General features: G+C 35.6%; 1 long non-coding RNA gene and 1 pseudogene across 1 annotated transcript; one reads left to right on the top strand and one right to left on the bottom strand.

Annotated features, from left to right (window-relative positions):
* Window positions 1-13,705: 13,705 nt before the first annotated feature.
* On the bottom strand, window positions 13,706-29,804 carry LOC110740861. Its single transcript, XR_002516069.2, has 6 exons — window positions 29,259-29,804; window positions 28,725-28,783; window positions 24,871-24,912; window positions 23,895-23,968; window positions 20,100-20,179; window positions 13,706-14,074 (listed from the first exon to the last, which is right to left on the bottom strand). It is a non-coding gene; the product is annotated as an uncharacterized LOC110740861 (long non-coding RNA).
* Window positions 29,805-45,613: 15,809 nt separating this feature from the next.
* LOC101007013 lies at window positions 45,614-47,606 on the top strand (annotated as a pseudogene).
* Window positions 47,607-72,089: the final 24,483 nt, after the last annotated feature.

The following is a 72,089-nucleotide window of genomic DNA, read 5'->3' as shown; positions in this document are numbered from 1 at the left end:
AATACACAATCATTTGCCTATTATACATTCTGTCCAGTCATTTCTACCTTAGGAAAGCCCTTATGTCAAAATGTTCTTTGGTAACCTCTGGATCTATTCTAACCCAGGCTCTTACTGCTCCCTGTCTTATGTTTGAAGATATTTTCCCTATTGCCTCCCTGTCACTTCCTTTATCTTCCCTAGCTTTGTAGTTCTAGAAGAGGATCCTTCCTAAAGTATAATTCTGATTATAATTTTCCTGCTCAAAACTAATTTTAAATTGCTCCATTGCCTCTAGACAGTGACAGCCTCCATGATCCAATCCAAATATTCTAGTTGTTTTTTTGACTCCCCTTACCATGCCACCTTGTAACCATTTCCTCTCCACTTCTAATATTAGACCAATGAATCATCTCAATATACCTTTTTACCTCACCGTGCAACTATTCCTCCAGCTCTTTTCTTTAGCAGAAATGTTGTTTCTTCTCTCTACTCGATCAATCCTACTTACATGTCAAGATTCATATCAAGGTAAAACTTCCAGATTCCCTGGCAGTAATCTTTCTGTCTCCCAACCTCACCAAAATTCAACATTTTGTATTTTACCTATTCACATATATGCTTTTTGCATTCTTAAATAATAAGTTATTTGTATTTCCTAAATTATGCAGCATAATGTCTTGTTCTTGAAAGGTACTTAGTGTTTGTTGAGTTATATCTATATCAGAAGATGGGGCTTGTTTGGGCCCTAGCTTCACAAACAGTAAGAATCTGACATTGCATATAAAGAATTACCCACTGTCACATTCTTCCTAAATACCTAAGGTCTCAGTGGCAGATAGTATTTCTCAAAAGTAGCCACAGCAATATTTTCAGTCCAACATACTTTTCTAGTACCTTGCCACTCCTCTTCAAAAAGTCGAGTCTATTTCCTCTCCCTTTGAAAATGGTCAGGGCTTTGCGGTTGACACAACAACAGAATGCCGCGCAAGTGATGCCACGTGACTTCCAAGGACTGATCCTCAAGGGCAATCTGGCTTTTCCCTTTCTTACTCTCTTCAGGATCCTCACCCTTGGAACTCAACTTCGCACATACCGGGAGACTCCCGTACAGAGAGGAAATGAGCCCCATAACTGACAGCCAGCATGGACTGCCCATCAGCAATGTGACTGAGGGAGTGAACCTCCAGATGATTCTTTCAGCACTGAGTCTCCCAGTTTTCCTGCTAAGGCTTCAGACATCATCATGCAGTAGAGGAAAAACAGACATTCGTGCTCTGCTCTGTATAATTTCTGACCGAGAGTATAAGTGGTCGTCTTAGACCGCATGTTTTAGGATAATTTACTATGCAGCCATAGTGGCTGGAACATACTTCCAAGGAAATCTAGCAGAAAATGAAATAATATTTTTGTTTATTTTCTACTCATATGTAAGAGATGAGCCTTTTCTCTCATAAAGAAATATTTTCTACAATGTTGTGGTAAGGGAAAGGGGCAAGATAACCCAAACACACTGAAGGGAGCTCTAAGTACAAGGAAGAACATATACATATTATAGCCACAGTTTTTTTTTTTTTTTAAACTCATCTCTTATTTTGAGTATGATAATACTATGTTTGTGTATGATAGAAAAATTTAAACTTTGTCAACCTCTGGGAGAATGTTCAGGTAAATTAAAGATATTTTGGAAATTCAGACTAACAAATGCATGGCTAATTATAGGCATACATTTCAAGGGAAAGATTTTCAGGTAAATACAAATTTGTTTTATTTTATTTTATTAAATTATTACCTGATTATTACAAATTTGTTGTTTGAGTAAATAAAAAGTTACTGTACAATTTGAAGGTTAGCCTTTTTTTTTTTATGGCATTATCTTCCATACAGACAGATCTCTAGAAGATGTTTACTTTGAGGAAATGTTGATCTTTTAAAGATCTGCCACAAAATTCTTCTAGCCTACTTTCTGATCAGCTCCCTTTGTATTATGAGTCTATGAAATGATAAATCACAATTATTTCCTGTTTGATTTCTTCTGCATAACAGTCCCCTTAGCTCTCTTCTCATTTCCAGTAATTAGTGAGCTCTCTTCTCTTTTACTGTTAATGTCACTAGTATTCAACTGACATCTGTCAAAACTTTTGGTATTCTTTATTGAGTTATTATTGAAATGCTTTTAAAATGGATGAATGCGGCCTGGCGTGATGGCTCACGCCTGTAATCCCAGCACTTTGGGAGGCCGAGGCGGGTGGATTACGAGGTCAGGAGATCGAGACCATCCTGGCTATCACGGTGAAACCCCGTCTCTACTAAAAATACAGAAACAAAATTAGCCGGTTGTGGTGGTGGGCGCCGGTAGTCCCAGCTACTCGGGAGGCTGAGGCAGGAGAATGGCGTGAACCCGGGACGTGGAGCTTGCAGTGAGCTGAGATCCAGCCACTGCTCTCCAGCCTGGGCAAAACAGCGAGACAGCGAGACTCCGTCTAAAAATAAAAAAATAAAAATAAAAATAAAATAAAATAAAATAAAATAAAAATAAAATGGATGAATGCAACAATCATAAAGTTGTCAATTTTATAACTTCTGGATGAACTTATGAGAATTATTATGGCTTTATAGTATCAGGTGTGAAAGCATTCAAAATGAGTCAAAAGATTTTTTTCCTGTGTCTCTTAAATACAATTATGAATTTAAAAAAACATAACAAAAACAGCATAATGATCTAGATATTATTACTATTATTGCTACGCAGTAGAAATAAAACTTCATTTATACATTTTTCAAGATGTGGACCTATTTTCCAGTATGTTTTACTTTACCAAATCCTGTTTTAAATAAAGTGAAAGTAGTACTCAAGAGATTGCAAATTTGAATTAATTATAAAATCATAAATCAGATGTTAATTTTGTTAATTCCAAACATATTTAAATATAATGATATTAACAATAAAAATATAACAACGAATATTTATTGAGCATTTACTATATGTCAGACACTGATAGGTACTGTTCTAGAGTTAGTTTATCAGATTCAAGTATTAATGCATTTAATCTACACAATTACTTTGGATAGATACTTTAAATTTCCTTTTTTTTAATAGATGAGGAAAAAGACTTACAGGGTCTATCTATGTATAGAAATGCATTCGTTTTCAACATATATCTATGTGTGCGCTTTGTAAATGTACATGCATACACAAATACAGGCACACAAATTAATATAGCTGTATCAAGTTTTCTGAAGGAAAGACACAACATCATTTAACTAGCATATTTTCTTCTTTGTTTTTACAGTGGCTATAATCCAGTTTCTGTCTAATAATTGTCTTCCCTGAAATGCCCATTTTTCTCCAGAAATGGCCTTTGAATGGAATGTTCTAGCTGAGGGGCTCTCTGTTGTAACGGTTCCCGTAGCCATCAGTACATTAGCTCCAACTGCTGCTGTAGCCATTGCCATTTACGTTTCTCCCAGGAGAATTCAGATGAAAAAAGGAAACTGTTAGTGCTAAGTGTGTGCCAGGTTTGGATATAATCTCTAAACACATTCTAGCTGAGCCTAGAATGAGAATATTTTCTTTTATTTTTCAATGGGCAAAAATACTATGTTATAGAGTACAAAATGTGAGTGCATTACAATAAAAACAGTAGTATAGTAAAAATAGACACTCTTAGGAGGACAGAAAAGATTTTATTTGGAACAATAGCTTTAAAAACAGACTCTTACTTCTCTAAGTTTAAGTACTGGGAAGCCAAGGGGACAAAATTCCAATTTAGTTACTGAACCCTTACTTTTTCCAGATTGTTCTTCCCTTAAAATAGGTAACAACAGTGACTGTAATTTCAACCAAGGAGTTTGGCACTAATTCAAAATGAGGATTTTAATAAACTTCAATGTTATCCTAACATCTCCTCTCTTCTCCTAAAACCATATATGTGAAGGTATATGTACCTTCACATACATATTTCTTTGCCTATTTTTATCTTTAAACGTTTTATTCTTCTACACTTCGATTTTGCTGAAAGTTATGTTCTAAGTCATAAGAAGGGAGTTTCATGTAAATCTGTAGCCAAGAAGACTGGGAATCATGAAAGTCTTTGGAAATTAAACCCTTTATCTTCAAAATGTGGTGTTACTGCTTCTGAATGTGAGAGTTAAAGATTGAAACCTGCTGCTAAACGACCTTGCTCAATATGTTTGTAGGTGCAGCTCAAAGAGAATCCAACAGATTCCTCCTTGTTTCTGTGCAAGTAGATGATGCCTCACAGTCAATATGGTAAAGTCTGACACACTCTACAGAGAGGGGAGGGTAGAATGTTAGTTTGAGCACAACTGGAAAAGGTGTAATTAGAGAGTGAAACCATAATAATAGAATAAATATAAAACTTAAAAAATAAAAGTAAAATAAAGCAAGAAACTGTGAGTAAAAATTCGTGTAAAAGATCAAAACTAAATGTAAACCTTCCTAATAATCCCACAGCCTCCTGGAGTTTTAAATCAGAAATATTATAGCGGAATAAACCCAAATATAAATGACTTAAATAACCATTCCAGAATCCCACAAAACCATTCATCCATACTTCCATTTATTCAGTTATTACTGTAATTGGTAAACCAAGTACAGTATTGTGGCCTTCTGACCATGTGAGATACCAGAAGTTAGACTCATTTTTAAATCACAAAGGTACTATGAAAAGCAATATTGAAAATTTTAATGAGATGGGATAATGCAAAGAGGCAGTCTTGGTAAATGATTAAGTGACTGTTATGTTTTTATGAGGTTTACTGCTTCTGGTATATATATTATTAGGGTGGTGTATAAAAGTGATATGACAGAAATTCTTTTTCCTAGATAATTCCACCACTTTACTTCTGAACAAGATTTAAAAACTGTTTTGTTTTACAACTCATACCAATCCCTCATACATTTTTCCTTTGTTCTCTACTTCTCTTTCTTCTCAAGATTCCAAACCTAACAGAGTTTATAAATGCATGTTCATGGCTGGGAAGTAAAATGAAATCTGAGAGTTGTTGAAGGACAGTATTGAACTAGTTCAATGAATTGCATTTTTTAACATAATCCTAGATATTGAGCATATAGTTGTGGCAAATGGATAGGCTTGATGACCCGAATACATTATCTATTCCTTTATCCATACACTTTGCTCTGTATCTTTGCAATTCCTATTAAAAGGGTTGGTGTCTATTTGCCTATCGCATCAACGGCACATAGACATGTGATTTGCTTTAGTCAAAAGATTGTTAGCAGGCTTCACACAAGCAAAGGCCTAAAAAAATTGTTTGTATTGTACATTTTTACTTACTCCCTTGGAAGCCTGCCCTATCAGATCAAGCCTGAAGTAGCATATAGAGGATGAGAAACCAGGTGGCACAGTGTCAACTTATCCAATCCAACAACCCCGTAGATCACCCAGCCCCTATACTACAAAACAGCTAATCACAGATATATGTGGGAGTCCAGAAGGTCCCAATGAAGCCCAGCAGTGATAAGCAGAATCCCCAACCCACTAATACATATGTAGGAATAAAGAAGTCATTGTTATATAAAACACAACATTTATATAAAAATGTGAGATATTTGTTAAGCAGCAATAGATAACTAACATAACATCTCAAAAGATTTATACTCTTCATCTTTAAAAGCAACATCATTTGGAACATCAAGGGGGAATAGGTTTTGGTTTGTGCCAGATGCCATATTAAGAACATTATTAATATCAACATTATCATCCTCACAATCCTACACAGTAAGTAATAGTAAAATCAACACATTTAAATTGTAAACTGAGACACAGAAACGATAAGTGATTTGCCCAATATATTAGGTAGGACTAGACTTTTCAACCAACACTGCTTAGCTCCATAATATGGGATTTTTAGCTACTGAGCCATATTAAATAAGACTACCACTCTTCTGGTAGAGCACTGCCTTTTGCAGGGATAGATTCAGGCTGTTGTTTCTTTTATTCATTGGAATTTTCTTTCAGGTGATCACTTTTCCAGTCTAATCTTTTCGTATAATCCATTGAGATAAGTTCATGGATTGTTTCTTCAGATCTCAAAAAGCCTAACAAATGAATAAATATAATTTCAAAAGACTAGTCAGAATTTTAAATGAACACAGCCCACATTTCTGCTCTAGTGTCCTATGAACATGACTTCTTCTATGTCAAATATAAATGTTCAATTATTTCTTAAATAGGAAGGCTATGTAATGAACATTCTTTCCCTCTGCTCTTCATTTTTTTGTTGTTTGTTTAATCAGTTTTGAGAACAAACGTAAGGCAAGTATTGTATTATATGCTAGGCAAGAATTTTTAACTGGACAGAACTCACAGGCCACGCAGAGTGAATCTGGAGAAACACCCATGTGGGAATCAAACAGGAAATCCTAACACCTGATGACTCCACCTGTTCCCTCTGACTCACTCCAGGCACAGCTGAGGTGATTAACAAGGTATCATGTCTACTTCCTGTGTGGAATCTATTTCATAGCTCCAGGGATTGCCGCTCTTCCTGGATGATTATTTCCCAATGTTTTTAGGAAGACATTTACTTAAACCTGTGATATCGCTAGGGAAACGTGAGGAAAATATTAAAAATAACTGGGATAAGGGAGAAGAGAAAGTTTGTATTTTAAAATACAAAATGAATGAGATTTGTATTTTGGGAAGAGACCAGTTGTATGTGAAGAGCTGAGTTCGACCTTCAGAGTCAAATGACGGTTGACCACTCCCTCCTACTCACCCAAGTGTGAAATATGAGAGCAGAGGGACCCTTATTGAATTTAAAGGGCAATAAATGTAGACCAAATAAAAAGAAATATTTTCTCACACAGCATATAGTTAACCTGCAGCATTTCTGGCTCCAAGGATCATTTAATTAAATAATCTGCACAGACAGAATTAAGTAATTTTATGACCACTAATAACATCTTCAGTGCTACAAAGTGAATATGGTGAAGGTAAATCAACTCACATTCTTCAGGCGTAAGTTAATTGTCCATAGAAGATAAGAATAATTTTCTTTCCAAGTGGAAATAACACTGGACCACCCAGTAAACCCCCACTGACTTCCTTATAGGTAACAGGAGAGAAATTTCGACTAATCATTTCTCCAATTGTGAACCACCCCCCCTTACAATATTGATGCCAAAACCATTAGTGGTTGAATCTATCTTGGCGTCTCTATTATATTTTATATACAAGTAAAGGTTTATTGCAGGAAAATCTATAAAAGTGGGGGAAATAAATTAGAGAAATTAAAGATATGAATAGTTTCAATTATACAATTGAAAAAAACAGTAGTGTTTCATTGGCTACCCAAAATTTGGTATGTTTCCTGACAGTCAGCTTTAGTTAGTGAAATACTAGATTTTAATAGGAAAATGTGGGGGTAGACTGCCGTAATAAAGTGCCACACACTAGGTGCCTTAAACCACAGATAGGTATTTTCTCATATTTCTGAACTGTTGAAGTTTAAGATCAGGGTGGCAGCATATTTGGGCTCTGGTGACAGCCTTCTTCCTGACTTGCAGATAGTCACCTTTTCCTTGTGTCCTCCCACAGTGTGCAAAAGGAGAGGAAAAGAGTCACCTCTCTGATGTCTCTTCTTAAAGGTCACTAATCCCAACATCAGGTTCCCACCCTCATGAACCTCATCTCAACCTAATTAGCCCCCATCTCCAATGCCATCCCATTGGTGATCATGTCTTAAACACATGAGATTTTCAGGTTGGGGCTGGGGGACACAATTCCATCTTTAGCACTAAATAGTCACTAAGTCCACAATCTAATCAATAAATAAGGAAATTCTCATGACAAGCAACTTGTATATCCAAACTCCAAATACAAACCAAGTAATATTCTTGGCAGTAGAGGCATCAAAGGGAAAAAAAGTCCTTCCTTCATCCTTCATCTTAAATTGTGTTTTTAGTTTGTTCAGGGAAGTACATAGTACACATACAAATAAAAAATCTTAATGCAATGTTTTACATAATATAAAGAGAGGGTATAACTAATGCTTTGAAATCACAGAGAGAAAAGATGGTAGAGGGAAAGGTAACAAGTAAGAGCTTGTCAACTAGACACGAGTATTCAAGAAGAGTTGCAGAGTTAACTGCCATTACATGACCAGGCAGAGGGAGAGAACATGTCACATTCTTGACAGACATAGCCAGTAGTACAATCTGGCTGAATCATATCATGAATGACAGGGAACTGATGCTATTTATCTGAAAAGGTATGTGGAGATCAAATGTAAGACCAATTGCTTCTGTAGATCATAAAAACCTACATTTCTAAAGTAGAGGATCAGTAGTAGAAAGGTTAGTAAAAGAGAAAATGTATTCAACAATTTTTCTCATGTGTTCTACAAATAGCAAGAAATGCCTTACAAAGTGACAGCACAGTAATGTTTCCTTCTCCAGAATTTTAGAATGGCATTGACAATAGGAGAATCTGAGGCAGCTAGACAAATTTAGGGCATCTACACAAAAAAGCTAAATGTATGATGGAGACATGGCTACCAGCTCTTGAGCAAAAGAAACTGAGAGATGGATTATGGTTCTTCATATAATTATTGAAAATTAAGAGAGTTGTAAATAAATTATCGTAGGAGAGAGTTGACCATATTGCATCAGATTGAACTGATTTAGGAAACTGAAATTTCCTTGTGATTCACTTTCATATTCTCTTCATAGTACTAGTAAAATAGGCCTTGGACACATACTGGATTTAGATACTTGTCAAAACACATGCATGACAGAGCATTCTTGACTGCTTTGAAGGTTCATTACAAGATCCTGTCAGAGGAAAGAAAACTGTGGGAAGGTATTATATTTCAAGTAAATAAGTAAAAATTAATTAAAATTATGAGTTGACAGAAAAAATCAAATATTACAGATTTGTGTTGTGCATTGATTCATATGACTATTTATTATTATTTTATTGAGGAAATAATCTATAATTTTTTTCTTTGCTGAGATGACTATGATTTTAATTATAAACACATTTAACATAATTTCTAATTAATTTTCTTTTACATGGGTTTCTCTATATACAGCATAAAACTAAAAGTTGAGTGGCACTGAGGTATTCCCATTTTTGAAATGAGGTACATTTATTCCTTTGGAGACTGGGAATTTGGAATTCTATTATTTTAAAGGAATAAAAGCTTTTAAAGGATGAGAACATCAAAATAAGGTCAGAGGGACAGCTACAAAGAAGAGAGTTATAACATTTCATCACACTCTTTAGCTCTGTTTATTCTGCTCATCATTTTTCAATTTGTGATTTATATCTTTGTTATTATTAAATTTTAAAAAAAGTTTTAAAAAAACTTTAAAAAGTTTAAATAAAACTTTGGCCATTTAGCCTAGAAATTATATACATATTTTCTCCTGTGTTAAATGAGCACCATTTACATCCTTAACACTGTTAAAATTTTCTGTGGGAAACACATTAACCAATTTACTCTGGATTGCCTCTTTGTATAATTTTGTAAAGTCTTTACTTTCCTCATATTTAGCTTTATCAAATAAATTAAGTTCATGCTTTTATATTTTTCCTATAACTCAACAGCATAATCCTAGACAACTGAAATTTAAAGTGTCTTAAAATATCATGCAAAACAAACAAAAATATGAAAGTCCTATTTATGAAGCAGAATCTACATTCTCATAGAGTATATTTTTATGAATAATCTTATTCAAAGTGTTTTGAAGTGACCCAGACCCAACCCTAATCATACTTATGGTTGTTGCTATGCTTAGAATATACTGACCATAAACACGGTCTAAAGGTGCTTATAGGAAACTCACTAGTTACTCCTTTTAAGCATCAGAATAGAATTTGCAGTTACTCACAATCATTTGATTGCCTGCTTATTTTTTTCCTATTAAAATTGTGGATGCTATCAAAGAATACAATAAGGTTATGTAATGGAATTTAAACACACTTTATTGCAACAATATAAGTTCCATGTACAGTTATAAGCAATATGGCTGTGCTTAATAATCTTACATTGCAAGCATAATTGTGGTATCAAATTAGTAATTTTCACAAAGTACTTGCATTAGAAATTGGTATGATACAATATATTTCAATTCTCAGTTGCACAGGAAGATAACAATTTGTTTAATAGGAGAGCTGGGGATACAGTTCATACTCTTAGATCTGATTGTCCTGTTTATACAAAGCTCAGATTCCTAGTCACAGAATTTTAGAGCTTGAAGAGACCTTAGAGATCATATAGTTCAACAACTTTATTTTATAGAAAAGACAGTAGAAGTTAAGGGAAGTTCTTTGACTTAATGTAACAGAAAATTAGTGAAGAAGCTAGAATGGAAACCACTTCTCAACTTTCCTAGGACTGCAAAATGAAGTTGGGGCAAAAAGCTTAGATTTTAAAATCTTATGCACAGAAATGGTATTAAAGCCATTGGGTTGGACTGAGTCACTGAGGAATTGAACAGGAGGTGCGTGTCAACCTGTAATTGTTGAGCAGAAGAGAGAAAACTAGCAAAGAAGGCTGCGAAAAGTAGCAGGTAAAATGTTAAGAGAGTATGGGATGATGGAGCCCACGGAAAGAAATAAGAGTTGGTTCTGTATTAAATATTGCTGAAAGATCAAGTAACCAATGCCAGCTTAAATGACCATCTGGTTTAGCAACATAGAAATCACTAGTTTCCCTGGCAATTGAGGTTTGAAGCCTGATCGGAGTCGATAGAGGAGAGAAAGTATAAAAAGTGACTGAAGGCATTAAGCTCAGGATGCTTTACTACGGTGACAGTGGATGCTGGGAAACTAGACATTAAATGACATCTTCATTAAGCCACTTCTTCAAGTTTGCACTTCCTGTAACAAAAAACAGCAACGTTTAAATTACTATGGGAAAATGATTTCTGATTTCTTACACGGGGCACATGCACAGTGCTTTGTTTTGGACGACATTATTAGTTAACCACTCATTCTAAAATAAAATGTGTGCTCAATGTGTTAAATGCTGTGGAATCCCTGAAGGTAAGGGACAAAACTCTTGTCATTCTCCATTGTGTTTTAACCTGGGACTTAGCTAAACCCTAAGAAAACAATTCACGCTTCTCCCAACAAAACTTCACTAAGGCACTCCGTGTCTAAAGCAGCAGTCCACCTTAAAGACTTGTTTCTTTTAGCAGAGGCTCATCAATATCTGCACAGCCTCACAGGCAGCTAGGAGGCCCTTCCATTAATGAAATGTTAATGACTGAATTAGACCTGTAATAACTGAAGTAGGATGCACTGCTGTGAGTCCATTAGCATCAGCAAACCCCACTGAGGAACAAGTAAACACAGCACACAATGAGAAAACTTTCAGGCAGAAGTTAGAAGTGTGCAGGTGTTTTCACATGGAAAACGACATTTCCCTGAAATAGGATTAGTTTATTTAAGAAAGCTAATCCCATTCACCATGTTTCTTCAGGGGAAAATAAAGACTACAAGATGGATTGTGTACTTATTCAAGATTGTTTTGATTTTTAAAATTCTAATATTGCACAATTGTTTCCTCAAAACTTTTTTAGGATCACTTGCCTTGATCATCAGGTGCCAGATATGCCAAACAACTATGCTTTTCTTTTTTTCTTGCCTTGTTTTTTTTCTGGCTTGTTTTTATTTTTGTTATATTTCCCTCTTTTAAGCTTTCGTTGCTTATTGAAAAGCAAGATTTTTGTGAAAAGCAAGAAACGACTGTGAACCCTACAATCTTCTCAATATACCTATCCATTTTCAAAAAGAGGAAAACTATTGGGAGATTTAGGACACTTTTTTGAGTCTTGATTAATATAAGATGATTGTGGAATTCATTTCTGAGATGTAAATATAAATCATATGGCATATAAAGCAAATGCTGTTATGTATTAGCATCTAGTTCAATTCTATAATATACTGCCCTTGTAATAAGCTTGAAGATTTACCATTTTTATTTAAACATATATTGTAATTCAATAATACTTGAATTGTAGTAACTTGATGTAAGGCAAAAATAATTGCCATCTCAAGTTATTACAAAAGACAGAATAGCTAAGGCTAATTCTATTAGATTTCTTTATGACATCTACTGTGGGTCTTACTGCCCCATTTTCATATTTGGATCTCTAACCACAGCTGAAAATAACATATATGTGGTTTGAGAATTAGATCTTAGTGTTTGCTTGGTGGATCTTTTAGAAATACATATGAAAAAGCTATAAAATCAATATCATATTATTGTTTTTGTTAAATAAAACAGTATATATCAAATATAGTAGTTCAATAACAAGTGTTGCAGCTTATGCTGAACCTCATGCATCCTTCCAGGTCTGGAGTTCTATATTTATCAATAACCAGTCATATGACACTAACCCAAATCCTTTAACCTTTCAGGGATATTAAAAAAAAAAATAGAAAAAAGAAGCTTTATAAAGGAAAAAATGATAAACATTTAAACTTTACATTTATTTGAACTTCAAACTTAAATAATTATACTTGCTGATACATTAAAATGTAAGAGGTGGAGATAAACCCAAGAGGTAAGAGAAAATGAAAATGAAAGGTATGTTAGAAATCTAATCAGCTAACTGTCCCACAAAAAAGGAAAAGTCATATAAGTGGAGCCCAAATTCACAGAAATAATCCAGTCTACATGGGTACAAACTAAATATTTTAACTAGAATTTGCAAATACAACAAATCATAAAACATATATATTTGAACAAATTGCGCTCTAATACAGCTCCTAAGAGATCAGATTTGAATGGGACAAATGAAAATACTGACATGTTTCTTTCTTTCTTTCCTGTAATCTAAATGTTGGTTTGCCATGCAAATCATTCACTCCTTGATTTATGTTTGAAGGGTTCTGGTTATCTTTAGATCTCAAAATACATACATACACTTGCACACACACATACTCACATCATCTTGCTTCTTGAAATCTTTGTCAAGTTTCTTATTTCAGTTTAACTTTGCTGTCCACAGGCAAGAAGAGAAGTTCTGCACAGCATTTTGCAAATAGCAAGCATGACACTGGAGTTGAAATTCAGACCATGCAATGAACTGGCCTATAAAGATGAGGTCAGTGACAAATAGTAACACCTGACAAAAAGTATTATTCTGATTACAGTTAATGGAATGTGTTTCCTCATTCAGAGTGTCCAGAGCCTATAAACACTGCCTTACAATTTTAAACGGCTAAGAAAGAGAAATCCATCAAGTCCAAATGATGCACTGATAACCATGAATATGTAACGTATGGATAATCTATTGGTGGTAGTTTCTGGAAGAGTCAGAGATCAAGTAGGGTACATATTGGTAGTATAAACACCACATGAATTACTGCGAACTAACACACTCATAAAATCAGTCTCAAGAATATTAGTGAATTTAAAGGCAATTTAGAGTAGTAAGCTGTTAGCTTTGAACTGAATCTTAGTATACAAGATTGGATTTCCATACTCCCCAACCTTTTTTTTTTTTTTTTTTGACTCAGACAACTAGTGATTTCAGAATCAAATATCAAAAGGCTTTTGTAATACCAAATGTCTTCCTCTCAAAGTTATTTTTTTCTTTTGTCTTTAGGTATTAGTTATTCTGTAGAATAATGAACAAGATATCCTTAAACTTTTCTTTAGTACAAAATTTCAAGCAAAAAGTTTAAATGTATCATTATTTTTCAACAAGGACAAACTCCCATTAACAATACATATGCAATCATACTTTATTTCAATAAACAGGATTGAGATTATAAAGAAATATAGCAAATGTTGCATGACCTAATGACTCCTATAATTCTAAAATGTTTAGAATATAATAGAACATACAAATATCTTATTGGTATGTAATGATAATGTATGGCTTGTCTGACTGAAAAATAACAAACTTTCCAAAAGTAAGATTGGATCAGGATTCGACTCACTTCACCCCAAAGAAATGGAAAAGCCCCAGAATATCACATAATTTAGTAGAAATTCCAGGGCTCATGAAACACAGCTGTCATTCCCCTTTACTTGCAACGGTATTGGTCATTCTTCAGGCTGCTACACGCATATCTGTTGGCCGTTTCTGTAAAAAAATTATCATGTAGAAATTAAAAATCTTATTTGTAATCCAGAAACCCCAGCAATGGTACTCCCTCATTGTTCCTCTGTGTTACTAACACTTATAGAAAATCTCTCGAATACACTAAATTGCACATAGAGAATAAGAATTTCTAGTTAGGCCAGTGCAGTGGCTCATGCCTGTAATCCCAGCACTTTGGGAGGCCAAGGCGGGTGGATCACCTGAGGTTGGGAGTTCGAGACCAGCCTGACCAACATGGAAAAACTTCATCTCTACTAAAAATGCAAACTTAGCCGGACGCAGTGGCACATGCCTGTAATCCCAGCTATTTCGGAGGTTGAGGCAGGAAAAACGCTTAAACCCAGGAGGCAGATGTTGTGTTGAGCTGAGATGGTGCCACTGCACTCCAACCTGGGCAACAAGAGTGAAACTCCGTCTACAAAAAAAAACCAAAACGTTTTCTAGTTAATCAAATAGCTATTGTATTCATTCATTTGTTCGTTCATTCTCTTTTATAGAATTATGTTAAATATTGGTCATATATAAGGGAGTTTGTTTGTTTGTTTGTTTATTTGAGACAGAGTCTTGCCCTGTCGCCCAGACTGGAGTGCAATGGCATGATCTCTGCTCTGCAACCTCCGCCTCCTGGGTTCAAATGATTCTCCTGCCTCAGCTCCTTGAGTAACTGGGATTACACCACCACGCCCAACCAATTTGTGTATTTTTAGTAGAGATTGGGTTTCACCATGTTGGCCAGGCTGATTTCGAACTCCTGACCTCCTGATCCACCCGCCTCTGCCTTCCAAAGTGCTGAGATTACAGATATGAGTCACAGCAGTGGCCAAGGTAGTTTATTTTATGTGCTGTTTGTTCACTGCTCCCAAACATCTCAGAATGCAGTAGAAGGTGTTTCATTCATTTATTCATTCATTTATCCATTCAGTCTATATTCTGAACCCTACCATATTCCAAGCACCGTTATAAATATAGAGAAAGAGACATGAAGAAAATTGTCAGGGTCCCTACTTTCAAAGAGCTTACATGCTCACCATGGAGGGAGTAAAAATAAAATGTCAACAAATAAAACAAATTGGATGTCAGATTGATAGGAATCAAGAAGGAAAAGAGAACAGAGTGAGATGATAAAAGTGATTGTGGTGCTGTTTCAGATAAGGTGGTCTGAGAGGGCCATTTAGAGAGGATGTTTAAGGAGACATCTGAACAACGTATTAGGCAAGAGTTTCAAAGCATAGAGCAAAACAAGTGCCAGGGCCTGAGGAGGGAGTGAACTTGGCGTATTTCTGGAAGAGCAAGTAGACTAGTGTGGCTGAAGAGGATTGAGGGTAAGTGGGGAGATTATAAAGAACCAAGGTAGGAAGGACATGCTAAAGATTTGGGGACTTTATTCAAAGTGAGATTGGAGGCTATAAGCTGGTATCATATCTTAATTCCATAGCTATTTAAAAATAAATTAATATGGAGATTGAAAAGATGAATGGCAGAAGCTCTGACTTCACTGAGAGAGCAGAGGTGTTGGCAGCGACTTGGAGAGGGACAGGAACTTTGTAACCAAAAGATAACTATGGACACATTGGAGTGGTGGTAAATACAAAATCTTTATAATCCAGGAGTCATTACATATACTTCCTGAGATGGTTAACAGTATATAATAATACAACCTATACATGCATCCTGACTCTGGATTATTACTAGTTATGACATAACTTGACACAGATAATCAAACTTCAAAATGCAGTTAGATCACTTGGTTGGGAAGGAAAAAGAAAACTAGGTCCAAGGCAGACTTGATAGGAAAAATATGTCAAGAAAGAAAAAAAAAAAAAGAAAGTCAAAAGGACTTGGCAGAGGATAGAAAAGTGGGGAAGCTAGTTACTATGTCAGATTTTTAGCTCAATACCTGCCTTTTCCAGGAATGGTTTTCTGCTTTCCCTCTCTGAATTGTTGTCTCAAAATAACTCCTTTGTTTTTTCAGAAGGATGGAAATTATTCTCTCTCTGGTTAACATTTGTTTTGTAGATGTTCATATTTATTTGCCATTCTACAGTAGCCTGCCTACTTTAACAAGTACTTTCCAATTACTCTATTATTTCTCAGAGTCACATTTTGCCTCTAATTAGTTTTTATTTTGTAAATGCCTCCCATTACTCATTGATTTCTTGAGCTTTCTGGTTTATCCTTTGTGAAGGAAAGAGAAAAGATTATATATATATATTTTCCAGATTAATTCTACTCAGCTGAACTTGTCAGTGATGAGTGTAACTGTGTTTTAAAGCAGAACTCCAAGTCTTCAGACATGTCAACGAATCAACTAGTTACTCAAGATATGACTACCAAACTATTAGATACACTGGTTATAGTCCTCCTGGTAAAATATTTCAAAAACACTCAACTGAGAGGTCAATTGTTATGGTTGTGCAAATCCGAAGGCGAGTTCTTGGGTGAAATAGACATAGATAGTCTCCACATCTCACTCTACGATACCTTCTGTCTAGAAATATTGTTTCTTATTTTTTTCTTTCACGCAAATTTGAGTTCAAAAGAGCCTAATGACTGTCGCTTTCTCCTTTATCTGTGTTATCATTCACAGCTTTGTAATGCAATCTGAATGTAAACCCAATTGACCCTAGTAAAAGTGAAGTCATGGAACCAGTGCATCTATAGAGTATAAAAAAGCAACAGGTTTCTAACGACAAAGGCAAGGGAAATTTCTCTCCCTTGGGTCAATTTCAGCGAAATGGGTGAGCACAGCACATTCCCTTCCATTTGAAGAAAGATAGGGCAAAGCAGAGAAGACCAAGAGGTGATTTTGCACTTTTTTGACTAGATGGCTACAAATTGAATGTGAATTATAATCTCAGTACAGGAAACTCAATGATTCTTTTTTTATCTTGCAGCTTTGGAAAGTGGAGACATATTCTGAAGACGGAAGAATAAAAAAGTAACAAAAAAAATTGGTTTTCAAACTGGACTGTTCTTGTTTATACATATCTATAAATACTGTGATTAATTACAAGCTGTAAGGAAAGGAGAAAGAAAATAATTGCGTTCTTACTTTGTACTGTGCTCATTATATAGACAATTTCATTTTATCTTTACAAATTCCTCCATATTAATCTCTATTTTGAGATGTAATAAAAAAGAAAACTGAGGCTTGGCAAGGTAATCAGCTGAGTTTTGAACTACATGGCTCTAAAGACCAAGTCTCGTTCACTAGGCCACTGAACATGGGGCTTTGTACAATGTGAGCTCCCGGTCCCAAGTGGGTCTAAGGTAAGACTGTATTTTTAATAAGCTTTACAGATGATTCCTCTAACCAATCAGATGCTTAAAGCAAACAAAAAGCCCAGTGGTGAAGACAATGCATCCAGCACACCATGCAATTAGTAAGTTACTTTCCTGAATTGTCAGAAATATGGCTTCAACTTTTCAGGGCCAAGACAGTGCATGAATATGAAATTGCAAATGGAAAAATACAAATGAGAGTATCTTGTGATGGTGACACAGGGCTATACAGGAATGTACCTTAGAAGGTCAGAGCACACACAATAGACGTTGAAGTTTCCAAATGAAAATAACTCCTTGACTAAGAGAGAAAAAGACAAAGAAAAGAAAGTGAGGAGATGAACAGTAGTGAAAGACATTGAATTCTTCTACCTTCATTCTAGTGTGAGTGACTCCTAAAAGATGGGAAATGAAGGGATCCCTATGACACCAAACCACAGAAATGGAGCTGAAACTTTCATGGAAAAGAGACATCAATTAGCCTTGGGTGTGGCTGACTTTTAATGTATTTAGCATAGTTCCTGAGAGTACTGGGATGCTGAGCATAGAAGCAAATGGAGCTCCGAGGCCATCATGCCCATTCAAGTAAATAAATAAAGCTAAAGGGGTTGGAAGAGTGGTGAATAGACTATGCATACTAAGCTAGGGAAGCTTGACTGTTCCTTTGCCATCGTACCTCAAGGATGGTTGCATAATAATTTTTTTATCTAAATTTTTTTAGACCTCTGGAGAGAGGATACTTTTGCTGTGTTTCTATTACCGGAAAGGGGTCTCGATCTAGACCCCAAGAGAGGGTTCTTGGATCTCACACAATAAAGAATTTGAGGTGAATCCATAAAGTGAAAGCAAGTTTATTTAAAAGGTAAAGGAATAGGCCAGGCACGGTGGCTCATGCCTGTAATCCCAGCACTTTGAGAGGCTGAGGCAGGTGGATCGCGAGGTCAGGAGATCAAGACTATCCTGGCTAATATGGTGAAATCCCGTTTCTGTTAAAAATACAAAAAATTAACTGGGCGTGGTGGCATGCGCTGTGGTCCCAGCTACTTGGGAGGGTGAGGCAGGAGAATCGCTTGAAACTGGGAGGCAGAGGTTGCAGTGAGCCAAGATTGCAGCACTGCACTCCAGCCTGGGCGACAGAGCAAGACTTTGTCTCAAAAAATAAATAAATAAATAAAAGAAAGTAAAGGAATAAAAGAATAAAAGAATGGCTATTCCATAGGTAGAGCAGGAGGGCTGCTGGTTGTTCATTTTTTATGGTTATTTCTTGATTATATGCTAAACAAGGGGTGTATTATTCATGAGTTTTCCAGGAAATGGGTGGGCAATTCCTGGAAGTGAAGGTTTCTCCCCTTTTAAGACAATATATGGTAACTTCCTGATGTTGCTATGGCATCTGTAAACTGTCATGACACTGGTAAGAGTGTCACTTAGCATGCTAATGCATTATAATAAGCATATAATGAGTAGTGAGCACAACCAGAGGTCACTCTCCTTGCCATCTTGGTTTTGGTAAGTTTTGACCAGCTTCTTTACTGCAACCTGTTTTATCAGCAAGGTCTTTATGACCTGTATCTTCTGCCAACCTCCTATCTCATTCTGTGACTTAGAATGCCTAACTTACTGAGAATGCAGCCCAGCTGGTCTCAGCCTTATTTTACCCACCCCCTACTCAAGATGGAGTTACTCTGGTTCAAACACTTCTGACATTTCTGTTACTTCTGGGAATATTCAGAAAAGGGAAGAATCTCAGCCCTGTCTTTACAATATCCCACTTACCTTTTTAATAAACTGCCCTTCAGTTTCTCTCTTTCTCTCTCTCTGTCTATTTTTCTCGAGACAGGGTCTCACTCTGTCACCCAGGCTGGAGTCAGTGGCATGACTATGACTCACTGCAGCCTTGACCTCCCAGGCTCAAGTGATCCTCCCTTCTCAGCCTCCTGAGGAGTAGCTGGGACTACAAGTGCATGCCACCATGCCCAACTAAATTTATTATTTATTATTTTATTATTTTTTGTATGGATAAAGTCTTGCTATGCTGCCCAGGTTGGTGTCAAACTCCTTGGCTCAAGCAATTCTCCCACCTCAGTCTCCCAGAGTGTTGTAATTATAGGTGTGAGCCACTGCTCCTGGCCCATCAGTTTCTCTTAAGGCACAGAGGACATCCCCACAGAATCTGATTGTAGAGGCTTCCATATCTCCAGGTCAATTGGGCAGGAGCAGACAGGGACAGATAACACTAAAGACATGGCCATGAAAACATCTATGACAGTAGTTCCTAACCTTGCCTATAATTACAATCTCCCGGGATTTTTTAAATTATTATTATTTGCTAGTACTCAAGCAACACCCCAGACTAATTAATTCAAAATCTTTGAGGGTAGCCCCCAAGCATCAGTACTTTTTAAAGCTCCCAAAATAATTCTAATAAGCAGCTAGTATTGAAAACCATCAGTGAGAGACTTGGTGTGTTTCTCTCAGAATTTGAATATTTTATCCCATAATGCAGAAAATGGAACTTAATGAAAATTATACCTGTAAAGACATATTAAGTAGTTAAGTGTGTATTTGCTTTGAAGACCAGAATGTATGCATATACATCATTATCTTACTTCAAAATCAAAATGTATTTCCAGTGTCACAATTCAAAAATGTTAAAAGATCTTCCACGTTATCTAAAAAGAAATGCATTAACATTCAAGAACTTAACTGATTATATGCATCTGACCTTGGTTCCTGGGCAAGCCGTGACCTTGATTGGTCCTGCAATATCATCCATTACAAAGGTAGCTATTATGCAACTGGTACCTAAATATAAAGCATCTCCTATTAAGGTGATACAGTATAATGTAATGTAAAATCAAAATAATAATAAATTTAAAAATGTTTTCAGTACTGTTATTTGAGTTCCAAATCCCAGATCAACCATTGCCCTAATTTCATAATGTCACAAGGGGAGATATATTTTCTACTGTGATATTTAAAGCACCTGGTCCATTGGAAAACTAAAATTTTATCTTTCCCTCCTCTTCTTCTTTCCCCTCTTGTTTGGTTTGGTGTTTAAGATGAATGACTATTGTGAGGGGGCTGGTAAAAACAAAATGTAGAATTAATAGATTCAATCCTGTCCCACAGAAACCAGCTCATTAGGTACTTCAGGCTCCTTGATGTTCAAATTTGTTATCCTCAATGTAAGGGAAGTATTAAATTTAGAACATTGAGGTTTTTTGGCATGACATACATTGCAGTGAAAAGAAACCTGGATTAGGGGCCATAAGATAGAGTAAGTAAATTCAGCTTGAGAATTAACAAATTACACTATTTTGTGCAAATCACTTAACCAACCTCTCTGAGGTTACTTCTTTCATCTGTCAACTACAGGACTTGGACAGCACTAAAGAGCTTAGTCCCTTATAACTTGAACTTCTTATGGCATATTTAGATCTGTGACCTGTGGGAATAATTGCGTTTTGAGGAATGATGATAATTCATTTAATTTGTTATAAATCAAATGTGGGGTAAATAAACAAGTTATATGGAGTTCCCAGAAAAGACTGAGGAAAAAAACAAACAAACAAAAAAAACAAAAAAAACAACCACACTTCTTTCCTGTAACTATATTTCTTATAATTGCAGGTTACACAGACTTACATATTGTTTCAGCCTAACACTGATTCAGAACACCCAAGTTATACTAAATATGTAAGATTTATAAAATGACATTACAAGTACATATAAATAAAATTCTGGTGTGTATTTTTGGACACAATACTGTCACTGCAAACAAATAAAAAGGAAAAAGGAAAAAAGATGGATCCAAAGTCAAGTAAAACTTCAAATACCACAAGCTGCATAAATCAAAGCTTAAAATCTGACTAGTAACAGCAGGACCAGATCCATGTGTATAAACTGACGGAGGTGTGGTTTCCAAAGCCACTCAATCCGCTTGTATACACAATGCTTGAATTTATTGAGTTTTGCTGCAGTGACCATTTGCTTCTATGGCTCAAGTTTTGTTTTCTTGAGGGTTTCCCAATCTGTCTCTTTTTTGAGAAAACCACGTGAGATTTGTTCTTTTTATCTAAGCCATTTGCATTCCTCTTAGCGTTTCTCCTTTTAAGGTAAAATGAATGTTAATGGAAGTTAGTGCCAATGATATTTGGCATATTCTGATTTTAAGGAATGAGATTCTTTCCATCTAGCTCTTGTGGGATAGTGATTGCTACATATTTGAAAGACAGAATAATCAGGCTTAAAGGCTCATTGAAAGGTCATTTAAACCATATCCCTGACTACATACACCTGGTCTCTGAGACACAGAAGTGAGCTTCATAAGGTTGTCTCCCACTTATTTCATTGATCAGAATGAGTCATTTTAATAGGATGTTACTATCTACTTATTCATGACACCTAAGACGTGGTCACAAATGCTGAACCACAGAGAAGGATAGGCCTTGGTTGGAGGCAAACAGCAAACACACTCTCCATTGATGTGTGTCATCTTGACTTCTATTGTACACATGGGATTTATACGGACAAACCATGCCCATTTTCTGATACACATATTTTTCTCAGAGATAACCTGTGCACCTTGTGAATGTAAAGCTGATGGTGCACATCACTTGGTTGTTCAGAAGAATCAGCTTCATATACTCTGTTTAGGCTTCAGGTCACAGTCCTTGGAAGGGCCGCTACTGGCAGCTATCAGATAAAAATGACTATCTTTCCTGCACAGTACTTTAAAGAACATACGCTGAAATATTTGATTGATTTTTTTCTATGTTTCAGGCTATCCTTGTGAGGATTCTGCTATGTTGGGCCTATTAGAACCCAGAAGCAAAAATAGTGCTGATTTTTATACATACTTTCCACCCAGATCTATAAGCAGAAAATCAAAGGTGGTGGATTCTTTTTTCCCTCATAATCTAATCCAACCCTTATCCAAACACTTGCCTCAGAAGGGATCATAAAACCTCTAAATAAATAGCATATATGATAAAATCATATATGAAAAAATGTAGTCTTATAGCCTGTCGTTTATCAGACATCTTATTTGCATGATAAGAACAGCCATTAACACAAGAAAAAAATCAAACTCTGGGCATCACAGATAAAAGTCAACTGGTTTAGCTCTCATTCATATTTCAGAAATTTACTCAAATACTTTCGTACACATGGTTGTAGCCAAGAGTTGAAAAAATATGAGTACATGTACATTTATATAAGTACTTATTTCAATTTATTTATAAAAATATATCCCTACATTTATCTATATATATTTATGTAAACTTATATAAATTTTGTGTGTGTGTGTGTGTGTATGAATGAATGAAGAGATAAGAACAATCTAATGATATTAAGACATTGTGTCAACTCTAATGGTGAGGAACTTTTAACTATTGATGCTGTTTTGTCTGAGGTCAAAGGAGTCTGGCACTGAGCAGTTTTTTGTTTGTTTGTATTTTTGTTTTTGTTTTTTTATTTTTATTTTTATTTTTATTTTAACTCGAACCTTTTCCTCTCCATGTGATTCTGTTTCTTATATATTTTCACACCTAACAATCTCTTATTCATCAAGACTTGGTGAAATTGTCACTTCTTTCACACAAGGGTTTGATGTTTACATTTAATAAGAATAAGACTTTCTTCCTAAAAACTTCTATCAAACTTTACCTATCTTCTTTTTATATTACCTGCTGCTTTTGGTTTTTGATTTTATTTTTGCCCATATGTTTAGTTGTATAAAAATCTCCTTGAAAAAATACTGCTACTACTAATAATCCTTACTTCATTGCATTCTTTGTATTTTATACGATGCTTGGCATAATCCCTTGAATAATGTAGATACTTAATACATAGTTTAGAAGATGTGAAAAGAGGTATAACACTTTTATATTGTGTTGCAGTGGGAAAGGACTTTTCTTGCACTTTTTGACATTCTATTTCCAGTCTAAAAGAGGAAAACTATTTTTTTTCTTAGGTTTTGTACCGCGCTTTAACCACAGGTTCTAAAATTAAATTAAAATCTATCTCCTTTCGAATTGAGAACCACCAAGCTTTATTCCCTGTCTTCCTCAGAGTCCTGAGCTACTTTGAAAGTTGCCTGAGATTCTATGGGATTTGCAAAGGCAGCAGAATCCTCCTGCAGAACAGCACAGGTATTTTTAAGAAATAAATCTATAGCCGTCAGCACTAGGTCAGGTATCAGACAACTGTCAACAAGGGCCAATTGGTGAAATAATAACTAGGATTTCCACTTAGTTAACACTAAAACAAACAAACAAAACCCCACCCTGCAGTACCCAGAATACATATCCAGTTAAAAGCACCAGTGGCTGCCTTTGTTCCTCACAGAAATTTTCTCCATGATTAATAACGTCAGCCAGGCTCACTGAGTGTGTTGCCGTCAGACTCTTGAAAACAAAGGTTTATTTTATTTTTGTGACAATTTAGGTTAAAGAAATACAACATTAACAGAGATCCACCCCATTAAAGTATAAGAAATGTTAGCTATAACACATACTCATCTCAGCCACTTGAGATTTTGGTCCTGACTGGTGATAATCCTCACTTGAATTTTTGCTGAAATCCCTGTTACTTAGAAATGGTTAGGATATGTCAAAGAGAATAAATAAAAATATAATATGATAAAAAAAAAAGATACATTTGACTAAACAAAAATTTTGGAAATTTTCAACTCATAAAAAATGTTACAACCCAAATGATATATTGGGATGAAATAATTGCTTTATATGTAATTGCCAGACTCATATAGCCGTTTTATATAAAGAGCTACTACAGACCAACAAAAAAATTAATTTGCATAATATCAATAGGAATTCACTGAAAAATATTACGAACAGACAAGGCACAGGTGAAAAGTAACTCGTCTCAGTAATAAACAAATAAATTGAACATTTTTAAAAACTGTTATTCTAACAAACTTCAGATTAACAATATTTTAAAGTTTGAAAACATCCAGAGTTGATGTAATTGTAGTTGCTTTCATAAACTGTCACTTGGAGAACAAGTGATTACAACTCTTTTGGAGAGAAACTTGACAATAAATCCAAAATTGAATCTCTACATATGCTTTGACCCAGCATTGCTTCTTCCAGGAATTTATTCTGTAAAAATGCCTCCACAATATATGTACGTATATAAAAGTGTATTGCATTTTTATGTGCTATATTACCAATTTTTAAATACCCATGTCCATCAATGAGGCTGATTAAAGTAATTCATCATATAGATATGATATATGAATATATGTAGATATATTAATTTCTTAAGCTTATCTTAAGAAATAAGTCAGATATATTGAATACATTGCTATGTGAAGAAAAGTGTATTGAAGAACAATATGAAAAGTATAATCTCATTTCACATAAAAATTAGAAAATTGTTAATGTATACAGAAAAAATAAAAATTGAAGGAATATGCATACACTTGTTGACAAAGGGTCTTTTCATGAGGTAGAATTATGGAAGATGTTTACCTTTTAGAGTATATTTCTCTGCATTGGATTATTTGTTTTATTCTGAAAACAAAATAAGCATTTGTTCAAAGTATTTAAATAAAATCTATCTAACAAAGCACCATGACAGTACATTTGGTCCAAATTATCAGGAAAATCTCCTTGAGAACCAACTTAACATGGATTTTAAGGAATATCAGCAGTTTGATTCATACTTTTCAGGTCATTAATCTATTGTAAAATACTGAGCATTACTATTAGGGATTAACAGAATGCTTACTCTTACAAATTTTAACACTTAATAATTCATTTTTTGAAATCAATATAGTGTTGTTAAAATATTGTCCTATAAAATTATTAAAGATAATTTTTCATACTGAGTGTAGAATGAACCTAGAAATGTGCTATGGCCCATGACAAAAATGTCATATCTACAGAAAACAGTTTAAAATAATTGTAAGAAAAAAAAAAGACTCAAGAAAATGCCAGCGTTGCTCTTTTTTCAAATCTTTCATAATGGTTACTCTTTTCTTTGCATTACTACATTTTAATTCCATTTTGGTCTAAATATTAAAAAAATAGAAATTTAAACCTAGGTGCTTTTAAAAAGTCAAATATAACTTTTGTTTCACTTTTCCTAAAATTGCATTGCCATGAGTAACCAATAAATCAGCTGTTGACTTTTAAGTGAGCAGAGGTTATAATTGTTCTTCAGTAAGCATTGATTTATTTTGTAATTAATATCCTCTTTGGAATTTGCCTGTGAATAACACGTCAGTCTACCTTTTTATTTTTGCCAAGCATTAAATATAATAAAATATGTTTTGACTGGTCTTTTGCCTCAAAGAGATTTTTTAAGCTTAGAAAATACATTTAAAATATATGTAAAATGCAACATAATACTCAGACTTTAATATTATTTCTAAAAGTAACAGAAATAATTTGATATTTTAATGGCAATAGATACACCCAACATTACAATGCTTTTACAGTCCATGGTGGGGGAATTAAAAAAAAAAAATACTTGCATATATTTAATTACGTGCCACCATGTTATAATTAGTGATTCTCATTTAGTAAACACTGTTCTTGAGACAGTACAAATATAAAGTGGAACACAATCTCTCTTGGGTAGCATCAACTTTTACTCAATCATTAAACGATGAGAAATATTGGGTTGTTTTTGTTAAGGATTAAGAAAATGCTTTTTGAAGCAGATAAACATTTGTCCCTGCTGGAAGCTCCTTCAGCAGTAATGCATCACTATGCCTGACCAGCCCTAGAAACCTTGGAAAGACAAAATATGTACATGTTCGTTGTTAGGCATATGTGATATGTTTTGCTTTGTCACCTGGCAACCAAAAGATTTTTGAACTTTGCCAAAATCCAAACTTTCGAGACTCTTAAGCTGCTTAATTTTTATATTCATAAAACACAATCCATAGTATATTTCTGTTTGGAGAGCTAATTGTATAAGACTTCTTGAGTTGTGATAGATTTTGCTAAAAGATGTTTAACCTCATAGTTTAACATGTCAACTTCAATTCAGATCAGATTCCATGTTATTTATTTAGACCTGCATGAATGACAAATACTAAAAGTCACATATATTTCATGTCTTTATCATGTCTTGAAGGAGCCGTGAAAAATGAGCAGAGAATCAGAAGTTCAGTGTTCTAATCTTGCTTGGCTCTGTTGTTCAAACTAGTCTTGAGACTTCAGAAAGTAATGCAATACCTTTGATTCCATTTTCTTCATTGATAAATTAAGGAAATGCACTTAAAAATTTCAAAGAGTTGTAAAAAATATTTGAGGTGTATATTTTCTTTTTAAATGAGAGGAATATCAACGATGTTCATTCTAGAGACACATGGGTATACAGGTCTTTCATTCTTATTCATTATTTGTCAATCTTTGACCCACATTCCATCTTAAAACCCACCAGCATGCTCTGATATATACCAAGTACTTCTAGAATATAAATTCCACTGAACTTTTACAAAGTATTTCTATATTCATGCTTACTGATCACCATCAGAGATATTCAGTTATTTTTATTTTCTTCTATTTTAAAAAATGTGGAAACTCTTTCCCCTTGTTCCATTTGCAGTATGTTCCTGGGACAGATCATGGTACTTTCAATTTAACTTGGTTACCTGGATTTTCACAACCAAAGGACCATCCTGGAAGTCTGAACTAAACTGAGGAATCAATTGTAATTGGCAAAGGTTCCGTAAGTACTATCTTGATAACATCCTCAAATAATACCTCATACCATGAAGGATAGTTTTACTATTTTAAAGTCCAATTTAGTAGTGCTACATCACTGACTGTGATGTTCAAATATTTGTCACTGGAGACAATCAGCCCATGGCAAAATAGACACCAGAACACTACATAATTTGTGTTTGTTCAGAGAAAAGACTATTCAGATTTTTATTATCCTAATGATTAAAAAATTGCTCTCGGTGCTTGTTCCAGTAAGAGAAAAAAATGTTCTTAAACGCTAAAACAATAGTAGCTTCTTTGGTGAGTGATGTGCCACTTAGTAATAATGCAGTGCATTTTGAACAGATCTGTAGTTTTTCAAAGACAAACATCAAATAGGAAGAAAAAGGTTATGTCACCTTCACCCTCACAGTACTGTCATTTATATGCTATCAGCTCATTAAATTCACATTAGGATACTCCATGGGACTTGAGTTGCTATTAGTGCACCTAAAATGGCATAACAAAATCTCAGTTCACTTTAAGAGAGATGGCATTGCGACATTTTGTATTTCATCACTGAATTATTACAGTCTCAGATGCATTCTGCTGTGATGGTAATGGAAGGAGGAGTACAAGAGAGGAAAGCTGTCCATTTGTTGTTCCCCAGGGAGAGAAAAAGCAAAGTTTGATCAAAAAAAAAATCTAAGGAAGTGAAAGTAAAGCATTAACAATTTAACCCCTATATCTAGGCTGAAAATACGCAAGTAAAGGCAAATGTTACATTTTGAGATAGACTTTATAGGACTTGTTTATTTACTTCAGTAAAATGACTATATTGACTACTCAGGAGCTTGTTTGCTTAGTTGTTTTATGTCCACAGGTGGATGACCATCTGGACTTCATATTACCTTTCAGAAGTACTCACTGGTAGCAAACCACTGTCCTTTTCTATTATATTTTTAGCAGTTATATCCTTATGAAAAAAATTTGGGTAGCCTCTCAAAGGTGAATAATTCCATGACAAATGTGAATATTGATAGCTATCTCCATGATCACAGAACCTTTCCATCATGATGAACAAAAGATTATTATCTCCTATTCTGAACAACCTGCAGCTATACAAGATTTCATGAAATAATTTTAGCACATTTAACAATGATCAAATAGTACATTTGTCAAAAAATAGAGACACCAATGGAAAAAGCTTGAAATAGCAATGGCTTGCACAGCATACAAGAATTAGTGTTGTTCTCAAAACCAGTAAACTTATGAGAATTTTGATGTATATTCTATCAGCAGAATTAAGAGAAGTATATGGCTGACATAATACGCTTTTACATATAAATAGAGAAATAAATGTGTGTTTATTAAGAGATGAAATTGTATAATAACATAAGCATGACCTCTTCTAATGATTGCTTCTCAGTGATAGAATCAGAATTTGAATAGAAGAAACAAGATTAAAGTCTTCATCCCACATCTTGAATGTTTGGACATACTAAACACAATATTTCATAATTGGGAGTTTATATTACATGTGGAACATATTTAAAATTAAATTACAGTTGTTCAGAATATTTAGACTTCAGGACTATTGCTTTCATTTGTATCATTTCTTACATAAAGTAAAAAAAAAATGTATCAAATATGTGAAATATAAATACCTGCTGCTTCTGAGTATACTTTGTTTGTAGCTACAGCTCTGTTGCTGGGTTATTGGCAGCTGTAATATAAAAAAATTGAAGAGATTGAACTAGACAATCATTAGATTTCCTACAATTCTCTACATCCGTGTCTTAACAGGAGATAGCAGAGTGTTGGAAAAAGAGACCCAGTAAGAGTCTAGGCTGTTGGTCTCCACCCAGACCAGAATTAAGAAACCTAAATTAGTGAGTAATTTACTCTAGGCCTTAGTTCTCCCTTCTACAATGTAAGGCAAAATACTTTCGGACCACTAAAGTATCTTGAGATCTAAACCTCTCTGGTTTTGTGTTCTCTAACCCTTTCTCATTTCTTTCACAATTTTACCATGTAATATTGGACAAAGTCCTAAAGCATATAGAGTACCCATTTTTATTAATCAGGGTTCTTCAGAGAAACAGAACAGGAGACAGAGAGAGAGAGAGAGAGAGAGAGAGAGAGAGAGATATTTATTATGAGAAATTGGTTTTTGTGATTATAGAGGTTATAAGTCTCACAATCTGCTCCCTGCAAGGTGGAGAACCAGGAAAGCCAGTTGTATGATTCAGTTGGAATTGGAATGTCTGAGAACCAGGGGACTTGATGGTGTAAATTCCACTTTGAGGGCTGGAGAAGATGAGATGAGATATCCCAGCTCAACCAGTGAGTCAGGAAAAAAGAATCAAGTTCCTCCTTCCACTTTTTAATTCCACTGAGGTCCTGAATTGATTGGATGATGGCCACCCACATTGGGGAGGGCAATCTGTTGTAATGAGTCCACAAATTCAAATGTTAATCTTATCCAGAAACACTCTCCCAGACACACCCAGAAATAATGTTTAATCTGGATACACCATGATGAATCAAGTTCATACATAAAATTAACCATCACAACATGATTATGCTTAACCTACCAACCTACTCCCAGGAGTATAGAAAATGTTACTAAATATGATACCCAATGAGTGTTACAACTAAGTCAACCACCAACAGTTGCAGGAAGTCAGGGACCCTGAATGGAGGGACCGGCTGAAGCCATGGCAGAAGAACATAAATTGTGAAGGCTTCACGGACATTTATTAGTTCCCCAAATTAATACTTTTATAATTTCTTATGCCTGTCTTTACTGCAGTCTCTGAACATAAATTGTGAAGATTTCATGGACACTTATCACTTTCCCAATCAATACCCTTGTGATTTCCTATGCCTGTCTTTACTTTAATCTCTTAATCCCGTCATCTTCGTAAATTGAGGAGGATGTATGTCTCCTCAGAATCCTGTGATGATTGCGTTAACTGCACAAATTGTTTGTAGAGCATGTGTGTTTGAACAATATGAAATCTGGGCACCTTGAAAAAAGAACAGGATAACAGCAATCTTCAGGGAACAAGGGAGATAAGACTTGGAGTCTGACTGCTGGTGAGCCGGACAGAACAGAGCCATAGTTCTCTTCTTTCAAAGGCAAATAGGAGAAATATCGCTGAATTCTTTTTCTCAGCAAGGAACATCCCTGAGAAAGAGAATGTGCCCTGAGGGTAGGTCTATAGACGGCCCCCTTGAGGCAGCCGCCTTTTATGGTCGAAGCTGAAGGGATGAAATAAACCCCAGTCTCCTGTAGTGCTCCCAGGCTTATTAGGATGAAGAAATTCCCGCCTAATAAATTTTGGTCAGACAGTTTGTTTGCTCTCAAACGCTGTCTCCTGATAAGATGTTGTCAATGACAATGTGTGCCAGAAACTTCATTAGCAATTTTAATTTCACCCCATCCTGTGGTCCTCTGTCTCACCCTGCCTCCACTTGCTTTGTGATATTCTATTGCCCTGTGAAGCATGTGATCTCTGTGACCCACACCCTATTCATGCACTCTCTCCCCTTTTGAAAATCACTAATAAAAACTTGCTGCTTTTATGGCTTAGGGAGCATCACGGAACCTGCCGACGTGTGATGTCTCCCCTGGACACCCAGTTTTAAAATTTCTTTCTCTTGTACTCTTTCCCTTTATTTCTCAAACCAGCTGAGATGCTTAGGGAAATAGAAAAGAATCCATGGTTAAATATTGTGGTGGGATTTTCCCCCGATAACTGACAAATTTGTCAGGCTCTGGATTTATCTTTGTTTCTTTAATAAGCCAGAATCCCCCATAACTTTTTAATCTCTTAACTTCAGCCCAGTTCAATCACTTGGATATCTACCCTCCAGCAATGGTCATTTGAATTTATAACCATCCTATTAAGATAAGGAAATCGAAATCCACACAGGATAAATGACTCATCCAAGGTGACATGGCAGAGAGCTAGGTTCAGAAAATACTGTGTTTCATGACTTTTAGTGCAATGTTTCTCTAGTCTGTGTCTTGTGGAGTCAAGGATCTCACTTTCTATTATCTTTGTTTCAACTTTCACATAGCCCATAGCAGGGTAAATTCTTTCAGGAAAATTTACACTCAAGACAAAGTACATTGTACTATAAAAGGATAAGATATTAACGGTAGGAAGTGAAGAATCAACCAGTCGTGAGGAAAACTTTTTTAAAGTAAGCCAATTTATTTCTCATACCCTCTGAAATGAGTGGATAATAGGCTATATGGTCATTTGTTCAACCTTAGAATAAGTTCTGATCCATATTTAATACCTTAAATATAGCCTTGAAATTGCATTCTGAATTGTATTCACCTTTAAGTCACCATGCCAACCACAATGCCTGGACATATAAGACACCTTATAAGTATGTTCTATATTGAATATGACCATCTTTCAAACAGGTCTGAGTTTGCAATTGAGTATACCTTAGCTATACTCCCTTTAAAAAGAAACAAAACATTTTTGGTGTAAAATCTCAACAGCAGGAATAAAGAGATTATTTTAGTTATGTAGTGTGTATTTGATATCATGCTTCTTAAGTAGAAAGAGCCCTTCAATACTCATTACATTGAATATTGAAGCTGATCTCATTCAACACAACACAGATGAGATTAGCCATTTGTAGAAGCAACCCTCTCTAAGAAGCGACTTTACATGTCTTGATAAGATGAATAAGTCTTGTAAAATTCAGTAAGAGAGCCATGACATTTTCTTTCCAATATTTTATAAGGGAGACAGTAATCAAGAATGTAAGTAATGATAGATAAGCTAGAAAGTAATTAATTGTGTGAAATAACCATTACATTGAAATAACAGAATCTTATGTTAAGCGATAAGAAACATTGTTTCTTTTTTAAGTAAATACTAAAATCTGTCCGTGCTTATTTAGCAATAACTCAAAGGGTAGTCAGCCAGTTTGGTGATACTGCTTTTCACTGTTCAGCAGGTATAAACCTGAAATGCAGAAGGCCACCTCATCTACCACTACGTGAACATAATATTCCCTAATATCATCCAACTCCCTTTGTTTCACCTTTTGACCCACCACAAAAACCATCTGATCTACAAAAACCATCTGATCTTATTTTGATTTCCCAAGAAGACTTTTTTTTTTTTTTTTTTTTACTGGGAAAGAGCATATACTTGCCAGCTGATGCAAGTATTCTGTTACATAGTGCAGCGTGTTGTTCTGTGTAAGTGAATAAATTGGCATTCTGGTTTATAAATCTGTTTCCTGTAAGTTTATTTAGCATTAATGAGTCCTCTAGAGCCTGACCATTCCTGGGAAAACTGATAAAATAGTACTCCTAGCTAGGCAAAGCCAAGGTCCGCACCCTGGCTCTGAAGTCCCTCCAGTGAAAGTTATATATACGCCATGTGCTCCTGCCGGAAACAGCAAGGCAGTCAGCCTCTCTCTTTACTCCTGGTAATTACAAGTGAGGCAAATCTCTTAGGAGGAAACTTCCAAAGTGAACAGGAACAGTGCATACCATCTTCATGCCTCAGAGATTTACAGCATTCATTTATATAATAATAGTTTGTAAGAGATAAGCCTGATTTATACTGTATAACCCAGTATTTCTCAGTATTCCAACTACTTTTATGTGATCCATATTAAACTTTCTGGGAATATACCATGGAAAACTCTATTTGTGGGATATTATAGTTCTAGGAATCCTGAAGAAGGCCTGGAAGTACAGCTTCTCCTCGGGGATTTTTATCTCATTTGCATCTTGATAAAAATAAGAATTTCTCAGCTATAGATCTCAAGAAGAATAATATCTGACAATGCCATAATAAAGTTAGTTTTATGTAGAACCTGGGTAGATTTGCTTCACACTAGTACTTGGATGTGCCTTGACACTGACATCCTTCTCTTTAGCTTCCTTTTCTATAAAGGAGCCCATTCTTAACAAGTAACCCACAATATACTGTTTAGAGAAGTTATAGAAGATCAGTCGGGATGATTCTGTCACCAAACTTTATTAGAGCTAAAAATGTACAACATCTGTCACATTCTCATGTGTTGGAGTCTAAGGATTTATCCAATAAGTATCACCCCTCTCATGCAATAGAGTTCTTAAAACTAATAGAGAAATAAAGGAATGGAGAGGAAGTCAAAGTATCACCTTATCTACTAGGAGACCAGATGGGAGGCCTTTATTTAGAGTCAGTTATTTGAACCTACCTACTGACCATTGAATTTAGGTTGAATTACTCACCTGGGGCCAGCCAGAATAAAGTTGGTAGAGAAAAGTCAGCCACAGGAGGTAGAGATAGTCTGTGTTTCTCCTTGAAGAGAAAAAAGTTTCCAAGAGGAATAGGCTTGGAACCTATTAGAGTAGGCTGACTTTAATCCTCAACTGAAGTGCTTGCATCTGGGGTAAAGGGAGGAAAAGCATAGAGAGACATTCTTCCCCTATATGGAAGATAAAATTAGGAATGGGGAATCATAATTTTCTTCTCACATACTGCTTCTTGTGGTAAGAGACCCAAACTATAAAACCTAAAGTAAACAATTAAAAAAAAACACGAAGATTTGAGCACAGTATACTTTTCCTACAAGACAAACCTGGCAGAAATTAGTTAATGGGACAAGACGACTACGTATAATGTGCCTAAAGCTGGACAAGAGAAAACAAGACCAAGATGGGATGAGATAATAAACTTTAAAAAAGGCAGAAAGGTAAAGCAATTATTTTCTCTTCCTACTAAGTGATGCACTGATATTGAAGCAATGATATTTGAGTGGTAGGCTGTCCTAAGATTTGTACACCATCTTTTTGTTTTGTTTACAACATTTTTTCTGTTTTCAAATATGTCTAAGGAATCACTGGTGTGCAAATTTGTATTTATAACAATCTGAATATTAAAAGTATTTTAGCTTAGAACATTGGGTCTTCTAAAATTAGTCAAAGGTTCACCTTAAATTATAGTTAGACAGATGATTTAACAAATGCATAATATTGCAGATTTGCAAATTATTTTATTAATAATAATGTTCCTTCTTCACATGGAATGTATATTTCTGCAAATGTATATATCTATTTATGCTTACTCAATAAGCACTTATTGGGTTCACAACTATAACAAGCTGTGTGCCATAACTTAAGATTCAAAATCAAATATGACAGTTTCTGCCCTTGAATAGTTTTGCTTCTCATAGGAAAGGAGACAAATCAATGATTATCATATAGCATGAAAGATGCTAAGGTAGTGGTATGTACAGGGTATTGTGGGAGACAAAACATCTATGTCAGACTGAGAGATAAAGAAAAATGGTATTTGAGCTAAAGCATGTCTGTGTGTATGTGTGTGTGGTGTTTTAACTTTTATTTTCATGCAATTTCAAAAAAGTTTGTTCAGAAACATTTGACAATAACTTGGAGATGTGGTGCCTGTTTACATTAACATCATTGAATGTATTAATTCCTTCACACAGGATCATACAGTTCTATGATCTGATCCACAATTTGTATTCAAATTGCGTCAATAATCCTAAAAATGTGCTGCATTTGTTTTTTTCCACAGCTCAAGGTCTACTCTGGATCACTTGTTGCAGTTTGTTGCCATATCTCTTCAGACTCTTTCCCTCAGTCTCTATCTTGACCTTGATCTTTTTGAGAAGAACAGAAAGTTTATTTGTAATTGAATTTACATTCCTTTGATGTTTCATATCGTTACATTCAAACCATGATTTGTGGCAGGACCTCCACAGGAGTGATAGCATGCTCTTCCCAGGGAGCATGTGATGCCCACTGGTCCCAGGATTTGATCACTTGATTAAGGGGTTGCTCCCGTTAGACACCGTGAAAGTACTGCTTTTCCCTTTGTAATTAAGGAGCGTTAATGATTTTGGCAGGGGAAATTTGGGTAATTCAAAACACTTGATTTTTAAAATTTTTTTTTCTAGTTTTTGACTGTTAATAAATAAAGCTTCTATGGAGAGTGTCAGGTAAGGCTTCCTAAATACATTGGGTTGTCAGGGAAGGTTGCAGTAATAAGGTAATTATCAATTAGAAGTGTAATGTGGAAACCAGTTTGAGTGGGGAATTATTATTTGTATAACTTAGAATAGGTTTGGACTCAAGAATCAAAATTCTTAACCCAAAATAACAGAAATAATTTGTGCTTTATTACCTCCTGTAAGAAGTCTAGAAATACACTCTCCCAGGATTGACCTAGTGGCTCAACTTTTTCATCAAATGACCAGGGTCTTTCCATTCTTTGGAACCATCATTCTTTATATTTCATTTGCCTTAGGTTTGTTTCGTTAGAGTCAGCATCTGCTTGACTGCTCCCTTGACTCTAGACACCATGTTTTTGTTTGTTTGTTTTTGTTTGTTTGTTTGTTTGTTTTAGTGAAGAAAAAACTACACAAACAGTTAAAGTGTCTGCCACACTAAATGAGAGCAAAAATATGGAAAGAGATTTTGCTTCTGCATTCTTAAGGCAATACCTTCTATAAGAAGGTATATGCTTCAAAGTGTCCACTTCACACTTTTATGCACAATTAACTATCATACCACAAAATAATAAGAGTGTTTTTGCTTCTGCTTAATATGCTAAAACTATCTACTGTCTAAATGAGAATGTTCTCATCGCTTCCATAAATGGATGATATGAAGTCCCCTTGTTTGTCATATTTTACACAGGTCAATATCAATTTCTTTTCTAGTTCAGTCACAATCTTATCTGGTCATATATTCTAAAAATTAAATTGCAATTTTATCATTCACTAACACATAAAAAATAGGAGCAATTTAATTGAAGGAAGAAGGAAGAAAATGTGCACTATTTTTTTTCAGTCACTATGCTAGAGTTGATATTTATCCTTTCTCCTTCTACTTACCAACTTAATGTTATCTTTGTCCTCATTCAATGTTTGGGATGTTTGCTTGATAGGATAACTCAGGCCTTCCTTTCTCAAAGGTTCATGCTTTCATGGCTCTGTTGACGTAATTTATTACCAGTTTCTCAAACATTTTAAGTTAACATTGTTGTGTGATAGACATTTGTGATATGCTGTAGATGATGCAAGCAATGTAGTGAACCATGTCATAATTGTAAATAAAAGAGTTATTCATAATTGAGTCTTATAGAATCACTAAATATAAGGCAAGTAAATAGAGTACTTCAAAATTAATGATTACATTAGGAGTCAAAATGTAGGTGGAAAATTGCCTTAAGAGGAGCCAATCAGATTCTTTTTGCCAGAATTTATAAATCAAACCAAGAAATTCTAGTTTCAGTTGGGGTGGATCTTTTGCGCAGAGGATGTAAAAAATTTGAGATCATAGTGTAGTGTACTTTAACACACATAGTAAGAAGCGGAGACAACCAATCTGCAGAAAAAGAAAGATAAAAAGATGAGAGAGAGAGAGAGAGAGAGAGAGAGAGAGAGAGAGAGAGAGAAGTCATAGAGCACAACAAAACATTCCCTACATTCTGATGGTGTTTTTATGTATTACTATACACCGGGCTCTAGTCTTTCTAAAGGGACTTGATGTATTTCTTATCTTTGCATTATAAAATTCCCGTATGTGCCAGTAAGTAATTCCTCACCAACATCCCCTTTAAAATATCTACTTAATTTAGCTAAAGTTATTACATTTTACTTACATGCACTGACCTCTAACTCTAATATGTCTTCCTAAATTATTTTATCCTGAAACCTGCTTTCTGTCCCCTCACAGTGTGAAAATATCTTTACAGGAACAAGGAATGAAACTCATCAGTTTAACTTATTATGGAAAGCTATTTTGTCCATGTGATTTTGACACATTTACCTCAAATTCTCAGGAAAAAAATGCTTGCCAAGACTTTTCTTGTGTCAAAATATAAAATAATGTTTATTTTAACAAAAGACATGGGAGAGGCCTTTACTCAATAACTTTGTTTTTAGTGCTTACAACCTGTAAAAAGCACCATAAATATTTGTGGAAGATAAAGTTTTATGCAATTTAAATGTGCTATGTAGAATTCACAAGAAGAGTATTTCACATGCAATTGATTGAGAGGTGACTGCATTTCAATATCCTACATACTTTTACATAAAAAACAGCAGGGAACCTATAAGTGTTACTTTGGAGAAGCTAGGTAAAAATTTAACTGTGTGCAAAACATATTTAAATTCAAGTGAGCTGGGATATCTTAGAAGTTTGGTTATTTATTTTGGTGAATACAACCTCTGACAAATATTTATAAATGCAAACTTGGGGAGAATTAAAATATGTATTATTTTTTCCATTGAAGCTTCTGTGTTTCCTGATTGGTCATTTTACTATGTTTGTTCCAGGTGGCTGTTTTGAAACATCTCTCACACATTCATATTGTGCTTGAAAACACATGGCAAAACCACATATTTTGTCTAGGGAAGTAACAATAATTTTTCAATGGCAGGCAAAGATTACGAAAATTACTTTTCAATGGATGCTTCTTTCTCACACCATAGCTATTTGTTTTCACAAACTATGATTTCTTCACAAGGTTATTTTTTGATGGTCTCCAGGATGCTAACTTACCATGGGGGTTACACTAGCTATTTTCTAAAATGGGTGTTCCACTGATATAACATATATTGGATATTTATGCTTGTTTTTATTTGACTTAATTACAATTCATTTGAACTTTTGCCCCAAGATAGTTTTAATGTGGAGGCCAAAATTTGAAACTTTTAATGAAATAACTAAATACACTTAGTAATATATTATTTTCCTGAAAGAATAAATATGCTTTCATAAATAAACCACCTAATAAGAGTTCCTAAGTTTTACCTTCATATCGTCAGTAATGTTTTACATTGTTTAATGCATGAAACAACCCCACATATATATATGTATATACACACACACAAACACACACATATATATATACACACACACACATAAATACATTTAACCTATACACAACCATACACAGACATAGCCTATTCGACACATTTTTTTGAGTGCCTACTATGATCCAGGAACTGGAAATGCAACAATGAGCAAGTCAGTTATGGTCTCATTCTCAGCAACCTTATATTATAGTGGGGATATGCAATGGAAAATAATCCATAGAAACTGTGAGTATAATAAGGGAAAAGTTAGGAAAGGGAAGATATGGAAGAACATGTTTATTTAGCTATCCCTCCCTTCATGATGTAACTTTTGCCTTCCCCTCTAGACACATCTGTATTTAGTTATAACCCTCAGAAACAATCTGTCCTCCTTTTCAAATCACACTTAACTCCCTAGTTAGGGTAGCTATTATCAAAAAGACAAAAACTAGCAAATGCTAGTGAGGATATAGAAAAAAAGGGAACGCTTATACACCGTTGGTGGGAATATAAACTGAAACAGCCACTATGAATAGTGTGGAGGTTCCTCAGAAACCACAAACAGAACTACCATATGATCCAGCAATCCCACCACTAGGAATTTATCCAAAGAAAAGGAAATCATTATATCAGGGAGACATCTGCACTCCCATGTGTATTGCAGCACTATTCACAATAGCCAAGATACGGAATCAAACCAGGTGTCCCATAACAGATGAATGGATAAAGAAAATGTGGTACACATACACAGTAAAATGCTATGCAGTCATAAAATAAATAAACAAATAAATAAAAAGATAAGGTCAGATCAGAGTGTGGTGGCTCACACCTGTAATCCCAGAAATTTGAGAGGCCAAAGCAGGCAAAACACTTGAGGCCAGGAGTTTGAGAACAGCCTGGGCAACAAAGCGAGACACCATCTCTACAAGAAATTTAAAAAATTAGCCAGACTTGGTGATACATTGGTGGTTCCAGCTACATAGTAGGCTGAGGTGAGTGGATCACTTGAGCCCGGGAGTTTGAGGCTCCCATGAGTTATGGTTGTACCACTGCACTCAGCCTGAGCAACAGAGTGAGATCCCTTCTCAAAAAAAAAAAAAAAAAAAAAAAAAAAAAAATCCTATCATTTGGAGCAACACGGATGGGACTGCGGGACTGGATGACATTATGTTAAGTGAAATGAACCAGGAAAAGAAAGTTAAACACTGCATGTTCTCACTCATACGTGGAAGCAAAAATAAACGTTGATCTCACATCAAGGGTCAGGCAAAGGAGGAGTAGGAAGATATTTGTTAAAGGATACAAAATTACAGCTAGGAGGAATAAATTCTAGTGTTCTGTAATATTGTAGGATGGCTACAGTTAACAAGGTATTAGATAGTCTCAAATAGCTTGAAGGAGGATATTGAATGTCCCCAACACAAAGAAATGATACATGTTTGAGATTATTGATATGCTAATTACCCTCATCTGATCACTATATATTATATGCCAACTTAAAAAGTACATATGTGTATATATATTTCATCTTTCGATATCTACAGATGGATGATTCCTTATATGTGAATTATTCATCTTTCTAAACTCCTATTCACTATGAAAACTCAGGTCTCTTTGCACTCACGCTCATGAGATTTGTACTGGACTTTTCCTGCAACCAAAAATGCATGAGGCAGGTGGTTTTAGATATGGGACAACAGACAAAAGGTAATTCTAAAGAGAAAAGAAATATGTGTTGAATATCAGGATCACCATAACATTTAGCAGTCCAGGGCTACTAAAGTGAAATGGATGGCAATTTGGGGGCAGGATTCCTGAGAAAAGAGGCTAAAGGAAATGACCCCATATGTTTATTTGGAGTCACTAAAAGTTATAGAGTATCAATCAAAAATAACAAATAATAGCATTTCTTAACATCTGACCTATTCTATGTTTATTTATTTTCTTACTGATTTTCTGTGCTCACATGAACATAAGCTCTGTGAACACAGCTCTACTGTTCATACTGTATTCCTAGTAGAAGAATATCTGACACAAAGTAGGTGCTCAATAAATATTTATTGAGTTAAGTGACTCTCACATAACTGGAAGTCCTGAGAGAGAAAATTAAAATGAGGATTCCAACTCAGTTCCCTTGTGCTTCTTCCAGGTCAACTCTTGTATATGTATAACTTTGTTCTCCAGCTGGCCTCTCTTTTTGTGAAAAACATGATTTTCAGTACCGTTCAGGACAGTCCATTTCCTAGTCTTCATGCAGTAGGAGAGAGGAAAAGCCACTCTTCTATTTGTGGAATAAAACGCCTCTCTTCCAGTGTGTTTGAGCTGTATCATGTCTTGGGTCAACTCACAGAATAAAAATAACCAAAGGCTGGAATGCTCTGTGCTGACTGGATTAAATTTGAGTTCCTGAATCGATCACTGGCTTGATCGAGTGTGGAACGGGGATTAGATTATTATTAATAATTTAGCTTGATCAAGGGTGGTATCTGAGTTAGAAACAGAATCAGTCTTCCCTGAATCACACAGGTAGTATGAGGGAGGAATGGGTTCCTGAAGAACATTCCAGGTCTCTTAGGAAGGTGTAAGGAGACAATGAATGTTGAGTAGACAATAGAAATTGTCCATTATATTTTTTCCCTACAGATATATTTCAAAGATTTTATTCTTAGAAGTACAAAAAGCATGAAAATAAAATATTCTAAGAGGAATGTATTTATTATATCACAAGGAAGCTGTTTAAAATGACAGATCTTTGAAGGCAATTTGGGGAACAGCTACTGACCTATCAAGAACTTGTAAGTTTGCCAGTACTGGAAGAACAGTACTAGATCTGTACCTGTTTTGTTCAACATTGTACTCACAGTCCTTAGCATAAAGAAGATGATCGGCTGGGCATGGTGGCTCAGGCCTGTAATCCCAGCACTTTGGGAGGCCAAGGAGGGTGGATCACCTGAGGTCAGGAGTTCGAGGCCAGCGTGGCCGAACTGGTGAAACCCTATCTTTACTAAAAAAAAAAAAAAAATACAAAACTTAGTTTGGCATGGTGGTGGGCACCTGTAATCCCAGCTGCTCAGGAGGCTGAGGCAGGAGAATCACTTGATCCTGGGAGGCAGAGGTTGCAGTGAGCCGAGATTGCACCACTGCACTCCAGCCTGGGCAACAGAGCAAGACTCCATCTCAGAAAATAAATAAATAAATAAATAAAGATGCTCGACGAATACTTGATGAATTAATGATTGTATTCACGCATTTGTTTTTGTAAAGATAAAGCCACAAGCTTTGTATAAAAAAATCCGTAAGTTTCCTGCAGAGAAAACACAGCTATACCTATATTATAAATGCCCCTTGCTTCCCAGTAGGATTATTCACAAATCACTCTATTTATGTATATGAATTAAGACTTTTCAGAGTGACTCTAGAGGAAAATACAATAAAAATCCTAGGAGATAAAGATCTACCATTTTGCCACATGGTGTTTTATTTGTTCTATCTGTTTTTGCTATTTTTTCCCTCTTTTTCTGATTTATCTTGTGTTAATAATACATTTTATGATAACCAATTTTTATCTCCATTATTAAATTATTTATACTTTTTCACAGTCCAGTGATCTGTGCTTTTGATATATACTTTCAATTAATCAGAATCTTATTTTAAATAAAATCATATACTATTTGACAAGTAGTTTAAGGACCTCATAACTGTGTATGTCCAATTCTTCCCCCATTCTTTGAGCTATTGAGATCGTACATTTTCTTTTAGACACTCCATAAAGACAATATGTTGCTTGTATTTTTCTTTAGCCATTAAGTTATCTTTTAGAGCAAATTTTAAAATTAATTTATTTTCATTTATTCTTTACCAGTGCTCTTCATTTTCTTAGAAGATTCACATTTCAATCTGATAGCGCATTCCTTCTGCCCATTGAATTTCTTTTAACATTTCTTGCTGTGTAGATCTTCTCGAATTATCTGATTTTGTTTGTCTTACAAAGCCCATATTTATACTTCATTTTCAAAATATATTTTTAATGGGTAAAGAATTATGGAAAGACGGTATTTTTTTTTCTCAGTGTTTGATGAGAAATCAGCTATAATATATTCGTTTCCCTGTAATTTGTCTTTTTTCCCCTTCAGGTTGTTTTAAGGGTTTTCTTTTTGTCTTTTGTTTGCAGCATTAATATAATACGATACACATGTGTGTGTTCACCACCCTGTCCCACCAGGTCTCATTCCTTAAGGGGAGTCATTTACTCTGTTTGATGTTCTTTGAGTTTCCTGGATCTATGCTTTGGTGTCTATTATTAATGTCAGAAATTCTTGGTCTTTTTTTTTTTTTTTTTTGAGATAGAGTCTCGCTCTGTTGCCCAGGCTGGAGTGCAGTGGCGATCTCATCTCAGTGCAAGCTCCGCCTCCCAGGTTCACGCCATTCTGCTGACTGAGCCTTCTGAAGAGCTGGGACTACAGGCGCCCGCCACCATGCCCGGCTAAGCTTTTGTATTTTTTAGTAGAAATGGGGTATCACCATGTTAGCCAGGATGGTCTCAATCTGCTGACCTTGTGATCCGCCTGCCTCAGCCTCCCAAAGTGCTGGGATTACAGGCGTGAGCCACCACGCCCGGCTCCATTATTTTTTTCAAACGTTTCTCTGCTCCATTCTCTCCTGATTCTCCTTCTAGAATCCCAGTTAGGCAATTGTTAGATTACTTGATTTCGTCTGACAGCTCATGGATGCTTTTTTCTCTGTTTATTGTTTGTGTTTATTTTTCCCACTTTTTTTCTGTGTTTCAGTTGAAGCAATTCCTATTGACCTATGTTCAAGTTCACTGAATATTTTTTTCACTCTGTCAAGTCTACTAATAAGTCAATCAAATACATGCTTTATTACTATGCTGTGCATTTCTACAATTTTCATTTGTTTCTTCCTTTTGCTTTCCCTCTTTTTGATAAAACTGGCTATATAACGTTAAATGTGTCCATCTTTTCCCTTAGAGTGTATAATATATTAATCATAGTAATTTGAAATTCTCAGTCAGATGGTTTCAACATCTGCACCATATCTGAATCTGGTGGTTCTGTTGATTACATTGTGGGGTGTGTGTGTGTGTGTGTGCGCGTGTGTTGATTTTCCGTATTCTTCATAATTTTTTTTGTAGAAAACCATGTATTTTGTATAGGAGAGCATAGACTCAAGTACTTAGAGTTTAGGCTTTTAAATAAGCATATCTTTTTCGTATATAGGATTGTGTTAACTAGCCAGGAGTTGTTCAGTGTTGAAATTGTCCTTGCTATGTTTGTCTTTAGTAGATCACAGTCTTCAAATTCCTCTAGCAATATACTGTGTGCTTGCAATGGCGGCTGGCTTTCCAAAATCTTTTTTCTCAATCTCTACTCCACCTTCCCCATTAGCCTTCCCTTTCATGCTGTACCACAGAGTGTATCTGTCACTTGCAACTTAACCAGCAGTATTCCATTATCACCTTACTTGGTGCTTTTTAGCTTGGTGGTGGGTAGTTAAGTTGGGAAAAATCCCTGGGTCTCAGTGATTTGGCCCTCAAAATGTTACTGCTCTTTTTCCAGCTATAGTTCTTGCTAAGAACATATTTCTGCTACTTTTTGTTTTTCTTGTTCTCTTTGTCAGGTGCCATAGGCTTGTATCAGTGGCCTATGACCAATGGGTTTTGTTGTCTTTCCTGTAGATTAAAGCTTTGGTTCCATACAGGATCATTACCTCCAGCTCATTTTTCATGCCTGCTTTTCCTGTCCACCAGTCCTAAATAAAATAAGCTGTCTCTTGACTCACCTTTCCGATCCTCTCACCCCCATACCTCCAGCTCATTTATCATGCCTGTTCTTCCTGTCCACCAGTCCTACATGAAAAAAGTTGTCTCCGGATTCACTTCTCTGATCCCCTCACTCCCATACCTTCCTGTTAACACCTACTGGGCTTCATAGATAAAAAGGCTGCTGGTGTGTGGGAGTCTCCTTCTCCCATATCTGTGGACCTTAGAGGCTTCACCCTCTCTACCAGTCTGCACTTGGCACTCTGCCTCCAATTTATCAGTTATTCTGAACTCTTAGTGGTGTCCAGGTGACATCCACCTTAGCAAAGCAAATGCATATATCCTGTCTCTCTTCACCCGTCTCTCCCCAGTTTTCTGGTTAATTGATTGTTTTGTAATCTCAACTTTTGAATGGGTCCAAGAAAAGTTGTGGGTTTACAATTTTTCTAGCCTTTTTGTTTCCATAAGTGTAGAAGCAATACTCCTTCTAGCTTGCCATATCCTGGAGCAGAAACTGGATGTCATTAAGACTTCAGGAGAAAATATTTTGAGAAGAATTAAAAATTGTGCCCAAAGGCCTTAGATTCTTGATGAATCAATAGTCTTCTTTGTATATTGTGAAATTAGTGATCAAATACAAATGAATATGCGAACTCTTTTAAAAATATATTGAATTAGTTTATAAGTCCCGTAAGGTGACATTCAGATGAATGCTTTTTATCTTTATAGTGCTGTATATATCACTTAGACTGTAATTTCTGTAAATTTAGTTTTTTTTTTAAATTTTTAATTTTGAATCAGATTCTGGTTCTTATCACCCAGACTGGAGTGCAGTGGTACAATCTCAGCTCACTGCTATTTCCAACTCCTGAGCTCAAGTGATCCTCCCACCTCAGCATCCTGAGTAGCTGGGACTACAGGCACATGCCATCATGCCCAGCTAATTTTTGTATTTTTTGTAGAGATGGATTTTCACCATGTTTCCCAGGCTTGTCTCGAATTCCTGAGCTCAAGAAATCTGCCCACCTCAGCCTTTCAAAGTGTTGGGATTATGGATATAAGCCACCATACCTGGCTTATTTTAGTCTTAATAAAGAATGCTGTTCATGATTCACACTGTTGACTAATCATTGGGTATTTTTTTGATAAATTTGAAAATCTCTAGGAATTGTTGCAGAATTTGTAAGTGAAAGCAACAGAATGCCATAACTGAAAGCATAAACTTTTTAAATGCAGTGGCTGACTAGCTAGTGAGATTTTACCTGAATCTTCTGGTTTACATTACTAACTTAGGTTTCCTACACAACAAGATCAAATGGAATCTAAAAGAGAGGGGACAAGCTACAAATGTGAAGACCATGGTAGTCTGAGAAGGCAAGAGATTAAAATAGCCTAAAGCGTGGGTGAAATCAGTAGTACACAGAGAAGACAGATATATGTTAAGACAAAGCATAGATGGTGGTTATGGCAAATTTTGGAAACCACTGATTTCTTTTATGTATTACTTAATTCTTCCACTTGGCCCTAGATGCTGTTTGGTGTTAGCCAATGTCGAACAGCTAATGTACCTGAGGAGAAAATGTGATCCTGGACCACCCAGAAAGAAATATTTGGTGATGCTAACACAAATTTTTAAAAAATGGGTTCAACTCTTCTTAGGTTTAGGTTCCTGTAAATAATTGTGACTCAGCTAAGCATTTCTCAAAGGTCTTGTCCAATCAACCTAAGGTTTAGACTGCATGTGTAGAAAATACTATACTGTTTGTGTAACTATGATTAATACAAAGTGTTATGTGTTTTTTTAAAAAAAGATTTCAACAGCAACTTAGGGATTTAGTTCCGTGAGTCTATTGTTAGAGAAAAATATTAAGTAAACAGAGAGAATTTAACTAAAAGGGAGTTTTAAATTGTTATTCTAGCACCTTGCTTTTCTTTAGCATGAACAACCATAACTTCAAATTCATAGACAGAAGTGTTAAGTTCTGGTTTGTTCATAGAAAGATATACTGTCACTAAAACTTGCATAATAGCTAACATTGATTTTCAAAGTTAAGTGAAAGGTACTGGAATGTTTCTGATTCAAGCAAGAGGTTCTTTGTACATTGCATCAAATCTTAGAATATAGAGGATACACTTAGAGACAATATTAAATTCAAGTGATTAGAAAACATTTACCCTTAAAATTCAGAGGAACCTTTCAGGCAACATGGCAGGCATGGAGGAGGCAGCAATCTTCGGGAGCCACCTGCCTCCTCTGGGAGTCACCTGAATGGCAACCTGGATCCAGACGACAGGGAGGAGGAAGCTGTCTCTACAGCTGAGGAAGCAGCCAAGAAAAACAGATGGAAGAAAAGGAAGAGTAAAGGGGTTGCGGCAGGGCAGCAGGAAACGGATAAAGTATTAAGAGCCTCAGTGGATGAAGGAACAAGACAATTGCAAAGACAAGCGTTTGGAAGAGAAAGAAAGAGATGATGATGATGAAGATAGAGATGGTAATGGAGATGGAGCAACTAGAAAGAAAGAAAGAAACAAAGAAAGAAAGAAGAAGAAGAAGAAGAAGAAGAAGAAGAAGAAGAAGAAGAAGAAGAAGAAGAAGAAGAAGAAGAAGAAGAAGAAGAAAACAAGAGAGAACCAAAATTCAAACAGACCCTCCCTCAGTTCCAATAAGTGACTGTATCCTAATAGTGTATTTCCTAAAGGACAAGAATGTGAATACCCACCCACACAAGATGGATGGAGAATTATGAGTGAAGAAAAGAAAGTGTTATATTAGGCTAGTGAAGATATTTGGAATGACTTTTGAGAAGCTGCAGAAGCACATCAACAAGTTAGAAAATATGTAATGAGCTGGATCAAGCCTGGGATGATAGAAATCTGTGAAAAGTTGGAAAACTGTTCACACAATCTAATAAAGAGAATGGATTACATGCAGGCCTGGCATTTCCTGCTGGATGTTCTCTCAATAATTGTGCTGCCCATTATACTCCCATTGCTGGTGACCCAACACTAATACAGTAGGATGACATCTCTAAAATAGATTTTGGAATCGGTATAAGTGGTAGGAATATTGACTATTGACTGTGGTCTTAATGTCACTTTTAATCCCAATTATGATACATTATTAAAATCTGTAAAAGATGCTACTAGTACTGGAATGAAGTATGCTGGAATAGATGTTCATCTGTGTGATGTTGGTGAGGGCATCCAAAAAGTTATGGAGTCCTATGAAGTCGAAATAGATGGGAAGACATAACAAGTGAAACCAATCCATAATCTAAATGGACACTCAATTGGGAAATACAGAATACATTCCAGGAAAACAGCGTCCATTGCGAAAGGAGGAGAGGCAACAAGAATGGAGGAAAGGAAGTGTATGCAATGGAAACCTTTGATAGTACAGGAAAAGATTTCACGATGATATGGGATGTTCACATTACATGAAAAATTTTGATGTTGGACATGTACCAATAAGGTTTCCAAGAACAAAACAATTGTCAAATGTCATCAGTGAAAATTTTGGCACCCTCACCCTCTGCCACAGATGGCTGGATTGCTTGGGAGAAAGGAAATTCTTGAGGGCTCCGAAGAATCTGTGACTTGGAAATTGTATCCACCATTGTGTGACACTAAAGGATCATACACAGTGCAATTTGAACATACCATACTGTTGCATCCAACATATAAAGAAGCTGTCAGCAGAGGAGATGACTATTAAACATATTCCAAAGCAACTTTAACACCTTTATTTTCTAAGCTTTTTTGGAATACGTACCAGAATTAATTTGCAACATGTTGTCTATTTTAACAGTGGACTTGTATAATATTTTTATCTGTGTTTTAAAAAGAAGAAATTAGGCCATGCAAGGTGGCTCACACCTGTAATCCTAGCACTTTGGGAGGCCGAGTCAGGTGGATCACCTGAGGTCAGGAGTTTGAGACCAGCCTGGTAAGCATGGCGAAACCGCATCTCCACTAAAAATACAAAAATTAGCAGGGCGTCGTGGCACACGCCTGTAGTCCCAGCTACTCGGGAGACTGAGGCACGAATATCTCTTGAACCCAGGAGGCAGAGGTTGCAGAAAGCCAAGATTGCACCACTGAACTACAGTCTGGCTGACAGAGCAAGACTCCGTTTCAAAAAAAAATAAAAATAAAATAGTAAAAAAGAAGGAATTTGATCAAAGGTAAACAGTCTAATGTAATGAACCAAATAAAAAACTTTCAGGACTTTCAAATGTTAACTGCTTTTCCCCTTTATATCTGGAAAAATGCTATAAAGCTCAAATTAGTTAGGAATGACTTACACCTTTTGTTTTGAAAACTAAGAGACGGTTTCCAGATATTTATACTCCCATATTTCTCGAATGCTTTGAATGACTACAATTCTGCATTGATACCCTTTATTGTTACTTTTTAACCTGCCTGGAATCTATTTTTTAAAAAAATAAAGATATTTTCAGATCTGAAAAAAAATCAGAAACCATAAACGTCATCAAGTCTAATCATATCCAAATGTGGTCCATCAATCAACCTCGGCAGAAATAATTGGAGAAGATTTAAAAATTCAGAGAATGTTGACCTCCTCTCTAAGATAGGATTCATAAATATTTTATCATTGTCTGGAAAGTAACAGTCTACAGTTTAACCAATATTCTAATTTTGATTCATGATTTTAAATAATTAAACTTTAATAATTGATATGGTTTAGGTATTTGTCCCCTCCAAATCTCATGTTGAAATGTGATTGTCAATGTTGGAGGTGGGGCCTGGTGGGACGTGTTTGGTCATGATGGTGGATCCCTCATGAATAATTTGCTGCTGTCCTCATGGTAATGAGTGTGTTCTCACTCTGAGTTCACATGAATCTGGTTATTTATAAGAGCCTGGAACTTCCTCTTCTCTCCCTTGCTCCTACTCTTACCATGTGACATAACTGTACCCCCTTCACCTTCTGCCATAATTAGAAGCTTCCTGAGGCCCTCACCAGATGCAGATGCTGGTCCTATGCTTCCTGTATAGCCAGCAGGACTGTGAGCCAAATAAACCTCTTTTCTTTATAAATTACCCAGTCTCAGTTATTTCTTTACAGCAATACAATAATTGACTAATAAGATAATATAAATTACTTGTATTTTAGTAGAAATATGTGGTTATAATTTTAGAAAAAAAAAAACTTTATTTTTGTCTTCCGACTACAGAATTCACTGGGAAGAGAAGTGGGCTTCTGTTCTGCTGCTAATTTGCAAGATTACACTCTAGTGGCAAATTCTTCCTATTGCAAGCATGTAGTCCCTAGAGCCCAACGATTTCTAAAGGTACATGGTCAGTTAAACCCATGTCAGATGCAAGACATAGCAGTGTCATTTTTGCACAAGTGGAAATACTTCTCCTAGATTTCCAAGTCATGAATGAATAACTAGAAAACAAATAGAGGACACAGGCTATATGATGATTAAATCAAGTAGTTTAATGACAAAAAACTGAACAGATTGTGCATGTTATTTTATCCCATTTACATTGACAAAGTGTCACACTTCTGCTTTATGAAGAGAAACTTCATGCAATAGTCATAAGGAAGAAAGAATTAATGCTAGGAATAAGTGTAAAAGCTCTGTATAGCTTTTCATTTAAAAGATTTTACAAATCCTGCTGACCTGTTGCTAAACTAAGCAAAGCGAGTCCCCCTGGAACACACTCTATACTCATTCTTCCTCTTCATTTACATTCCTTTAAACTATTTTAGCATATTCCTAAATAGCAGAAACTTTTCCTATGGAAATAATGTCAGCCTTTCCATCCCTGCAATGCAAGCTGCTTGCATCAGTTAAATTCTGAGTTGCTTCTTTTGGAGTTAGGGCCAGCTGGTTTATAGCTGGAGTCAGCCGTCACCTGCAGAATAGAGTCTGGAGAAAGTAAGGTTGTTACTCCCTGGCCAAAATTAACACTCCCATTACGATTCAATTGTGCCTGAAATTCCACTGTTAGCGATTGACTCTCACCAATCAATGTCTTGTGCTTTCTAGGACTTACTTATTTCTGACTTCACTGAATCTAAGAGATGTCATCAACTATAAAACCTGTCACTATTATATGTACAGTTAAAGAAAAAATATATTGCCAATTTAACTGTGGCATTTCATCAACTCTAAGATTTATCTCAATTTCAAAGATATATTTTTAAAAATATTTTTCAATTCTTAAAATAAAGTAAGTGAAAATGCTAGTAATGAGAGAGAGAGAGAGAGAGAGTGGGAAATGAAGACTATGAAGACCCGTATTAACTCAACTTTTAAGCATTGATGTCAACCAGCTAAAGCCAAGCCCTAGGACAATGAAATATAGGATAGTCATATTCTTATAGAAGAGAAGGAAGAGAAAGATAAACTGCAACTGCTTCACAAGGTTGACTAAGCCCAGCTTAACAACTCCTTTTAGCAATGTTTATTTAAAGAGGTCACTATTTGAAGTTAGCATAGGGAATTCCATAGCTGTTGACCCTTTGGAAAAATAATTGACTCTGAGAAAGGTTAGGAAAGGTGGGAAAAGTCTGTGAATAAAACCTTTTCAAGCTAGAAATAGGTCAGAGTACAGCCTGATCAAAGACACCGATGAAATGCAGAAGAATGTAGATAAAGGTAAAATAATGAGCAAGTGATAAACCAATAAAAAGAGAAGTGGTGCTTGTTTAAGTGGCTAGGTATGGCAGGAAAGAACTTTCAGATGCAGTGTGGGAAGAGCTTTACTCTGCCTGTATACAGCAGCAGCAAAGAAAACAAATAGAAAAGAAAAAAAGCAAAAAAAAAAAAAAACATGGTGAATTTCAATGCTAAAAAAAGGCAGACTTACACTGATTGTAAGAGCTCAGAGTAGAGTTATGGGAACAGACACCTTTTTCTTCTTGAGCTGCATGTCAGATTTTTACAGTAACACAACTACTTTTCCAGTTCAGAGAATAAAACAAAAGAAACCTAGACATTTTTTCTCCCCTCCCCTCCAAAAAATCTATAGACTGAATTGATACTAGGGGCAAGACAGGATGCTAGTACAGCTATATTTAAAGGGGACAACTATGTCAAAACTAGGATAATTACATAGTATCTACATGGCATCATTTGAAAGATTAAAAAAAGATTTTCTGCCCTTGTTTGTTTTTGTTGTTTTTTTTGGGGGGAAAGGGGGTCTTGAGCTTATTACCAAAGACAAATTTCTTTAAGTTTTCGTGTGTGTGTGTGTGTGTGTGTGTGTGTGTGTGTGTAGGAGGAGGAAGGTGATTTCAAAACTCCAACAAAATGTAAATGTCCTGGACATAGAGTATTACAAATTCTGCAATATTCTTTAGTAGATTTTTTTGATAAATTTTTGAGGAAACCTGAAAATTATGTAGCATAACCACACCCTACATGATTGACTGACCATAGGAAGCAAAGCTTAAAAGGAGAGACAGAGGAGAACCTTGATGAATTGGAAATTAAGAACTTAAAATATGCTAGATGCCCTGCTAAGTACTTTACATACATAATCCCTTAATCCTCATAAGAGCACTGTTAGGTACGTATTATTATCATCCTCATTTTAGGTAAGGAGGATGAGGAGAAATTGAATCTCAAAGATATTAAATAGCTCGCTTAAGGCTACACAGCTAGTCAGTGGAAAATATGAGCCAATTTAAGTCAGCTCACCTCAAATTTCTATGAAACCAGGTTGAGAAATATGCAGGAAAAAACAAACACTGAACCAATGGTGAGAAAGGCACAAAGTCAATTTTATACACGTCAGGTATTTTTTCCTGGGAGAGTGGTAGCCCATAAAGTTATAACATTTGTTGTTTTTTTAATAAACTTAGCTCAGAGTTTCCAGATGAAGAAGCTTACATTTACTGAATATCTATTGTACAATAGGTTAAATTATATTAATCTCATTTAATGCTCAAAATAACCCTGTAAGATGGATATTTTCAGAATCTCCACCTCAGGTTTGTATAGCTGGTATATGATACAGCTAGTGCTCTAACCCTACTTCTGATTTTACATTCTGAACTCCTCTGAATAAACCATAACACTTCAGGTGCATGTTTCAACTAGGAATTTTTAAAGACCTCACGAGCTCTTTCAAAATATTTTTTCAATAATGAATACAGCAAGAACATATCCCATACCTTCTATCCTCACTGTTGTACAGTGTTACACACAGCACATTTTCTCATCAAATGTGTTCATGAGTATAATTTTTAAAACCCAAATTCCTGTGGAGTAAAGTTATCTTTATGAACTAAACTCAATCCAAAGCTGATAGCCGACAATCACTGCATCACCATAAATATTATTCTCATTAGCAAGATGAAATTTTCTTTTTTCGATTAAGGTGTCTCAGAGAGTTGCTATAGAGAACATTGACATCTTTAAGAGACATGAGATGAGTGTATAGGTCAAAATATGTCAGTCAGCAAGTCTTCCTGCATTCACAAATATTTATTGAACACCCTATATGCTCTCCGTACATTGTTCTAGGTGCTGGGAGTACCACAATAAACAATGTTGAAAACTCCTGTACTGGAGGAGTTTACATTCAAGTAAAAAGAGACACAATAATGAAATAAACAAATAAAATGCATCGTATGCTACATAGCGATAAAAAATGCAGACGTTGGCAAAATTTTCAATAGCAATAGCTAGTAAATATTTTAGGCTTTGGGGGCTACACGGTCCATGTCACAACTACTCACCTCTGTCTTTGTAGCACAGAAGCAAGCATAGACTAAATGTAAATAAATGAGAGTGGCTGTGTTCCAACAAAACTTTATTTATAAAAATAGGCAGCAGTAAAGATTTGGCCTGCTAGTCAAAGTTCACCAACTCCTGAAATAAATCAAGGAAAGAAGATAGAAAGAGTCAGGGATGAGGGTAAAGAAGGACTCGTTGAAATGGCAACATTTACCTAACGCAACAGAGAAAATAACAGAGCCAGTCATATGGGTCCCAGAGGAAGTGCTTTCCAGACAAGGGAAGCAGAAAGTACAAAGGCCCTGAGGCAGGAGCTTGTCTGGTGTTATCAAAGACCAAGCAATAGGCCAGAGTGTTGGTAGAGTGGACTGAGCAGAAGTGAGCAGGCATCTGCGATGTGGAGACTCGAGAACAGAGGAAGGATATGAGAGTTTTTCCTGTGTGATACAGAAAGCAAGGGAAGATGTTGAAAAGAGGAGTGCATGGTGTGTCAGGTTTCAAAACAATCTTTCTGGCTGCTGTATGAATAGATTGAAGGGGACAAGGAGCAACAAGAACGATTTAGGCAGTGATTGTAGTCATTTGAGTGAGAGAAGATGGTGTGTTAGTTCTCAGGCTGTGGTCTAGTTGATGAAAGTAGCTGGGTTTTGCATGGGTTTCAAAGGTACTGTTAACAGTATTTCTTGATGGATTGGATACATAGTGTAAAAGAGAAGGAAGAGCCAAGCGTAAGAGTTTCTGTGTAGCAACTGGAATGGGAAAGGCAATGAGAAGTAAAGGATTTTTTTTTTTTTTTTTTGAAACCACACACATATCAATAGCTTAGTGTTTAATCCATAAAATGTTGGAAATGTTGTTTTTGAGATATCTACTAAGAAATAAGAAATACATCAATTGATGCCTGGTTTCTCCTGAGTAACTAACAGATATCAAGAGGCAGGTATGGCAATGGTGAGAGTAGAGCCCAGAACTTCCTTTTACTTAGGAAAATTTGTATGGAGTCATGACTATACACGAGTTTGGACTATTGAAATAAGACATAGAAACATGAGATGTAGTCTTGGCTTTGTAATTTAATGGAAACACAGGTAATTATTGTAATTTAATTTCTCTATATCTTAATAATAGGCATCTACATTAAGCATGATGTAGAAATAATATTGTCAATCATGACAGTTGCAAGGCATCAATGAGACAATTTTAAAAAAGCATTTAGCACAATGCTTGGCAAATAGTATACGCTCAATAAATATTTGATATTCTTCTTACTATACATTTTGTGGAAAATAAGTACACATCAAACCTTTTGCCTTTAATTTACGAAAAAGGAACACTTATTTTTAAAGGTATCTAGGAATATGCTGAGTCTTCAATATATTAACCAAGACTTTTGACTCTACAAAATTATGATCTAAGATTTTATTCAGACTCTAAGAAGAAAAGGACTCTTGGATCTTTAAAAAAAAATTGCTTGTATTTTTACTCATTAAAAATATAAGCCTTTCAAAGAGTCTTGGCACCACCCTTTCTTGTTTGTTTGTTTTTCTAACAATAGAGGTAGTTAGATTAAATCCTAACTGCTAGCACAAGGAAGAAAGGGAGGAAGGGAGAAAGAAAGGAAGGGAGGAGGGAAGGGAGGGAGGGAGGATGGAATGATGAAAGGAAGGAAGGCAGGAAAGCAGGAAGGAAGGGGATGGAGGGAGGCAGAAAGGAAGGAGGGGGGAAGGAAGAAAGAAGGAAAGAGAGGGAGAAAGGAAGGAAGGAAGGAAGGGATGAAAGAAGAAAGGGAAGGAGGGGATGGAGGAAGGAAGGAAGGAATGAAGAATGGAAGGGAGGGAAGGAGAAAGGAAGGAAGGAAGATAGGAGGGAGGGAGAGAGTGGAGGGAGGTAGGAAAGAAGGAAGGAAGGAAGAAAAGAAGGAAGGAAGGAAGGAAAGAAGGAAAGGAGGAAAAAAGGAAGGGAAGAAAGAAGGAAGAAAGGGAGGAAGAAAGGGGGGAAAGAAGGAAGGAAGGGAGGGAAAGAAGGAGGGAAGGGAGGGAAGAAAGAAGGAAAGAAGGAAGGAAGGAAGGAAGGGAGGGAGGTAAGAAGGAAAAAAGAAAGGAAGTAAAGGAAGGGATGAGGGAGGAAGGGAGGGAGAGAGAGGGAGGTAGGAAGGGATGGAGGAAAGGAAACGAGGGAGAGGAAGAAGGAAGGAAAAGCAAGAAGGTAACAGTGAATAGGAAATAGGTTTTTGAGTATCAGTATTCCCAAATCTAAAAAATAACTTATGGATATGTTTATTTTTATAGAACTTTCTTTATCTCCTCATAAATTTACCATGTATAGCTTGTAATTGACATCCTGGATGACCATGACAAATTGACTTATTTCTCAATGCATGCAAAATCTCTTGAGTGCTTTACTTACTTGATAAAACAGTAAAATACTAAAGATTCTTCTCATAATGTCGAAACATTTGTGTCACCGTATATTAGAAGACAATAGTGATGCCATTTTCTTTTATAAAAGCCCACTTTGGTAATAAAATATGATTTAGACTAGCAATTCACATTTTTTTTTTGTTGAGTTTCATTCATGCAAATGATTTTTAAGGATGAAAATATTCAAATCTGGAAACAAATTACATAGGCAATAGCTAAAATGTTCACTCTTGTTTCTCAACTTCATCTGGTATAGGTTTCCTCTGAAAGATACAGTGCCTTTGAAAAAAAGATTACTAGGGATATGTTAGAATGTCAACTTGCACACTTGGTCTTGGCTTAGTTCTATTAAGATACTAGCTTATCTTAAATATTTTTTAAAAAACTAAAACAAAAAATATACTTAGCAGACAGTGCAGAGGCAGTATATAAGACTAAATTTAAAATGTTAGAATTCTGATTTATATGGATTTCAAATCCAGCTTCATATCTCACTATGTGATATTTAAAATTTATGTAATCTTCCTTCACCTTAGTTTTTATATTTGTCAAATAATTATGACATTTTAAAATTGGATGAAATGGCTAAATCAAAGGAGAAAGTGAAACCCTTTGTACAAAACATTATTCTGTTGTTTTAAATGGTGAACTACCATTCATCTTATTTAAGAAAATAACTGCCATGATTTTATCTAAGGAATATTGTAAACCATAGATGGAAAACAAAATCTAACAATTAAAACCCTTTCCCCATTTGCACCAAGAATACTCGCCACTCACTGGCAGTGCTTGTGGCTGCAGCATTTACCCTCAGATAAATTTGCCATGAAATATGTCACTTTTATTATTATTTTTGCATCGCTCTAGCATATCGACTTTGGAAACAAAATACATCATTCTATTTATAGTATTCTGTTTTTAGTGGTAGTATTTCCATTTACAAAATATACTAATTCTTAATCATTGAAAATGTCAAAGCCTAGAAACTTTGACATTCCTATGCATGATGTTAACATCATTCTCGAACAGTTGTTAGGCAAGGATTTATTTGACAAATCCGAATTTTGCGAAATAGAGAATTGTGATGATTCATATAATTCTGATGTTCTGTTTAGAAACAACTCCAAAACAGTTTTTATATTTTATTTTCACATTGAAAATCAGTCAGATTTACTTCAGCCTCAAAGAATGTGTTTATGTAAAATTAAATAATCACTGGCAGCGAGCTGCACTTTTATTTTTCTAAACGAGAAAAGGGTTATTAAACTCATAACCAAAAAATAATGTACTTATTACAGCATTTTAAATGGTCAGGGTTTTATTTCCATATTGAGAAAATATTTCAATATTGTTGTTTTTCAAATTAAACATTTGTCTGTTGTCCCCATCCCCAAATAAAACTACACAATTATCATTAACTTATGCAGAGCAAAATTCTAATACAATATTTATGATGTCATATGCATAGAAATTAGTTTCTATGAATATAGAGGGCATCTGTAAATAACACTCAGGATAGCATGTGGACTAGAGCAGAGAGTCAGAATCGTGATCGGAGAAAACTATGCATATCATCCTTAGAGATTTTTGAAAAAAATGTCTTTCATACCAAACTGGAAATCAACTAAAAACTCAGTGGCAATTTACCTGCTCCCAAATGCTGTGGAGCTTGGGAGGGAGGGGCATGGATACTGTGCTACTTGTAAAAATACTAGCACTGAAGTAAAAATGGGACAATAAAATCACAAAATTTATCATGAGCCACGATTTGCACAAATTCTACTACACTCACTTCCACGTATTTTTATGCTGGCCCATTAGTTACCTGGATAGTTTATTAACTGGGGTCTCACTTTATTTTTTCCTTTCAAGTAGAAAAGAAAATGCTAGTGGAAATTTCATTTGTAACCTAACTTAATTCTGAATTTTACTTTTGATTATAGCCATGATTTACTTTAATGCTTTCAAAATGAATTTCAAAGACTATTTATTCAGTTAATTTTGAAAGTAGAAACATACTGAAACTTTTATCCCACTTGGTAAGCAGCCATCCCTTAGTTTTATCCAAGTTTTCCCATGAAAATGCCAATCGGGAATAAAACTGACAAATATATTCAATCAAAGATGGAATTTTTTTTTTGCTCTTAAGTTGCAAATGGCCTCATTAAAATAAAAGCACTACCTTAGGGATTCCATAAAGCAGAGTATTGGTACCTAAATGGTATTTATGACCAGGCTAAATGTAAAGTGAATTAAAATTTAAAGGATTATAGTCAGGTAGGCCACAGACATCTGTGGAGAAATGTCCATTAAGAAGATGAAAGAACCAGCAGTCCCTGGTGACAGGCACATGTCAGGTTAGCGGTCAGCCATACCTATACACTTAGTGTCACAGCAAATGAGAAACACATTGCCTAAGGAGGAAAGTACTTAAGATATATTTATTTTAGGCTAAGAAAAAAAATTAGGAAACTAACACTTTGGAATTCATATCCATCATTGTCATCAAGCTAAAGTCTAAAGAAAGGGGAAAATAAGATGTGGATTGATAATAAAGATGATCACATATGTGTTTATAAAAGCTACATATACTCCAACCCATGGCTGTATTTATAGAACTGATTGAAAGTAGAATTCTGTAAGCATGCCATTAAGTCCATGGTGCTGTAACCACAAAGAGGTGCTGCTGCCCAGCTACAAATAAAGGTCTTGTTTCATAACAATAAGAAAAAGTGAAATGGCCTCTAGGGTGCTAATACACCAAGGGTTTTATTCCTTTTATAATGTGAATGAGTCACAACACCAGCCACCATTTTTGTCATTTTCATGACATCATGCTGTCTTGTGCATGCCACATATCCCTGTTGCATCTGTCTCATCACAATTGAGTACTCTTTTAAATGGTCATCGTATGCTCTTAAGTGGTGACACATGGACACAGAAAATCTGATCTCTTAATTAAAAGGTATTAACTGCCTCTATTTTATTTCCTCTTTTCTCCTTATTTTGCTCTTTCTCTTTCTCTTTCTCTTCCTCCTTCTTCTTTTTCTTTCTCTCTCTCTCTTTCTCCTTCTCTTCCTCCTCCTTCTTCTTTTTCTTTCTCTCTCTCCCTTTCTCTGTCTCTCTCTCTCTCTCTCTCTCTCTCATACTGGGTCAGGAACCCACACCACTAGTGTTCAGATAGAATTCATTTAGCATACTGTCTTGGGACATTAACTTTGGCATTTGATATAGCAAAATATGGTTGAGGGTGTTTGTGGTAGGATTTCTCTCTGACATTTATTCATAATCCAGGCATTACAGTCTTCCACTGTATGGTTTTAAACATAGCTCAGAGAGAACATCTTTTCTACTAAGTTTGCACCTCATATTCCCTAGGATTCACGGCTTCTGACCCTACTTTTAAACTAACTGGTCCTTAATCACTGATGAACCCAGATGAAACTGTTCCCAAGATGAAGTCACTCTCAAATCTGGACTTGAGCTTCCACAAATATTGAAAAAAAAAATTAAAAGAGATGCTTTATAATCATATTTTGCCTGGAAACAGAAAGTCTTTCATCACAAATGCTGTATCAGTACTTCACTGGACACCATAGACATTATTTTGGTGAGCTTCCTTGTCTTTACAATTAAATTGTTTCAAAGGTACTAGCTTTCTAGTTGTATCTCTGCTCTCATTCCACAGTTCTTTACATTAATATACTTATTTGGTAGACAAAATCTGTGAAAGTAGAAATAAATGTGGGGGGATGTCTCTAAAATCACCATTTTCCAGCTCCCAAATCTTCTAGCTTGTCCTACAATTGCACAACCTTCTCAGCCTTATCTATTAATTTTTTTAAAAATGTCACCCAACCACCTCCTACACTGTGAATCTCAGAGGCAACCCGTGGAACAGGAGAACATCACTGAAATACGTATGGTAAATATCATCTTTACCATAGGATTTAGGACAGAAATATGGTGGACTCATTGAGTGGAAGTGTGATAGGTAAACAGATTGTTCCTGCATCTGTAGTCTCAGCATGCAATTGGGGGTTTAATGAGAAACAAAATAGGGGTAATTGGGACAGGTGATAATCACAGAAACAAAGTGAGAATAACTAGATCCTAGCCAAAAAAAAAAAAAAAAAAAAAAAAAAAAAATTGGTCTAAGTTTCATATCTAACGTGTAAATTTTTAAAATATGGTATTTTATGGTTCTAGAAAAAGTTGTTCTGCCTATTGCTTTCATTTACATTTCAATACCTTTCTTCTGGGTATGATGACTGCTGTGTTTTCTGACAGAAGCACATGCCGTGAAACTTCCTTACCCTTCCACCAACAACATGCACTTGACTTCTGAGTCTTCACTGTGGTACCCCGCTCTCAGGTCTCTTGGCTAGTTAGTATGAATTCAAATTATCAAGGTGAATGGAAGAACAAAGTGAGTATGTTGTCTTCCTTCAGAGCTCTGTATTGTAATATATATAAAGAAACTTTTAATTAAACAAATGGCAAGCATTTCAGGTGGAAAAGCCAGACAGAGATGCAAGTGATTTGATGCTCAGGGAACCTTAAATCACGCCCCATACAGCTGCCAACTCCTGGAATACAGGGCTTTCTTTTCTTTCCAACTAAATCAGACCTGAAGACATGCTCAGGCACTCCGTACGCACATTATTTCTCCTAAACGAGCTTCCTGTCACATCAATGTATGCTTAGTAATTTGGTCCCCAAACTTATTTTTATTAAATACACTGTCCTCTTGAAGCACCAAAATGAATGCTGAATATACTTAGAAGTAAGGGAGGCTGGGCGCGGTAGCTCATGCCTGCAATCCCAGCACTTTGGGAGACCGAGGCGGGCAGATCACGAGGTCAGGAAATCGAGACCATCCTGGCAACATGGTGAAACCCCGTCTCTACTAAAAATACAAATAAGAATAATAATAATAATTAGTCGGGCGAGGTGGCGGGCGCCTGTAGTCCCAGCTACTCGGGAGGCTGAGGCAGGAGAATGGCGTGAACTCGGGAGGCGGAGCTTGCAGTGAGCCGAGATCGCGCCACTGCACTCCAACCCGGGTGACAGAGCGAGACTCCGTCTCAATAATAATAATAATAATAATAATAGTAATAATAACAATAAGGGAGACTTATTATTGTGTTTTGGCTGTGTCAAAGCCTGTCTGCTTGATAGGGAAACATTTCATACTTCTTCAGTCCCAGATTTGACTCCTCAAGGAGCAACCTGGGACAACCTAGTTAGAGGCATGGCAAATTTGGGCTAGCCCTAAGTGCTGTAGAGTTTGGACTGGGCTTGCTGTCTGTGCAGACTGTAATCTGAATTGCTTGACATCTATTACTTTATTATTTCTCTGTTTAAAGTGTGTGCTAAAATGGATGTAATGTTATACCTAAATAGAATGAATACCAAAGGAGGGACCTCCACTGCTAATAAAAAGAGTACAACCCGCAAGCAACTAAGATTCTGCTCTCAAACATTTCCCTACGATTTCCTCAGAGGCTTAAACTGAGATTCTGTTAGACTTGGAGAAAGGAGGAATTCCAAGAATGAGGGGGCTCTCCACTAAAAATAAATGTTCTTACCAGGTCTTGAGAGAGTTCAGATTCAAGCTCAAGCTGGTCTGTAAACCTCAAGGGTCAGAGGTTCAAGAGGAGAGGAGTGATTGTCATGCTTAGGCCATATATAGCTTGTCACCATTGTCCTGTTTAAGAAATGTCAAGCATTTCCTCTTCCTAATGGAGAGAGCAAGTCTGAAAAACCAAACTTGTGTTTAAACTATTTACTATTTCAGCAAAAATAAATGTGCTTCAGAGTTAAAAATAATAATAAAGAGAGGTGGAAATCATCTAGGAGGGGAAAATGAGTCTGTTGAAATGTCTATTATCTTGTAGTATATCAGCACATTAAAGGTACTCTTATGCATTATAAGATAATTAAAATCAAGAAAGGATCTAGTTTCATTTTTAAATACAGATGGTGATTGCTCACAGCAGAGCAGGTCTGAATAGTTTTTAAGCAACATATCAGAAATAACAATATTCTTGTTTATACCAGCTGTATGGTATAATATTATTACCCTGGGATTGTTCATTCTTTTAGGTCATGTGTGTGTGTGGTTGCGTGACTTACATACATAAATAATGTTTGATACTCAATATTCTGTTGGCTATTATATAATGTTATATGAAAATGAGATATGAGTTTCCGTTTCTTACTACTTAAAGGAATACACCCATCTATTTTATTTTATTGATTCTTGTCAATGCAATGTTAATGTTCTCAAGGTGAGAAATAATGTGTTCATTATTTGTGAATAGGTAAGAAAATTTATGTCTGGCAATGAGCAAGAAGTCCTCAGCATGTTTGAATTAGGATTGACTGCATAAACATCTAGCAAAGTGCTGAACACTTCATCACAGCTCAATGTGTATTTGTTGAAAAGTGTATTTTTCTATATCATATTTCTGTGAATAGAACTATTTTCTAAAAATAGACACTTAAAATAGAGACTAATTATTATTAAGATTGGGGTAGAGAAGTACATACATTCTTAATGAAAATATTAATAGAATATGCTCCAGAAATAACAAGAAAAGGCCATATTATTTATATCATATTTTTCAGAAAGAAAATCTTAAAAGTGTTCAAAATAAAATAAAACAGACAATATGTGAAACGGTATCCAAATGCTTTCCTACCAAAGTTGTGGATTTGGATTGACTAGGGCACACCTGGACTTAGCCCCAAGGTTTAGGGTCTGTTTCCAGGCCAAAACCCAAGTTTCCAGTTCAGGGCTCCCAGATTCCATTAAGATTTCCTGTGAATCAGGCAGGGCTAATTCAGCCTTGAACAATCAATCACTCACACTTCATTTTCTGAGTGGGAGTGATTGATGGTTCACCGCTGGTCATGGCTGACCTAGAAGTAGAAAGCAAACCTGGACACGATGCTTCATGTGTTAGTGGCTTATTTGGAATCAGTCAACTGCAAGGAACTCTCCTGTGTCTTCCCTAGCTCCTTCCTGGATAGACATACCTTTCATAACCTTCCTATATGTTCTCTTGTTTTCTTCAAACTATTGTAGGTCTTTCCTTCCCCTCACTCACGGAAAACATCTGGATGTCTGCATCCCTGTACTTGTGTTTATGGCCTCTGGATTAGCTAGATCTCAATTATTCCTCTTGATTTTCGCTTTTTAGAATCTTATCTGCTAATTCATCAACTTCTCCTCTCTTACAAAACCAGGGCTTGTGCAATAGAAGTTGCCTTTCCTCTTGTAGCTCTCTCACAGAATTGTTAAGGAAGAGAAAGAAAAGAAACATAATTTAAACTGCCTGTTTCTTCTTTCTGACACTGTTCTTTCAAGCATTGGACAAAAAAAAAAAAAAAAGACAAGTAAAAAAAAAACTCCATGGTTTTGTGAATTCGTATGTTTTGTTTGTGGTGTTTGCAGCTGGTTGTCTTTTCATTTTTGGGAATGTTCATTTTGCATTTCAGAGAACAGTGTGCCATTTTGTGGATGTTATCATTATGGCCTTTTCGCCCAGAATTACCCCTGCTGTCACAGCCACTAGAAGGAAATGCTCTCCCACTCATTTCTCTGATAAGCTGCCTCATATCCTCATACTTCCTGGGGTTCACTAGCTGGACAGAGACATTTGCAGTTAGGATTTTCAAAGCGAGGCCGATACTGTGCACAGCTTTCAGGATTGTTATTTTGCCCCAAAACTCACTGAAGTCATGAAAATCCTTATAAGAAATGATTAGAGAAGTTGCAAAAATTCAAGGACCCAAGGCAAAACTGAAAGCGGTTCTTTTCATCATTTTGGCGAAGACTAAAAGGGATGGGCTGCAGCTCTTCTCTCCTTTCTCACAGCAAATCATATCATACGGAAACACAACTACCACATACATTTAGGAAATTATTGACAGGTTCTCTGAAAGGAGAAAGTGCAATTTCACTGATAATTTAGAGAAAAAATAGCCAGCGATTATCCCATAGTGTGACAATTGAAAGGAGAATCATTAGTATGGAACATGTATGCAGGTATTTATTTAAAGTGAAAGATGCGAAAGGATGCAGGTTTCTAAACTTTGATAAGTTGAGGAGAAATATAAAAATATATAATAGATATATGTATATATACTTTTTATATATTATGTATACCCATCCATATTTATATATATACACAGATAGATAGAGATATACATCCATATTTATGTATATATACACACAGATAGAGTTGATAGAACTCAAAGGAGATGAATATTTTCTTCAGAAAAAATCATGAGACCATATTCTTTTCTAAACTTAGTTGAACCCCTTAAAGGGGTGAACTCTTTTTTCTTGAGGGACTTTTAGAATTGTATGAGTTTGTTTGAATCACAAATACAATAAAAACACTCCATGTACTTTTGTAATACTTTTTTTCTTTTCTGGCTTATTGCCAAAGATAGTGAGTGACATAAAATAGCTTGTTTTAAAAATAAGCAGAGGTGCCCACGTTCCATTTGGCTCTGTCAGTATTTTCTATAAGGACTGGTCCATCAGCCTGGTGGACTCCTGTGTTGGAGACTGTTATGGGGGAGGAGGATCAGGCAGTGTGGCTGGAGGGACAGCAGGCTCTTGTCAATGGTAGCATCACATATTTGGTCTCCCTGCTTGTTGCAAATGTTCCCCTCTCTGCCCAAGTGCAGTACACCTGAGACTCACCCAGGCAGAGCCTTACCCTGAAGGCAGGGACAACTTAGGTGTCCTGAGGTGGAACTGGCCCCACCATGAGCGGTCATTCTTCCTTTCCCTCAAGGGCCCCACCACTGCCACAGACGTAGCCTGGTGTAAGCCACTGCTGAATCACAGAAACATTCTTTTGCTATCAGCCATGTTGCCACTCTCAGACTGAGAATCAGGCTCACCGTCTGACCGTGAGAACAAGAGAACTTGGAAGTGGGTGGAAAGGAAGTAAAAATTTCTCCCCTCAAAGCCTAAATTCTATATTGTTACTTCCTTCCCAAATAGGAAGGAACATCGTTGCTAATTTTCTCACTGAAGAATAAAACAATTTTTTGAAATTATAGTCACTAAAGTTACATGGAATTCATAGCACGGGAGATATCCTGGTTCCTAACCAAATAAGAACAAAGGAACTAGCCAGTTATTTTTATTAATAATATCTGTACATCAGAATGTGTATATTAATGTTGTTTGGTGAGATTATTGTTACGCAAAGAATATGCTGCAGAGATACGATTACTTTAATGCTAGGGACAAGCAGATGCGTATCAAATGTACATAAACATCTGAAAGCAGATAAGAAAATATTGGCCTTGCTTCAAATGAGATGGCAGAAAAGATAGACGAGAATTATTTATCAGAAATGAAGTGGAAAAAGATCAGGGCCAGGTATGTAGAACCTCCAGGGTCTGCAGTTGCAAGCAAATGAACAGTAAAATTTTAGATGTACGTTATTGAAATGCTGCTGTGCTTGGTTAAATAAACAACTAATAAAAATATATGAGAGTTTAAAAGGTAAAATTGTTGTCCATTTTTACCTATAAATAAAGGGAAATTGAGCAGTTTTAAAGTTTATTCTTTTTGTGAGGTAAGATCAATTTTAAAACAAACTCTTATTTCTGCATTAATGGCCTTAAATCCAGATGGTGGTTTTTTTGTTTTTTTGTTTTTTTTTCCAGCCTGGAGCGTGGGAACAATTTTTTCTGCATAGGAAGCAGAATATCTAAGGGGCAAGGGACATTTAAATTTAGGTATAATCCAGCTGTATTGGGTAAAATATATCATGTTTATACATATGACCACAATGTATTTTGATGACATATTCAGTAATTAGGTTGTTGCTCCTTATAATATGTTCCTTAGATTACAGTTTATTGAACCATGTATGTATTAATATATATGTAACAAGTAGACCAAATATCATTTAAACAATACTGAAAGCAGTTTAAACTTCCCAGAGTGAGAATTTAATTCAAAATAATTCTTTGGGAAAGAATTATTTTGTTCTGAGAAAAGCACTTGAGTGGAACTTTTACTTACACAACTAAGAAGAGAATACCAGCACATTGCCCTTGAGAAAAAACCCTAAAGTGACCACCGAACCGAATACAGATGTTCATCTGAAGAAGGTAAACGTTCTATTTGATAATGAGAATTGGATATAGGTTTAGCAGAGCTTCTGCAGGCTTTGTAAGTTTAAAATGTTTATTTGCTCTGAATTTAGACTAATCTGAGCCTATAGGATATTGCTTATTCTATAGGATATTGCTTATTCTGTTGTATTCTTGTTTGAAACTTGAAGGTCTGAAATTTACTAGAAACTGAAAGAAGGATATAGGAAAGAAAGATCTGGGTTAAGATTGGCCCAGTTCAGCCCTGAGTGAGCAATGAATGTTCTGCTTTGGAAATCTAGACTGATGAACCCAGATATCTATTCTAATTTTTTGTATGTTTCTGGGGCTGTATCACCTTACCACTCTGCAGGAAATGAGTGAAGAGTCCCACTACCAATCATTTTAAGAAAAGATCTATGCATGTAAGAAATAAGTACTTGAGAGGCAAACTTCATACTGCAATTTGCAGGAAATCTTCCTATCTTTCTGGAACCTCATAGGATTGGAGCTTGATCAATGGAAGAGCAAGCTTGCTTGAGGGCATTTCCATTGGCCTTGCCATTAGGTAACAGTCCAGAAGATGAGAATATTCTTAGATCCTCTGGGTTGCACTACCCCTCCATCAGTCTTAAGCATTCGGAAAAGTCCACATTGTTAAAGAGAACCTGTTCTGTTCTTGGGACCGAGTAGCAAAGGGGAGAGCAGTATGTCCTCCCTTAAACCCAAACAGGCAGCACAGCTCAGCATCTCCAAGAAGAGAGGTATCTTTGGAATGTTCCTAGCACCAGAAGCAGTAGGGAGAGGGGAGAGGCTGAAGAAGTACAAGAGATGTACCAGGTCATTCATCTATTCTTGATGTTCATGTGACAATCCCAAGAGCACTCATGCTGTTATAACCCCAACTGGTATACTGCAATTCAATTCTGGCACTAGCTATCTGGAGTTAGCGCAGACCCCATAAGCCATAGGCTCATCCTTCACAAGACTGCAGATGGCAGTGCAAGTTAGGTGTTCCCATGACTCCCTCAAGTTTTACAATTCACTAGAATGATTCACAGAACACAGCAAAGGATACAATTTAGGAATAGCCAAGTGAAGTGACATATAGGGCAAATCTTGGAGGGGCCTGAATGCAGAGGTTCCATGCCTTCTCTTTGTGGAATCTAGGTGCGTCACTCTCCTGGCATATGAATGTCTTCACAAATCCAATCAAAATGCACCACTGAGCTTCCATGTCCAAAGTTTGTCTTGGGTTTTTATTACAGAGACATGACTGGTTAAATAAATTGCCACATGATTGAACTTACTATCCAGGCTCCCTCCCCTCTGAGGAGGTTGTGGTAACAAAAAAATCCCACCTCTGGAATTGCATAATGGATTTTTCTGGTGACCTGCTCTGAATCTGATTTTCCTAAAGGCTCAACATGAGTCACTTCATTAGCTTAAACTCAAGTGTCATCATGAATAAGAAAGTTCATGAATACCAAAGACGTTTCTATCATTTGGAAAATTTCAAGAGTTTTAGAAGCTCCGTGGTAGGAACCAGGACCAAGATCAAACTCTTTATTATACAACATATCTCTCACAAGTTTGTAGGGATTCTCAGTGAGAAGGAGTGTTTGCTAGGATTCAGAGAAAATGGAAACCAGAGCCTTAGAAATTGGAGACAAATATGGCCACATTGGTAGGCACTTTGTGAAGAGACTTAGACAAACAGGATAATACATTGAAAACTGAAGTTTATTCTTTTTAAAGGTACTTCCTTCTTGGTTTTAGCCCTAGTGTTATAAAAGGAGACTTCTCAAGTCATATATTATCCCCAAATGTGGGTATGAAGCTAAGTATGCTACTCATACAAATTTGGTGAGCAATGTGAGACTTTATTATTGCCTATCCTTCTAATTATCCTCCTGAGCGGATACCGACTTCCAGTGAGATAACCTTTTACTTTCCTTAAGTTCATATTGCTGATGCATTGCAAGCTAGTAGCCATCTGTGTGTGAGAAGATAGGCACCTCTAAAGAAAAGTCACAAACTTGGAGAACTGAAAATAATGGTTTTTTAAATGTTATTATAAATGACATGTAAAGTTCAAAGAATTTCAGGAGTTCAGCTAATGAATTCACTTGAAAAGCTATCATTTATTTGTAAGGTTCTCAGGTAAGACATCCATTTTGTACATGTATCTACCTCTAAAGCATGCTGCACAAAATTCAACAAATTTCACCTACTCCAAAATCTGGCTGACATTCCTCAGATAAGAACCAAATATGCCATACAGTCATTTTGACTAAGGCAGAACATGGCTATACTCATAGAACTCTAGAGAACACAGCTTGGTGTTTGTGAAAAACCACATGCAGTACTGCATGTTGGGCAAGCATTGAATGTGCTGTTTGCTTAATCTTTCTCTGGCTGATAAATGATGTTCCACTTTGAAGAAACAAGACATATGGTACAGATGCTATCACTGCGCACAGGAAACTGGTAGCAAGTAGTTAAGTGATTTTCTAAGTTCACTCAGAAAGCCAGTAGCAGAATTAGGTCAAAAAGTCCTATGTTTTATTATTATACTGAGCAAGAGCATGCAGAAGAAAGGCTGTGAAGGGTTAAGTACTGATCTTAACTTGATTATTTTTATCTTTTTGTTTACTTTTATGTCTTCCTACCCTGTCTTAAGTTTCTTTGTAGACCAAAGGTAGATATATCAACGACTAGGTGTTCTAGTTCGTAATCTCCATTCATTACCTTAAATTTAGTTTACAAATAAAAATCCATTCTAGATATTCAAACACGTGGGGAGGAAGGGGTTTTTAGTAGGACTAAAATGCCACTGATTATGTGGTAGAAGTGATTAGATAACCTAGGTTGTGCTGCTGTTTTGCCTTCTGATCACTGGCTCTGCCCTGTAGGAGAAAATTTGCCTTGGCGGTGGGTTCTTTGTTGTTGTTTTGTTTTGTTTTTTGTTTGTTTGTTTGTTTTTGACTTTCATTAATAGTAACAAAATAATTGTTTCTTTCTAGGAGACATTTGAAAAAAATTTTGAAAGGCAAAGGTAAAAGGCTGTATTTGCCTTCCAGATTTTAGAATGCTTACCTTGGCTTGCTTTCATATTTACTTATAATAAATAGAAGTAAATATTATTTTATATAGGGTGTTGTGAGGCCAGGATTTTTTTCATTTGAAACACATTAAATTTTTTAGATACCTAAGAGTGCATAATTACAAATGTATATCATTAAAGCAAAGCTATATTAATTAATGCAAAGCTGTCCTAGGGTCTAGCAGCTTTTGGAGGCCTTAACAAATTACTTACAGACTTCTTTTCTCCTTTGTCTATACGTGTTGGTTTTTTTGTTCAATTTTAATTTTGTAACTTAACACAAAGTACATTTTGGAAATGTGTACAATGAGTTTAGATAATGTAATCAGGTTACTAAATAATAAATAGCAAAAATGATCATAATAACTGTGGTTCTATCATTAAGGTGCATTCATTTTCTAATAGTATATGCTACATAACATATAATTATTTTAAACCCAACTATAAGACTATTCGATTTTATTAAAAGTTGTTTTCTCAAATACATGCAACTATTTCAAATTCAAGACAGAGATTTGTGTAAATCAAAAAAAAATCAAATTTTCATTTAGATTACATGTAGTCTGAGCAGGAAAAGACAAGTTTAAATTTGTGAATTATGTGACAATACACGTATTTCAAAATAATTTACTTAGTCATTCTTACGCATTTTTGGTTGCCATGTTAGAGTTGATGATATGGGAATGACTTCTGTATGCTCCCATAAACTAACACCCACGTCTTCCATTAGAGTCTTAATATACTAAAAGAATAATGGATGGATTCATTAATGACTTCTAAGACAATAACTAATCTAGACCTACAAAGAACCTCCTAGCAGAAGTTTTAGGGGGCCTACTTTAGTGATTGGATAAGCATAGTTTATAATAAACATACTGATACAAGATAAATGGGTGCTTTCAGAGGTTTCCCAGCCTCAGCACTAATGGCTTTTTGGGTTGAATAATACTTTGGTGTCGAGGGGTTATCCTGTATATTATAGGATGTTTAGCAGCATCTCTGGCTTCTCCCTAGTGGATGCCAGTAGCACCCCCCAAAAATATAATACTTGTGAAAACCAAAAAAATGTTTCCAGCATTTTCAAATGTCCCCTGGGGGCAAAATTACCCCCATCTTCTGGTACAGAAATACTGTTCTAGAAGATGCTTGAAAATAGCTTTCATTCTCCATTGAATATTTTAATGTTCCCCAATATAATATTCACTTTATTAGTTGACTCAGAAAGCACACTCCTTCCTAATACATATGAAATCCACTTAGCCCAGACTCTGAGTGGATTACCTCAAATTCCAAATTTATATCATCGAAATTAATTTATTTTATTGTATAAGCCCAATAAACATTGCATTAACAGGAGGTTCAGGTAAGTTTATAATATTTTTTAGGCCTCTAACAATCAGCTCCAATTAGTATCTCTTATTCTAAACAAAGCTTTGGGAACCATGTTATAATTTGTATAACAAATAAATACGAAGCAAAATATTTAATACGGCTGTAGTTTAGCACTGTTACCCGCTGGTCAATCTTGACTATTATCAGATATAGTAACTGGCTAACTTGTATAGCTATAATTTTTCCAACAAAAACTAAAACAGTTATTGTTAAGGGACTATATTTAATAAGAGTGTGCTCAGAGTTCAATGAAATATGTGTCATTTCTACTGTAATCAGCCAAGTGTTTGGAAGAAATCATGAGAATGTGAATGAAATTAGGAGCGAAGTTGGTAAGAGTAATGGATTGGCCATGTGAACCACAGAAATTGTTGCTATTCTCTGCTTCCCTTCTTTTCTTATATCTAAAACAAGAAAGAGCCTGAGCTCATTTCTCTATTTCCCAGCTGTAATTACTTCATCCTGTTCCCTGAATATCTTCACTGATCCTCTATCTTTTCAAGTAACTCGAATCTTTTGTCTTTACTCTAAATGCCTGTATAGGTTATTTGCCAAGAAATCTTTACATGCGTATACTAGTTTTCTCAGCCTCTGTATTGAGACCCATTTCTAGCTTCCCTCTTGTTAACCTTAGCATTTTCAGCACTCAATTTTCAAAACCAAAGAGCTACTTGTTTATTTACCAGATGGTTTTTTGACTTTATAACAATAACTAAAAAGACTTGAAACCATTCATTTCTCAGTTCTAGTCTTTCAAAAGTCACGGGGTAATAGGACTGAAATAGACTCTAGGGATCATCTGCTACAACTTGCCACCAAATGCGAGATTTAAGCAGGATGCTAAAAGTCAAACACACCTGGAATCAAATTCTACTTTGATTTTGTATCATAGAAGTGACATGAAATAGGTTCTTAAGTTTGCCAAGTCTCAGTATAACTTTTTAAAACGGGAATAGGAGTACCTACTTTACAAGAACTTACGACATAATGTTTTTAAATTTTCTGACACATAGCTCTTAATAAATAAATAATTCAAAAATACAGACTACCACCTGTCAATTAATTAAATTTCCTATGTTTCTGATGGAAGAATAGAGCTATTAGACACAATGTTGTATTTATATAGTGTCTACAAAAAGTTAACTTTTAAAAACAATATTTTCTTCTTAAAGCACCTTACATTGATGGCACTACAATTATTAAAACCATTATTATTGACATAAAACCACTCTAGAATTTAGGTGGAAGATTCTCTAATACATACTTAAGATTATATCTTTTATTCATTATAAATTGAGTTTGTAAAGGTATCATGCAAAGACTCATTTTATCTTCACAATAATAATTCAAATAATGCAAATAATTCACAATAACCCAACTGATAGCAATATGTCTGCACTCTTAAGCAAAGCATGGTGACCAACTGAAGTTTCTGGTGATTCCATAATCCAGATATAACTTACTGTTCTGGATTTTAAAGGGAACCTTTTTAAAATTATATACTCCCTACGGTATATTAAAATAAGATTCTCGTTTGTTGAGGTTACAATTATTAAGAAAAGTTTCCTACGAGCCTTGGGGGTAAAAATAACTTTTCGAGTCAGTATTTTCTTTTAAAGTAATTGACTTCCTCATGTCTTAAATTATCTACAATGATACAGTATAAGCTTTTCTTGTTGCTTCAACTGACCTTATCTATTTTTCAATTAACTTTAATTCAGCTTGCAAGGATATGTGATTGAGCCATGTACATAGTGAGGAGGAAAAGAAAATCAACTTCAAAATAAAGTAGAAATTGTTTTGTTTCTCCAGTCCTTAATCTAGAGCAAAGGTTTGTAAACTGAGGTATAAGGTCTACTAAAGGAAACACTTGAAATATTACATTTATATATGTGAATTTTTTCTTCCCCTAAAGAAGTCCCCATAGTTTTCAACAATTCTCAAAGGAGGAGTCATGAAAAAGAAAAAAGTTAAAAGTCATTACTCTCAATCAGGAATGCTCTCTAAAGAAGAGAGCTAAAGATAGAAAGTGGTTTATAGTTCTATCCATATTGCCGGATAAGATTATAAAGCAGATTTCTTAAGAATTCGACCAAAGTGGTGGAGCTTTTTTCTCCATAGATGCAGACTGTGATGATTAATGTGTCAACTTGGTTAGGCTGTAACACCCAGTGACTTAATCAAACACTAAGCTAGTGTTGCTGTGAAGATAATGTGTAGGTATAGTTAACATCTACTATCAATTTATTTAAATAAAGGAGATTACCCTATACAATATGGGGTAGACTCATCCAGTTAATTGAAGCTTAAGAGCAAAAATCAAGGTTTCCTAGAGAAAAGGAAATTCTGCCTCAAGACTGCAACATGAACTCTTGCCTGACTTGCCACCCCACAATCATATCAGCCAATTACTTAAAAATCAATCTCTCTCTCCATATATATATATATGTACACATATATATACATACATCTATGTATGTATATATTATATATGTATACGTGTATGTGTGTGTGTGTATATATATAATTTTGACTGATATGAGCGGCGGTATAGGGGCCAACATTACAAATGGAAAGAGTAATCGAAAGGATCAATACATTCCATGAGATATTTCATT

This window comes from Papio anubis, chromosome 10, assembly GCF_008728515.1.
Source record: "Papio anubis isolate 15944 chromosome 10, Panubis1.0, whole genome shotgun sequence".
Lineage (NCBI taxonomy): Eukaryota > Metazoa > Chordata > Mammalia > Primates > Cercopithecidae > Papio > Papio anubis.
Note: the sequence above shows the minus strand (reverse complement) of the source record. Positions and strands in the feature narration are given on the sequence as shown.